This window comes from Zea mays, chromosome 1, assembly GCF_902167145.1.
Source record: "Zea mays cultivar B73 chromosome 1, Zm-B73-REFERENCE-NAM-5.0, whole genome shotgun sequence".
Lineage (NCBI taxonomy): Eukaryota > Viridiplantae > Streptophyta > Magnoliopsida > Poales > Poaceae > Zea > Zea mays.
In genome coordinates this window covers 128763113-128835201 of record NC_050096.1, presented here as the reverse complement: position 1 = coordinate 128835201, position 72089 = coordinate 128763113, and the positions used below count along the sequence as shown (strand labels likewise).

Sequence of the window (72089 nt, the reverse complement as noted above, 5' to 3'; positions counted from 1 at the left end):
TTTACCACCACTTGATTCCACAACCTTCTTATTACGAAGGTGCAGCACGTATACAACGTACAACACACCTAGTCACCACACCTTGCAGGTAGAAACCACAATAGTAACATAGTAATGTCACACTTCATATATACCTCATGAGTGCAAATGTCTGCAAATGCAAGGATGACTTCTGCCTTCATACCTCTAAGGATATGAAGCCGCATCGTACCCCTCCTCGGGCCACGTACGATACTAAAAATGTACCGGTACGGTCGGACCATAAGATCACGACATAACTTCAAAATGCAAGATGGATGATGCGATCATCATGTCATGCCTACAACACTTCATATAACGTGATTCAAAAAAATACTTCAACTTCATCCAAGATGGGAATCAACCACATATATGATATATCATTACCAAATTATGATCATCCACAATATTAGACAATTGAGAATTAATACTTCCAAACAAATAAACTTCATCATAGAATTCAATGATTAACATAATTAAAACTTATGCATACTCAATGTCAGGGAATAGGATGCAACCCAAACGGTAGCAACCACCACTGTATTTACTTGCCTTTACCGGAAGTTCGGGAAAATCCCTAAGTACAATCCGGAAGTCCACCACCTGTTTTTGACACACAACTTAGTGCACCAATTTCACATAATCAGGCTCATAAACGACACCGCACCTACGCACAAACTCAAACCCCGCCGCGGGTTACATCTCTCCCCACACCCACTAAACTGCAGCGGCGCTGCTTAATAATTTCATAACTTTAAAATTATGACAGCAGTGGTAACAAACAAAAACTCCAGAGGCATCTACATGAAATTCCCCACAAGTTTTGTATACAATTTATAATTAAATTCCGACATCTAATTAGCCCAAAACAGTCCACAAGATGAACCCTGTAATCTGTTTTTTTTTGTCTTTTGGACAGCGACATACCCGGATTCAAACAGCGATATCTTTTAAAATATAATTCCAAATCAAGAACATAAGTACTTATTGGAAAGATAAGACAAAGCCCTACATGATTATCATACTGGTTAACACTAATTACCCACGAAAAATTCCCAGAAACTGCTAATACTACTGCTGTTCACCCACCTGAAAAATCTGTTTTTTTGGACAGCAACATAACCGGATTCAAACAACGATATCTCCTAAATTATAACTCCAAATCGAGCACATAAGTACTCGTTGGAAAGGTATGACAAAGCTCTACATGATTCTCCCACTGATCCCTACTAATTGTCCACGAAAAATTCTCAGAAATCACTAGAACTACTGCTGTTCGTCCACCCACTAAATTTCTGGACAGCACCTCTACCAAATCGCATAGGTAAACATGTAACCAATTGGATTGCAGCACAAATACAACAAAATGATCACGAAAATCACCTTGGGTTCCTCCTTTCCTCCTTCTTTTCTTCCTTCTTCCTCCCTCCAAACTCCCATGGAAGACTCGCACCCACATGACGGACACCAAGCGGGGAGGCTCCACCTTGGAGAGGAAGAGGGGGGGGGGGCTAGGGTTGAGGGGTGGCGCTGCAATCACTTGGGGAAGAAGGAGAGGGATTGGGGCGGCTGCAAGAGTGGAAGAGAGAGGGGAGGGGCGGCCAAAGGGGTGGGGGAGTGAGAGGGAGGGGGCGGCTAGGGTTTAGGGGGGGAACTAATGGGCTCCCCACCGCCGGATCGAGATCCACGGCCCAAACTCGCTCTCACGTCTGCTCCCGACCCCAACGCACAAATCCAACAAGTATTCTACTGTTTTATTGGTGAATGCTTCCTAAAAAACTCCAACCCCAACTACACAGATCACGAAAAAAAAGGGAAAAATACATTTAACTTCTTTTCAGAAAATTGGGTATCACACTCTACCCCCCTTAAAAAGAATTCGACCTCAAATTCCGACGCTTCTATCAGAACGACAAGGAAAGATCAATAAATCAACAAAACTCACACATAAAGAAAGGTTCGGGTACTTCTGCCGCATCAGCTCCTCAAGCTCCTAGGATTCTAAGATACGCAGCAGACGACACTCTAGAGTCTGGTCTTGCTACACAGGAATCGGCTCTAGCTCGATTTGATGGTCTGGATTCCGCAAATACTTCCTCAATATAAAGACATGGAATATATGGTGTACTCTGATCATAGACTCCGACAATTGTAGGTGCTAAGCCAAGCTGTCAGCTCGGGCTAAGATAGTAGACGGTCCTATATAACTCGGACAAAGCTTTCCTAACACCAAATCAACATTGACACATGCAAGTACTTCAATAAATATATATATATGAATGAAATACATACTGTGCTCAAATAGCCTAAACCAAACCTATCCAAACAAGAGTAACTCCAAAAGATCAATTTAATGCTTGCATATTTCTAGACAGCAGCACAACAGTTATTTGTTTTCCTCCTAACTCACAAAATATTCATCCAATAGAAGTAAACTAGGACTTTATGGAAAGCTTACAAAGTCCACTATACCCTTGGTATTATCATCACCACAAGATTTGACACTTAGAAAGGCCAAACAATGCGAAACGTAAATTTTGTCCAGACTTGAACAGAATTCAACTACTCACTTCAAAAATCCATAATTGGAGTCTCAGTCATCCCATTCAGGCGCTCCTAGACTTTTTAGAAAGCCAGTAAAATTGTCTATATTTCATTTATAAACCTATCAGGTTAATTCAATGCATATCAAGATCAAAAGACATAAGAAAGGCTTTGTTGTCCAAATTTGGACAGATTCAAAGATTCCAATTAAAACAGATGTAGCTTAACTTATATGTCACCAAAAAGGGTGATCCAAAATTTGTTGGAAAGCTTAAGGAAAGTACTACCACTTCTTTATAATTTATAAGAACTGATTCGAAGTTTAACTTGGGCAAACAAGGTCAGTTTCGAAATCTGTACAGAATCTGGACAGATTCCAAGACTAGACTTGAGAAAAATCATAACTCCCAAACTACTAGATCTATGGTCATGAAATTTTACACAAGTAAGATGAAGAAGTTGGCTACAACTTTTTATATACAACACCTCTACCGAAAACATGGTGTAATTCATTGAACTAGCGGCATAACCAAAACTGGTCATGTAGTCCCAAACAGCAAGCAATAGATTTATTCAGGTTCTATACTCTTCTAAGATTAAGCGTTCATCGAAGGACTAATAACTTTAGGTTCTTCATTACGAGACACTTAGAGCCAACATAAGGGTAGAAGCAATATGCTTACTTTTTAAATCATTTTAAGCATGATCTCACATCATGCAAGCAAGAATCAATTTAAGTATACTATGCCTGCCCATATATCCATCCAATAACTCAGACAATCTGCATCTCCACCTAGACTTCACACGACATAACTATTTCATACTTACGCAAACACGCCAAGACCAGAAAACATGGCTTCACAATAATACGTACTGGCCTATTCAAATATCCCTCGCTATCTCTCTGTTTTAGCCCACGCTCCACATATACAATAACAAGATAACTATCACAACCACTACATCTATTCCCTCCCACCATACAACATAATTAACATGGATTGCGAAAGAGCTCACCATAACTAAACCAAACTCCCGAAGAAATATCCCTAAATAGAAAATTGACAATCAACAACACAAATGCTCATTCTGTCTCTACCTCTTTCACTATAAAAGCAATGATAACAAAGAAATATTGTAAAATCATCTAAACTTCATGACCTACATTTTTGTATTCAAAGGATAAACAAAGTTTTTTTTATCTCCATTTTTTTAATTTGGCTTGTAAGGTGACATACATGATCTGCCACCAGAACCTGACGGAACATGACCCATAAATTCAAAACCTCATAACTCTCTGCATCTAACAAAATTTTACAAATATAAACTCATTGAAAAGATTATAACATTCCCTAAAACTTTTATTATAATGAGTGTCTCAGAATTGGTTTCCAAACCGATAAAACAATGCAACTGCTTTGTTGCAAAACTGATAGGTTAGAAACAATGGACAACTAAAATTCAAAATACTATAACTCCTGCTATACTCAACTTAAAACTACAACGAACACGCGTTGGAAAAGTTTGGAAATTGTCCACGACTTTTGCAATAAAGTTCCACCCAAATTTATCTTTATAGCCCTCAACTCTGCATGACCTACAGCTAAACTCAGCCTGAGATACTGCACATTAGATATTCGACTTATATCCGGACAACCACCTCTCCCAATCTATTTAACAGACAATTACAAGTAAATACCCATTAAAAGGTACTAAGAAAAACTAAAAGTTTTTCTTAAAGAGAATTCCCAAATTTGGGCTCTGAAACTATCAAAACGCGGTCGATTTATTAGTGGTTTTAACGACACCTAAAGTTCAGACACAACGGTGCAACAACTTCAGAGTAGCCTAACTCCAATTATATGCAATGAAAATTACAAACCAATACTCTTTGGGAAGATCATGAAATTACTAAAACTTTCATAATCCAACAAAACCCAAAATTTACCGTATTCAATGTCTATACTTCCGTACAAAATTAAGGCTGCTATAGGAAACCCATAACTCTCAAATGTTTAGACCAAACTGGGTGATTGAGCATCCTATGCAAAGATGAAGAAACCTACTATAAAACATTCTAGATAAGTGAAGCCTGATTCAGCCTCCAACTAATTTAAAATGACTCCCAAAACAAAACAACACCTTACCCATAATAAAAAAACAATATAAAATAAAACCCAAGGCATTGGCAGGTGCGACCAACATTAGGATTTTCCACTACCAAATGGGGATGCAACTCCCCAAAGCCTTTAAGCAACACTTTACCTAATAGATTAGAACACTAAGCACCACAATCAACGAATTCAACAACCTCATTTGTTAATGCACTAAGGTCAAACATCCATGTATCGACAATGTATGAAACACCTAACATACCCGTCTCTAGCACTATAAAACATGGTTGTTATTACACTAGAATCCAACTATTAGAGCTCTCCACAACTATTCTGTTGACGTGAAGCAAATGGTGCTCATGTCATGTAACGTCTTTTCCTCCTCTCAAAAGAGATAAAATTTGCAATACTCATAAAGCAATGGAGGGATAACAAGAAAAACTAATGTACTTCTTGACACAGACTCATGCAAAAGCTTCATAAATATTACTTTCAATACTAAAATAATAACACGATACTATGCTCAACAGGAGTAATTGGACGTCCATAAGACAATCCACATAACCAAACTACCTTGATTAACCTCACATACAACAAAACCTACTATTACTGCACTTGAACAATTTGTACTTCGTGATATCACAGGATGCATTCAAAGTAGTAGACATACATGATCTATCAAACCATCATTCATATAAGAAAAATCTCAATCCGATGCAACAACCCCATCATTAAAGAGATCGATGACTAACAAACATAAGCAACTCCCAGTTAAGCATTGACTTCGTTTAAGATAAAGCGGTCCAAATAATGATTCAACAAGCATGCATAGAGAAACTGCTCATAAAAAAATCAAACTGCCATACAATGTTGGCAAATAAAAAAAAATATAAAATGGGTTGTCAATATCGCCCACATGACTAGCCTGCAACAACTAAAAAAATATGCATAGCCTTTATGGCTATTGAAACAAGCCATAGAAGGAAAACATGCACGACATAAAATCCACTTGAAACCACCCTATTTATTGTTAAAAATAAGGTTGCACATAATAAGAAAACCTATCAGGTAGACATGGTTGGACTTATCAATCTACGTCATGTCACAAATTCACTCGAGTTTTACCAGTCTAAAGATTTCATAGACATTACAACGTTGCATCTGCTCTATAGAGACAAACCAATTTTATACTAAGATCAAGTTAGCAAGTAGCCACACTAGCCTAAAAAAAGTGAGGCGCAAAGCATTGCACCCATGGAAATATTACATTGATAAGTTGGGTTGTAACCCAACAGTCAATCAAACTCAACAACACCATAAAACTACATTATATAGTGTTTTCACACTACACCAAGTCGGATTAGACCCACTATACACAAGCTCAATAAACAATTGGTCCTATAAGTACAAGAACCCAAGAATCCTTTTGGGAAAAAAACATCCACAATCAAGCATATAGAAATATATGATGGTAATAGCTCAGAGATTTGAAAACATTGCATCCCAAAAAAAAACATCATGACGATATGTATATAAAACAAGTACATTAGTAGCTTCACTTGCATAATATCTTCAATAACAACCACATCAAGAAACCAATACTAAATAGAAGTAACATATCATATCAAGCATTACGTCGTTAACGACATACCCCATCAAACCATAAAGGGATTTGGAGTAAGGAAGTTCTAGTCATCTATACAATAAAATACTAATATGAAAGAGATACGAACCCATACCCTTCCTATATGTGCAAGTGTGTCAAATTTATCTTCAAATTGCGTAGAATCTAAAGCCTATCCTCTGATACCAACTGTAACACCTCGGGGTCCACCAACACCCCGGAATGCTACTAAACAACACTTCTGACATCTATATATAAAATTTCGGCAGCATCTCCCTTGCAAAATTGCATAAATGAGGGGGCAACAGTGTATAAACATATATCATGACAAAAACATACTAAGTATTATTAATCGGCTAGCAAAGAGAAGTTAAACATACGACATGAAGTGAATTAACTAGTGTGCACGACTAGTTAAAAAAACAAACTTCCTTTGACAATAAGTTTCTAATTAAATCATGGCTGCGCCTGGGCAGCGTTATTGTGAGAGTGAAAGTGGACTTGCTGCTACTCCCCTCATTCCCAACATGTATCAAGTACCTGCATTGAGTAATGCAAGAGTGAGATGACACATCTCAGCAAGTAAAATAATATCAAACTGTTAACCACATAAGAACATTGTTTTACCACCACTTGATTCCACAACCTTCTTATTACGAAGGTGAAGCACGTATACAACGTACAACACACCTAGTCACCACACCTTGTAGGTAGAAACCACAATAGTAACATAGTAATGTCACACTTCATATATACCTGATGAGTGCAAATGTCTGCAAATGCAAGGATGACTTCTGCCTTCATACCTCTAAGGATATGAAGCCGCATCGTACCCCTCCTCGGGCAACGTACGATGCTAAAAATGTACCGGTACGGTCGGACCATAAGATCACGACATAACTTCAAAATGTAAGATGGATGATGCGATCATCATGTCATGCCTACAACACTTCATATAACGTGATTCAAAAAAATACTTCAACTTCATCCAAGATGGGAATCAACCACATATATGATATATCATTACCAAATTATGATCATCCACAATATTAGACAATTGAGAATTAATACTTCCAAACAAATAAACTTCATCATAGAATTCAATGATTAACATAATTAAAACTTATGCATACTCAATGTCAGGGAATAGGATGCAACCCAAACGGTAGCAACCACCACTGTATTTACTTGCCTTTACCGGAAGTTCGGGCAAATCCCTAAGTACGATCCGGAAGTCCACCACCTGTTTTTGACACACAACTTAGTGCACCAATTTCACATAATCAGGCTCATAAACGACACCGCACCTACGCACAAACTCAAACCCCGCTGCGGGTTACATCTCTCCCCACACCCACCAAACTGCAGCGGCACTGCTTAATAATTTCATAACTTTAAAATTATGACAGCAGTGGTAACAAACAAAAACTCCAGAGGCATCTACATGAAATTCCCCACAAGTTTTGTATACAATTTATAATTAAATTCCGACATCTAATTAGCCCAAAACAGTCCACAAGATGAACCCTGTAATCTGTTTTTTTGTCTTTTGGACAGCGACATACCCGGATTCAAACAGCGATATCTTTTAAAATATAATTCCAAATCAAGCACATAAGTACTTATTGGAAAGATAAGACAAAGCCCTACACGATTATCATACTGGTTAACACTAATTACCCACGAAAAATTCCCAGAAACTGCTAATACTACTGTTGTTCACCCACCTGAAAAATCTGTTTTTTTGGACAGCAACATAACCGGATTCAAACAACGATATCTCCTAAATTATAACTCCAAATCGAGCGCATAAGTACTCGTTGGAAAGGTATGACAAAGCTCTACATGATTCTCCCACTGATCCCTACTAATTGTCCACGAAAAATTCCCAGAAATCACTAGAACTACTGCTGTTCGTCCACCCACTAAATTTCTGGACAGCACCTCTACCAAATCGCATAGGTAAACATGTAACCAATTGGATTGCAGCACAAATACAACAAAATGATCACGAAAATCACCTTGGGTTCCTCCTTTCCTCCTTCTTTTCTTCCTTCTTCCGCCCCCCAAACTCCCATGGAAGACTCGCACCCACATGACGGACACCAAGCGGGGAGGCTCCACCTTGGAGAGGAAGAGGGGGGGGGGGGCTAGGGTTGAGGGGTGGCGCTGCAATCACTTGGGGAAGAAGGAGAGGGATTGGGGCGGCTGCAAGAGTGGAAGAGAGAGGGGAGGGGCGGCCAAAGGGGTGGGGGAGTGAGAGGGAGGGGCGGCTAGGGTTTAGGGGGGGGGGGGGACTAATGGGCTCCCCACCGCCGGATCAAGATCCACGGCCCAAACTCGCTCTCACGTCTGCTCCCGACCCCAACGCACAAATCCAACAAGTATTCTACTGTTTTTTTGGTGAATGCTTCCTAAAAAACTCCAACCCCAACTACACAGATCACGAAAGAAAAGGGAAAAATACATTTAACTTCTTTTCAGAAAATTGGGTAGCACAAAGAATGAGTAGGACATAGATGGGTCAAGGGACACTTGCCTTCACCAATCAGCTGCTGCTCAGGGTCTTCACCTGCAACTCCTTCGGACTCCGCCAACTGACCGTTATATATACGAGTTCAAACATACATTCCACATATTTAATACAAAAGAACAGTACACCATACAATAGAATGCAATAAATAAACAGACTTCAACGCAGGGCTCACACTTACGACTAAGCGAGAAAGAGAAAGTAACGGTCGAGGCTACGGTCGAAGAGCGATCACGTCACACGATAAATTAAAATACTCGTCTAACAGAATGGTGTTAATTTAGCCATCGCGTTAAGCATAAGGTAAAGTCATGTTCCATATGTAATTATTATGAACAGATTAAGGTAAATTAAAAGGATTGTCGCGCGGCGAGACACGCGACACAACACTTAAATTGAATTAAGAAATAAACGACCCGTCACGCGACGGGGCGCGTAACGAGACTCTTGCATTAATTATAAATAAACGTTAAGCGTCGCGCGACGAAACGCACGACGGTATACGTCATCTGAACTGAATTTAAAACGAAACGTCGTGCGACGAAGCGCGCGACACATCTCATTGATAAAGATGAATTTAAAATGAATCGTTGCGCGACGAAGCGCGACGCAACACATCGACTAAACTAAGATTAAAAAAGGAATTAAATTGAAAGTCGAACGCCACGCAACTACAGTCGCGCGCGCGAGAACACACTGCGCGCGCCGGGGGCACGCGAGCCACACCGGGGCACACGAGGCCACGCTGGGGCACGCGAGGCCACGCCGGGACACGAGGGCGCGGGGGCCGCGGGGCCAAGCCGCCGGGGCAGGGGCGCGGGGCATGGGGCTCCAGGCCGCCGGGCGTGAGGCCGCCGGGCGAGCGGGGCCACCGGGGCACAGGCGAGCCGCCGGGCACGGGGCCGCGGGCGAGCGGGGCCACCGGGCGCGGGGCCGCGCGACGAGGCCGCAGGGGGGGCACGCGACAGGGCCGCAGGGGGGCGCGCGATGGGGCTACAGGGGGCGCGCTGGGAAGAAGAAGAAAGGGGAGGGGGAAGGGAGAGAGAGAGAGGAAGAGGGAGGGAGAGGGGAGGGGAGCTCACCTCGGGGTCCAAATCTGGCGATCACTGTCTCCAAAACCTAGGGCACCACAAAGAAGATGGGAGAGACAGGGAGAGACAGGGAGTTGCTGTGCGGGAGAATTGAATGAGGGGAAGAGACCAGGGGAGGGGGACACCAGGGGCGCGTGGGCCGAGCTGGGCCGGGCCGGGCTGGGCCGCACCGCGGGTCAAAATCCAGTGGCACGCACAACCACAGATCAGAATGCAATTCGTGAAATAAAATCCGAAACGAGACTAAGCAACACACGCGACTAAGCACGAAATCAAACAAAAGAAATACGATTCGACATGATGCAACACCCATGTCAACTTAGGTTTTGTTTACACATGATATGGACGCCAGTCGGTATACTGCTTTGAAATTGGGAAGAAGGAGCGAAACGGGAAGAGAAAAGAGAGTAACGCCTGAATTTGGTGAGTAAAAAGAAGAAAAAATTCTACCCCCAAATTCAGGGCGTTACAAACCTATCCCCTTAAAAGAATCTCGCCCTCGAGATTCAAGGTTGGCCAGCAAAGAGTTCAGGATACTTGGCCATCAGATCATCTTCATGCTCCCAGGTTGCTTCTTCCTCAGAGTGGTGACTCCATCTGACTTTGCACATTCTGATAGTTTTCCTCCGGGTGACTCTGTCTGCAGTCTCAAGAATCTGCGCTAGCTTCTCTACGTAGGTCAGGTCCTCCTGGACCTCCAGACCTTCCACTGGCAACTGCTCTTCTGACTTTGCACCCCCTTAAAAGAATCTCGCCCTCGAGATTCAAGGTTGGCCAGCAAAGAGTTCAGGATACTTGGCCATCAGATCATCTTCACGCTCCCGGGTTGCTTCTTCCTCAGAGTGGTGACTCCATTTGACTTTGCACATTCTGATAGTTTTCCTCTGGGTGACTCTGTCTGCAGTCTCAAGAATCTGCGCTGGCTTCTCTACGTAGGTCAGGTCCTCCTGGACCTCCAGACCTTCCACTGACAACTGCTCTTCTGGCACACGCAGACACTTCTTCAACTGAGACATGTGGAAGACATTGTGCACTGCGGACAAGCCTTCTGGCAGACTGAGCTGATAGGCCACTTCTCCATGCCTTGCGAGAATCTGGTACGGACCAACATAGCGGGGTGCTAGCTTGCCTTTGACTCCGAATCTTTTGACTCCTCTGATCGGTGATACTTTCAGGTAGACAAAATCTCCGACTTCGAAACTCAGCTCTCTCCTTCTTGTGTCTGCATAACTTCGCTACCTTGATTGTGCTATCTTCAGGTTCTCCTGAACCATCTTGATGTTCTCTTCAGCTTCGAGCAAAATGTCTAGCCCGAACACTTGCTTTTCTCCAGGCTGATTCCATTGCAACAGAGTTCTACAACTCCTTCCATAAAGTGCCTAAAATGGTGACATCTTCAAGCTGGCCTCGTAACTGTTATTATAAGAGAACTCTGCATAAGGTAACCTCTTGTCCCATCTGGACTGATCTAGCAACGCACAAGCTCTTAACATATCTTCAAGGATTTGATTAGTTCTTTCAGTCTAACGGTCTGTCTGCGGATGATAAGCTGAACTGAAATTAAGATGTGTGCCCAAAGCTTCGTGCAACTGCTGCCAGAAATGAGAGGTGAACTGTGTTCCTCTGTCTGACACTATCTTCTTTGGCACACCATGAAGACAAACGATCCGGGACATGTACAACTCTGCCAATACTGCACTGCTGTAGTTGGTCTTGACAGGTATGAAGTGGGCTGACTTGGTTAAGCGGTCCACTACTACCTGTTGGGGACTTGTTCTCAAATGCTATGAATTAAGAACAAGGCAACATAAAATGTTAAATGATACTGTCCTTCGTCCGTGAAGCATTATCCCTTTGGGGATAATGGGTCTTGGACGAAGGTTGATAAGAGTCTTATTACGAAGTTGAACCTTCGTAATAAACTTTCAATAAACATTGTAAGATAATACAAAGTAAAAGGTATAAAATGGATAAATGATTCACAGATGCATTATATCATATTCACTTAATATATTGAATCATTAAATACAATGATACCTATGCCTTGACAAAGGTTGTATTCCAAGAGATGCGATTGCAAATACCAGAATGCGTGAACAGTAACAGAATACTGTTCACTATTTATAGGCACAGGACGCAGCCTGTGAGGAATTACAAGTATGCCCCTTATAAAAACTTACAACATTGACTCAGACCTTTATGGACTAAAAGGTCATTCTATCTTTAAGTCGGTTGATGATGCCGAAGCTACACGAAGAAGAACCTTCGGCTATCTTATACAAACAGCTTCAGCCGAGGACCATTTCTTCTTATAAGACCTTCGGCGATGAAGCATAAACCCAACAGTAGCCCCTTTCGCGGTGCTAGATCGTTTTTCGTAACGAGCTTGATCCGTGAAAAAAGTCTCTTAAGCTTCGGAGCGCCGAAGGTCTAAAAAACACCTTCCCTGAGCTCGTTGTCGAGAAACGATTCAATCTCCCTGCGCGTAGCGGCCCCACCTTGCAGAGTTACTGTTCGGTCTCTGCGGTCCACCGTTACAGCGAGTGCGAGCGGTTGTCCGCCTGGTGTAAAACTTCTGGCGCCTCGCCTTCTTACCTGCGGCACTATATAAACAGACGAGTAGGTGTGAAGTTACCACAGCATTTACTGCTATTTGCACTGTTTTGCTGCCAAAATTTTTAACCATCGCCGAAGCTTGTTTGTCGGAATTGAACGAAGCTCCATCTTGAAACCTGCTTCGGAGGAAAAAAGTATTAAAGTTTCACAAGTTCATAGTTTAATGGCTAGGATCCGTTCTACCGCCAGGGTTGAGCGTGAGGGGGACGAAACTGAAGCTTCGGAGACTGTCCCTATCTCCGAAGCCATGCAACGATCCGGGCTAGTGACTTCGGAAAAGATTCCTAGTGATGATGCGGAACAAGCTATCGCTGAAGCAGAAGGAGAAGATGCTGGGGAAACTGACCCCGAAGATGATTATCACCTTGCCACGCCAAGCAAACCCAGTCATTTGGACTTCGGGAAATCTACTGTTTCGAAGGCTGATCTGTCCAAGATGGTAAAATCAGGCTATTTTACTGAAAATCAAAAGAAGCTATTACGCTTCGGGGGAGAAGAGACTACCCCGAAGCCGGAGAAAGATGAAATTGTTATTTTTAAGAGCTTCTTAAAGGCTGGATTAAGATTCCCCCTTCATGGGATTATTGCAGAGATATTGAAGAATTTTGGAATCTATTTTCACCAGCTAACTCCTAACGCTATCGTTAGGCTTAATGTTTATATCTGGGCACTCCGAAGCCAGGCGGTGGAACCGTTTGCAGACAGCTTTTGCCGAGTTCACGAACTACACTATCAGACAAAGGCTAGAAAGGATGGATTACATGATAATTTTGGTTGCTATAATTTTGCTTATCGGAAAACTACGAAGTATCCTGTGATCAGCTACCGAAGCAAATGGGCAGCAGGGTGGAAATCGGAATGGTTCTATGTTAAGGTTGATGATGATAAAGAAAAGCTTGTGCAAAGTCCACTTGAACTGACCTTCAGAGAAACCCGCCCCCAGTGCCACATGTTACCAGAGGGTCCAACTCAAAAAGCAATGTATGAATTCAAAATTATTGCAGAGAATATCAGTACAAGGGACCTGGTCCAGGAATTCTTGGCTTTCAAGGTTTTTCCTAGTGTAAAAGAGTGGGAAATGCCGAAGCTGAAGGGGGAGAAGAAAAAAGGTGAACTTGTACGTTTGCCTTACTACTTCAAATTTAAGAAATACTTTAAAACTCCTTGCCAAGAGTGGCTGGATACAATTGAAGTGATGTGCAACGAGATACTTGGCAATTATTCAAAAAAGGAAGATCAATTGATGACCGCAGCCTTCGGCACCCGTCCGAAACGAAGGCTAAATCGAGTGTTGGACGCCTTGGGTTTCGAATACCCAGACTACGAAGATCTGAACAAAGGTGCCGGGGGCCAAAAAAGGAAAAGGGCAACTGAAGCCTTAGATGAAGGTGAAAAAGAGCCAACAAAGAAGAAAATTCAAAAGAAAAGGAAAGCTTCTTCTCCGAAGCAACAAATATCCGAAGCAGAAGAAACCCCCGCATCGCCTTCTGCTGCTGTTGTTGAGGAAATTCTGAAGGTAATGACTGAATCCTTACCTGCGAAGCTAAGTCCACTGGGTCCTCAACTGACAAAGTTTTTTCAGAAGGACAAGGAGCCTGAGAAATCAAGGAAAACAATCAAGGCAAAGAAACAAAGAATCATTACCGTGACAGAGGTAATTGACAAAACGCCGCCAAGAGCTTCGGCCCAAAAAACACAAGCGGCAGCAGAGGGGGCAGATATTGAAATTGCACCTTCGGAGGCCGCAGCCGCCGAAGTTACCTCAGTGGAAAATTTGAATTTGGAGAGCACAATTGAACATATTGACCAAATGCTACTAGACATGGCCGCAGAAGAAGCTACCACTGCTGCCGAAGAGGCCGTGACCGCAGCGTCAAAGAAAGGAAAAGAAATTGCTGACGAAGCTTCAGGAAACGAAGCCTTCGCGTTCCAAAACTTAGTTGGAGAACATCTAACAAAAGCTGAAATAGAAGAGCTTAAAGAGTATGCCCAAACCTGTGGATACAAACCTGGGGCACTCCTCTTCGGAGGCATTGATGATGAGAAATTAGAGTGTATTCGAGACCAAACAGGGGCCAAAGTTATTAGTACTTTGTCCAAGAGTATTGGATTCCCGAAGCTAGAATCAGACATCAGCCGCTACCGACGACAACATGTCGTTGGTAGTTTATTTTACTCCAACTTCAAGGTAAATGACTTGTCCCTTAACTTTTATTGTTCCTAATAAAAGCATATCTGACGAAAGTTGTGTTTTGTGTTTGTATAGAGTATGCTATTGAGCAAAGCCTTGCAAATGCAGCAAGATCTTGAAGATAAAAAGCATGAAGTTATAATTGGAAATTTGGAAAACAAAATAAAGGAGCAATCAGATGCTTTTGAGAAAAAGAACTTTGAGCTCCAGGCAGCCGAAGGTTTACTGGCGGAAGCTGAAGCAAAAATATCAGAACTGAACACGAAGCTTCTCCGCCAATCTGAGCAGTTCGAACAAGAAAAACAAGATCTCAATGCAAAACTTGAAGCCGAAGCTCAGCAAAATTCGGATTTAAGAAAACTACTGACAAATCTTCAAGAAAAATGCCTGGAATTTAGCAACAAGTGCATTCAACGACTAAGAAAGATTTTTCACTCAGTTGGAGCCAGCAGCGAAAAATTTACCCCCTCAGCTGAAGATCTACCAAAAACCTTCGAACACATTGAGGGGGAGATTGACGAGCTCGACGAAGTCATAGCTGGGCATGGCGACTTCTGTGCCTGGGTGGCTTCTCGAGGGACTGCTGCAGCCTTCCTGAAGGCTGGCTGTGATCATGGGAAAATTGTCAACAGGCCAAATTTCACTTTGTCACCATCAATCCTGGATGACATCCCTGATCTCGCCCGAAGCATCTCGAATCGATTTGTAAAAATGATATGGACAAAAGGTGGTCGAGAGAAAGCTGGAGACGAAGCTCGTAGCCACCTTGATCTAGTAAGAAATCATACCTTGTGCTTACCTTTTTCTGTAAACTTGATTTTGACTTCCAACGACCTTATTCGTGTAGGATGACGAAGCCGAAGCTGATGACCAAAAATAATGCCGAAGCCGAAGCTCCTTGGAGATTTAGATAGTAGACTGCAGACAGTACTTAAAAAACTTTTGAGATAACTTTTGTGAATGTAAACAAAACTTGTTTTTAATGTATGCTGTTCATACCTTGTAATATATCCTTAACCTTTCACTGATGTATGAGAAATGCTTTGATGTGGACGAAATTTCCTTTTTTGAGCCGAAGGCGAAAAAACACCTTCCCTTCTTTTCGTACGCAACGAAGCATAGAAAACAACATTTTCCTTTTTCCCGAAGCTCTCCTTCATGGAAAACAACATTTTCCCTTTTTCTTTGTGCACAAAGCTCTTTTTTCCCTTTCTTTTTTCTCTTCTTGCCGAAGCAACCATTTTATGCGATGAAGATGATTATCCTACATATGCCTAGATGAATGTTTATGAATGCAAATGCTATGATGTAATGTGATGTGCAAATGAATGGCCAAACACGTATCCGAAGCCATATTCATAGCCATTATTTTCTTAAAAACAATCACACCTCAGCTCTGCATTCCCTTAGGAACGACTTTGGAGCTTCTTCGCCTTTACTTTTGGCGGAATCAGCGTAGACTTTTCGCTGTAAGCTCTGCATTCCCTTAGGAACGTCTTTGGAGCTTCTTCGCCTTTACTTTTGGCGGAATCAGCGTTGACTTTTCGCTGTAAGCTCTGCATTCCCTTAGGAACGTCTTTGGAGCTTCTTCGTTTTTACTTTTTGGCACTCGATGGTGCGCTCCCAACTTTTACATTTACATTCTTTGGGGGATTTTGCTCTTATAAAACTAAAAAAGGAAATTACATATGCTGGCCCCATTAAAAACCTTTCTCCCCCTTTGGAAAGGAAAAGGGTGCCATGAAAGAAAAAAAATAAAAATATGAAAAATTACATCGAATTATACATAATATCGCCGAAGCTCATCCGCATTCCAAGACCTAGGAATGTCATTGCCGTCCATATCTTTCAATCTGTATGAACCGGGTCTTGACGAAGATGCTACTAAGAAAGGCCCGTCCCATTTCAACTGCAATTTGCCCACTGTTTCCGGGTTGGCCACCCTCCGAAGCACCAAGTGCCCTGGCTCAATATTTTTTAGCCGAACCTTTCTATCCCGCCATTTGACTGTTTCAGCTTGATATTTGTTGATATTCTCCACAGCTTGCAGTCTGATCCCTTCTAAAGCATCTTTTTCTATAGAATAAGCAGCTTCGGAATCTGATTCTGCCGAAGCTACTATCCTTATTGATCCGGTTTTAGCTTCCTCTGGAGTTATTGCTTCGTCCCCGAATAACAACTTGAATGGAGTGAAGCCTGTAGACCTTGATGTTGTCGTGTTGTGGCTCCACACCACTTTGGTTAGCTGATCTGGCCATTTTCCTCTAGGTTGATTGAAGATTAGCTTCATTATTCCTGTCATTATAATGCCGTTGGCTCTTTCAACGAGTCCATTTGACTCCGGGTGCCTGACTGATGCAAAATGGATCTTCGTACCAATTTGGTCACAGAAATCCCTGAAAGCTTCGGAGTCAAACTGTGTTCCATTGTCCACAGTGATAGCCTTTGGCACCCCGAAACGACAAACAATATTTTGCCAGAAAAACTTTTGGACGGTAGCCGAAGTTATTGTGGCTAAAGGCTTCGCCTCAATCCATTTAGAAAAATATTCTACAGCTACCACAACATATCTCAGGTTCCCTTGGGCCGGTGGTAACGGACCTAACAAGTCAAGGCCCCACCTTTGCAATGGCCAAGTGGGTTGTATGAGCTGTGTCAAGGACGAAGGTTGTTTTTGATCTCTTGCACATTTCTGACAACCTTCGCACTTTTGAACCAATTCTGCTGCATCCGAAGCTGCCTTCGGCCAATAAAACCCTTGACAGAAAATTTTTCCGAGTAACGGCCTAGATCCGATGTGAGATCCACACAGGCCTGCATGTATTTCTTTCATTAACTCTATACCTTCGGTTCTAGATAAGCATTTGAGCAGCGGAGCACAAACTCCGTGTTTATACAACTCCCCTTCTATCATGACATATGGACGAGCTCTTGCTTCTATCCTCTTGTTATAAGCTTCGTCATCTGAAAGAAATTTACCCTGAAGGTAAGAGATGATCTCGGTTCTCCAATCTTCGCTAAAAACAGGAGATATATTAAGAACTGCTCTTTCAAGAAGTTCCACCGAAGGTGCTTTTATTGTTTCGAAAAATACATCCGAAGGTAAAGGCAGCCCCTGTGCTGCTGACTTAGCTAGCAAATCAGCATGCTCATTTTGTCCTCGAGGGATATTTTTGACAGAAAACCCTTCGAAGGAAGCTTCAACTCTTCGAACCATATCCAGATATTTTTCAAGCTTCGGATCCTTAGCCTTGCAACTTTTGTCAATATGACCCGAAACAACCTGGGAATCAGTTTTAAGTATGGCTCTTCTGATTCCCATTGCTTTTAACTTCCGAAGACCTAGAATCAATGCTTCGTACTCAGCAATGTTGTTTGTGCAATTAAAATCAAGCTTTACCGCATAACAAGTTTTGACTTTGGAAGGTGAAACCAACACAGCAGCCGCTCCTGCTCCGAAGGTTCCCCAAGATCCATCACAAAACACTGTCCAGGCTTCGTTGTCTTTATTCGTTTCCCCCTCCTGAGCCCCTGGCGTCCAATCAGCAATAAAGTCTGCCAGTGCCTGTGACTGAATCGAAGATCTATGAACATATTCAATACAAAATTCATTGAGCTCTGCAGCCCATTTTCCAATCCTTCCAGTAGCTTCTCGGTTCCTCATAATATCCTTCAGAGGTTGTGATGAAGGAACAATTATGTTGTAAGCTTGAAAATAGTGCCGAAGCTTCCTGGAGGCCATCAAGACAGCATACAGTATCTTCTCCAACTCTGTATAATTTTTCTTTGATAAACTAAGGACCTCGGAAACAAAATATATTGGGACCTGCCTTTTGACTTGACCATCAAGCTTCTCCTGTACAAGCGCTGCACTTACCGCTGAGTGCGAAGCTGCCACATATAATAATAAAGGAGCCCCTGGCATTGGTGGAGTCAATGTTGTTAGATCTATCAAATACTGTTTCAGTTCTTCGAAAGCCTTCTGCTGAATTGGTCCCCATTGAAAGACTTCGGCCGACTTCAGCACTTCGAAGAATGGTAAATTTCTCTCTGCTGATCTGGATATGAATCTATTGAGAGATGCCAATCTTCCTGTCAATCTTTGAGCCCCCTTCTTTGTAGTTGGTGGCTCCATCCGAAGTATAGCTTCAATTTTACTTGGATTGGCTTCAATTCCCTTTGTTGAAACCAAGCATCCAAGAAATTTCCCCTTCTTCACTCCGAAGACACATTTTTCTAGATTTAACTTTAAGCCAGCTTGCCTGAAACTGGCGAAGGTCTCCTGCAGATCAGCAATATGATTCTCCTGCTTCGTGCTTTTGACAATGATGTCATCAACATAAGTTAGCACATTTCTGCCTATTTGAGATTGAAGAACCTTCGCAGTCATTCGGCTGAAACTTCCTCTAGCGTTTTTGAGCCCCTCAGGCATCCGAAGATAGCAATATGTGCCACTTGGAGTGATGAAGCTAGTCTTCGGCTCATCTTCCTTCTTCATCCAAATTTGGTGATAGCCTGAATAGCAGTCTAACAGACTCATGAGCTCTGACGAAGCTGCTGCATCAACTAAAGAGTCTATCCTTGGTAGTGGGAATTCATCCTTCGGACAAGCCTTGTTAAGATCTGTAAAATCGATGCACATTCGCCACTTGCCATTGGCCTTTTTTACCATAACAGTGTTAGCCAGCCATTCTGGGTACTTCACTTCTCTAATAACTCCTGCACTGAGGAGTCTTTTGACTTCGTTGCGAGCACCTTCGGCCTTATCATCTGACATTTTCCGAAGCCTTTGCTTTCTGGGTCTGAAGGATGGATCGATATTGAGCGAGTGCTCAATAACATCCCTATTAACTCCGCATAGATCATTGGCTGACCATGCAAAAACATCTTTGTTATTGAACAAAAACCTTATCAAGGTTTTTTCCTGCTCTTCGGATAATTGAGAGCCTAACAGCACCTTCTGCTCTGCTATGTCCTCACATAAGAGCATAGGCTTCGGCTGATCTGCTGAAGCTGCTTTCTCCCTTCTGAATTTGTACTGTTCACAAGCTTCAGCTCCATCTATGTTATGGATTGCTTTTGAGTCAGTCCAATTTCCTTCGGCTCTTCTTGCAGCTTCCTGACTTCCATGGATAGCAATGGGTCCCTGATCCGAAGGTATCTTCATGCAAAGATAGGCAGGATGAAGGATTGCTTCGAAGGCATTGAGAGTACCACGACCAATAATTGCATTGTAAGGGTATTCCATGTCAACAATGTCAAACACAACTTGCTCAGTTCTAGTGTTGTTGATGAACCCGAAGGTTACTGACATGGTGATCTTGCCCAGTGCTACGATCTGTCTTCCTCCGAAGCCACAGAGAGGATGTGTAGCATCATGAATCTTATCTTCTGGCTCTTGCATTTGTCTGAAGGCCTTAGCAAAAATGATGTCAGCTGCACTGCCTGTATCAACCAAGACATTGTGGACCAGAAATCCTTTGATAACACAAGAGATAATCATGGCATCGTTGTGTGGGTAATCTTTGAGTTGAAGGTCCTCTTGGGAGAAGGTAATAGGAATGTGAGACCATCTTGACTTAATGAAGGGTCCTTGCACCCCAACATGTTGTACCCTTCTCTGTGCTTCCTTCTTCTGTTTCTTGTTAGCTGGCTCTGAGGACGAGCCACCTGTGATCGGGAGCACCAGCTTCGGGTCCGAAGCAGCTCCAGCTTGGTTGTTGAACGAAGCCATCAGCTCAAAAAGTGGAAGTGAGTTCACCGGAGGTGGGCGCCAATGTTGGGGACTTGTTCTCAAATGCTATGAATTAAGAACAAGGCAACATAAAATGTTAAATGATACTGTCCTTCGTCCGTGAAGCATTATCCCTTTGGGGATAATGGGTCTTGGACGAAGGTTGATAAGAGTCTTATTACGAAGTTGAACCTTCGTAATAAACTTTCAATAAACATTGTAAGATAATACAAAGTAAAAGGTATAAAATGGATAAATGATTCACAGATGTATTATATCATATTCACTTAATATATTGGATCATTAAATACAATGATACCTATGCCTTGACAAAGGTTGTATTCCAAGAGATGCGATTGCAAATACCAGAATGCGTGAACAGTAACAGAATACTGTTCACTATTTATAGGCACAGGACGCAGCCTGTGAGGAATTACAAGTATGCCCCTTATAAAAACTTACAACATTGACTCAGACCTTTATGGACTAAAAGGTCATTCTATCTTTAAGTCGGTTGATGATGCCGAAGCTACACGAAGAAGAACCTTCGGCTATCTTATACAAACAGCTTCAGCCGAGGACCATTTCTTCTTATAAGACCTTCGGCGATGAAGCATAAACCCAACACTACCCAAATGGAATAATAGCCGGCTCGAGTGCGAGGCAATCCAACTATGAAATCCATTCCGATTTCATCCCATTTCCACTGAGGAATTCGCAACGGTTGCAACAATCCAGCTGGCCTCTGATGCTCTGCCTTGATCCTTTGACAACTGTCACATGTAGCCACATGCTATGCGATCTCCCTTTTCATTCCGTACTACCAGAACTTCTTCTTCAGATCTTGATACATCTTCTCACTTCCAGGGTGTATAGAATAAGCTGACTCATGAGCTTCCTTGAGGATCAACTCCCGAATGGACTGGACATCGGGAACACACAAGCGGTCCTTGAACCATATCACACCTTCTGCATCTTCTCGCAAATCTTTGCCTCTTCATTCCAGAATAAGCTGCCGGATTTCACTGATCTTCTCATCATTCTTCTGTGCTTCTTTGATTTCCCGCTCTAGGGTAGGCTCTAACTCAACTGTCACTCCTCGCATATTGTTCAGAAATCTGAGGCTCAACCTATCAAACTCTTTGGCCAACTCATAAGGCATTGGATGAGCGGCCATCATGTTGACTTGACTTTTCCTGCTCAAAGCATCTACCACTATGTTCGCTTTGCCTGGATGGTAATGAATCTCCAATTCATAGTCCTTGATCAACTCTAACCATCTTCGTTGCCTCATATTCAGCTCCAACTGAGTGAATATGTACTTCAGACTCTTGTGGTCTGTGTAAACATCGCATTTCTGCCCATACAGATAGTGCCTTCATGTCTTCAGTGCATGAAACACTACTTCCAACTCTAGGTCATGGATTGGATAATTCTTCTCATGAACCTTCAACTGTCGGGATGAGTAAGCCACAACTCTTCCCTCTTGCATCAACACACACCCCAAACCAGTGTAACAAGCGTCGCAATACACTGAGAAGGGCTTGTGCACATCAAGCAAGACTAAGACAGGTGTCGTAGTCAACTTCTCTTTCAGCGCTTCAAAGGCTTCTTGGCATTTCTGGGTCCACTTGAACTCAACCTTGTTGCCTAGCAAAGCTGTCATCGATTTCGCAATCTTCGAAAACCCTTCAATGAATCGCCGATAATAACCGGCCATTCCAATAAAGCTCTTGATTCCTCGGGCATCTATTGGCGCTTTCCATTTAGAATGTCTGTCACTTTCTTCGGATCCACAGCCAATCCCTCCTTGTTAATTATGTGACCCAAGAACAGGACTTCATTGATCCAGAACTCGCACTTGCTCAACTTTGCAGACAACTGGTGCTCTCGCAATCTCTGCAATACCATCTTCAAATGATTCACATGCTCTTCCTCACTTTGAGAATATATAAGAATATCATCAATAAATACCACCACAAACTTGTCAAAATAATCCATAAATACACTGTTCATCAGATTCATGAAGAAGGCTAGTGCATTCGTTAGACCAAAAGACATAACAGTGAACTCATACAACCCATACTTGGTAATGAATGCTGTCTTCACAATGTCTTAAGGTCGAATCCTGAGCTGATGATAACCTGACCTCAGATCTATCTTTGAGAACACGCTGGCTCCTCTCAACTGGTCGAACAGATATTCTATTCTAGGCAAGGGGTACTTGTTCTTGATTGTGACCTCATTCAGAACTCGACAATCGATACACATCCTTCTGGTGCCATCTTTCTTCTCCACGGACAGGACAGGGGCGGCCCAAGGCGAGGTGCTTGGCCTTATATAACCTTTCTCTGACAGCTCATCAATCTGCTTCTTAAGTTCAACTAACTCTGGTCCAGATACTCTGTAGGCTATTTTAGAAATGGGGGTGGTTCCAGGAAGAAGCTCTATAGCAAACTCAACTTTCCGCTCTGGTGGCATACCTGGTAAGTCTTCCGGAAACACATATGGAAATTCTGACACAACCTTGATAATCTCGAGTGAATCTGTCTCCTTGCTATCAATAGCCATCTGATGACAACTTGCTTTCCTTGGCTCAGGGGAGATTAACTCGGCTACCACTTCTTCTCCTAGTGGGGACACCAACTTAATTATCCTCTTATCACAACTGATAACTGCCTGATACTTATCTAGCCAGTTCATCCCTAGGATGACATCTATTCCCTGAGTACCCATTACTATGAGATTAGCGGGAAACGCTATCCCCCTTATTTCCACACTTACATTCAAGCAGATGCTATCGGCTCGAATTATACCACCGGCTGAGTCAATTTGGATGGGGTTGACATGGTAGTGATAGGAAGATTATGTGCTTCTACCCAAGATGCAGTAATAAATGAATGCGTTGCTCCAGTATCAAATAACACTTCTGCAATATGGGAGTCGACTGAAAACATACCTACTGTCATGCTGGGGGTTTCCTGAACTGCTTCAACCTCCAAGTGATTCATTCTCCCATGGTTATAGCGTGGCTGAGAGCGGTTGCCTACTCCAGGCTGAGAAACATTCTGCTTTGCTGGGGCACTAGGGCCTGACTGTTGCTGGACTACCTTCTTCAGACATTGCATCACCCAGTGGCCTTGCTCTCCACAATGGAAACATGCTCTGCTTCCACCCTGAACTGGTGCTGCCTGACTGCTCTGGTTGGTTGCTAGGGCGGGAAGACGAGGTGCTTGCTGATTCTGCCTCTGGAACTGACCTGCTCTTGACTGGTTGTTCTGGCGATTCTGCTACTGGTGCTGAGGGTACTGCCTTTGAAATTGTTGCTACTGAGGTGGGCGCTGGTTCTGCCTGAACTGCTGAGGTGGGTTGCCTGAGAAACGAGGGCGATTGCTGCTTCTAGGCTGAGGTCCACTGATCTTACGCTTGCGATCCTCCATCTCTTTGCGCTTCCTCTCTGTCATGATTGCTCTGTCAATCAGGAGCTAAAATGTGGGGAAGGTATGATTTATCAGCTGATACTGCAGACGGTCAACTAAGCCTCTCAAGAAGCGATACTGCCGCTTGGCATCTGTGTTGACATCCTCAGGAGCATAGCGAGATAGCTGCAGAAACCTGTCTCGGTACTCACTGACTGACATTGACCCTTGTTTGAGTGCCAGGAACTCCTCCTTCTTTACTGTCATCAGACCTGCGGGAACATGGTACTGGCGGAAGTTGTCTCTAAATTCCTCCCAGGTAATAGTGTCGGGGTTGGCATGGGTGGCGAGATAGGACTCCCACCAAGACTGGGCTGCTCCTCTTAACAGACGGGGACCATACAGAACTTTCTCCCTGTCGTCACACTGAGCGGTGTGCAACTTCCGCTCCACAGTGCGCAGCCAGTCTTCAGCATCCATGGGGTCAGAAGAGTGAGCGAACACTAGGGGATGACCTCTCATGAATTCAGCACGCTTGTCTCTGGGCATCTGAGGCTGAGCTGGTGGCTGCTGCTGCTGCTGCTGAATGGTGGCCAGAGTCTGACCGATGTCTTGAACTGCCTGAGTCTGCATTAGGAACATCTGCTCGATGGACGTCAAGGGCGGGGGTGGCATCTGCTGTTGTTGGGGTGCCTCATCCTGCGGTCACTACAACACATGTGGCCTTTTATGACGAACATCCCATGACAATGAATATTTTCGTCATTGACTATTTTGTTTTATGACGGTTTTTTTGTGGAAAGACAACTTTATGACGAATTTTGGGAAGCGTCACTAATAACATTGAGAAAATGTCATAACACTAGTCAATCGCTATATCGTGACGAATATATTGTTGTCATAAGGCACTAACAGTAAATGTCATAACTATATGACAGTTCCTGTTGGGGACTTGTTCTCAAATGCTATGAATTAAGAACAAGGCAACATAAAATGTTAAATACCAATGCCCTTCGTCCGCTGAAGCATTATCTCCACAAGGATTTAATGAACTTCGGACGAAGGTCACGAACATAATATTACGAAGGTTTCACCTTCGTAATTAAACTTATAAAGATAATACAAAGTAAAGTAAAACATGAAACATTAAAGATAAATACATTAAAAATAAATGACATCATTCACATATCTTATTATAAGAATTTAAGATATTTGAATACAATGTTAAGGTACATTTATACCTTCGCCTTGACAAAGAATAATTCCTGAGTGATGCGTTAGCAATTACAGGAATGCCTGTACAGTAAAGGAATACTGTTCACTATTTATAGGCACAGGACACAGCCTGTGAGGAATTACAATCATGCCCTTCATAAAAGTTTACAACAATGACTCAGACCCTTATGGACTAAAAGGTCATTCTATCTTTAAGTCGGTTCGACCCTTCATCTTCGGATATGCTGTAATACCGAAGCTTCATGAATGGTGCCTTCGGCGTCACGTACGAGCAGCTTCAGCCGAAGCTGTTTCTTTCTGCAGGACCTTCGGCGACGAAGCAAGGTCCCAACAGTAGCCCCTTCGCGGTGCTAGATCGTTTTTCGTAACGAGCTTGATCCGTGAAAAAAGTCTCTTAGGCTTCAGGAAGCAGAAGGTCCGAAAAACACCTTCCCTGAGCTCGTTGTCGATAAACGATACAGTTTTCGAGCGCGTAGCGGTCCCACCATGCAGGTTCACTATTTTGGTTTTTGCGGCCCACCGTGCAGTGGGTGCGAGCAACTGTTTGCCTGGTGTAAAAATCCTGACGATTCACCTTCTTACCTGCAGTACTATATAAACAGACAGGTAGGTGTGAAGTTACCACAACATTCATTGCTATTGCACTGTTTCGCTGCCAAAAATTTTAACCATAGCCGAAGCTTGACTTTCGCATTCAAACGAACTTCGGAAGAAAGGTTATTAATTTTCAAGAAATTTTCAAGAAATTCAAAATCAAATGGCCAGAGTGCGTTCTACTGCTAGAGTTGAGCGCGAGGGAGACGAAGCCGAAGCTGTGGAAACTGTTCCTATCTCGGAAGCAATGAAGCGGTCCGGATTGGTGACATCGGAAGACAACCCTGCTGCTGAAGCAGAACAAGCAGATATTGAAGAGACAATATTGCAGTGCCGAGCAAGCCTAGCCACCTGGACTTCGGAAAGTCAACCATCTCCAAGGCTGATTTTCCGAAGATGGTAAAGTCGGGCTACTTTAGCGAAGATGAGAAAAAGCTGATTCGCTTCGGTGGAGAAGAAACTACCACGAAGCCACAGAAAGATGAAATAGTGATTTTCAAGAGTTTCCTCAAAGCTGGTTTGAGATTTCCTTTCAATAGGATGATTGCCGATGTACTAAAGAAGTTTGGGATCTATCTTCATCAACTAACTCCTAATGCTATTGTTAGGCTTAGTGTTTATATTTGGGCTCTCCGAAGCCAGGGGGTGGAGCCATTTGCCGAAGGTTTCTGCCAGGTACACGAACTACATTACCAAACTAAGGCCAGAAAGGATGGGTTACATGAAAATTTTGGTTTTTACAATTTTGCCTATCGGAAGACTACAAAATTTCCTGTGATCAGCTACCGAAGCAAGTGGCCGACAGGCTGGAAATCGGAATGGTTCTACGTCAAAGTTGACGATGACAAGGAGAAGCTGGTACAGAGTCCGCTTGAACTGATCTTCGGAGAGACCAGACCCCGATGCAGTATGACACCAGAAGGTCCAACCCAAACCGCGTTAGCTGAAATCAGGATTATTGCAGAGCACATTGGCACTAGAGATTTAGTGCAGGAATTTCTGGCTTTCAAAATATTTCCAACTATGAAAGAATGGGCTATGCCGAAGCTTGAAAGAGAGAAGAAAGAGGGGGAGCTTGTCCGACTACCCTACCACTATAAGTTCAAGAAATATTTTAAGGCACCCTGCCAAGAATGGCTCGAAACAATCGAAATAACGAGTACTGAAATTCTTGGAAATTACTCTAAAAAAGAGGATCAGTTGATGACAGCAGCCTTCGGCACCCGGCCGAAGCGAAGGCTAAACAGAGTGCTTGATGCTATAGGCTTTGAATATCCTGATTATGGGCGACTGGGCGGAGATGCCGGAGGCCCGAAGAGAAAAAGAATTGCCAGCGTCGGTGACGAAGAAAGCACCAAATTGGCCAAAAAGAAAAAGGAAATTTCAGAAAAGCCGAGCCCTGAGCCGAAGGTAGCTGCTTCAAGAAAAAGAAAAACTGTATCTCTAGAACCAAAAACATTAGTTCGAGAGGAGGAAACTCCTGCGACACCTTCTGCTGCCGAAGTAGAAGAGATTCTGAAGGTAATGACTGAACCCTTGCCTGTCAAGCTAAGTCCGCTGGCGCCGGAACTGACGAAGTTTTTTCAGAAGGACAAAGAAGCTTCGGCAGCAGAAAGTCCTACAAAGCCGAAAAAACGAAGAATTATCCAAGTCGCAGATGTGATTCATCAGACACCGCCACCGGCGACGGTGTCAAAAATTGTCTTTGCCGAGACTGCTGAAGCCGAAGGCGCCGCAGCCGAAGCTATCGGAGTGGAAACCACTAAAGCTGAAACCGGCGAAGCCGAGGCTACCGGGGCCGAAGCCGGGACCACCGAAGGTTCGAACCTGGAAACCACACTTGAGGTTATTGACAATATACTTCTGAAAATGGCTGAAGAAGAAGCTGTTGTGGCTGCGGTGAACACGATAACTGAAAAGGGGAAAGAGCAGATTGATGAAATTTCGGAGGAAGGAGATTTTAACTTTCAAGATTTGCTTGGACAAGAGTTAACAGACGCCGAAAAAGAAGAGTTGAAAAAATATGCCATATCTTGCGGATATAAATCAGGGGCTATGCTATTTGGTGGGGTCAACGAAGGGAAGCTAAGATGCCTTCGGAATCGCACCGAGGCCAAAATTGTTAGAACCCTCTCCAAAAGCGTTGGCCTGCCGAAGATAGAAGCAGACCTCTGCAGGTACCAGCGACAACATATCGCCGGTAGTCTGCTCTATGCGAATTTTAAGGTAAAAATATTATTATTTTATCATTATTATTATTATTTATGTCTTTTTCTGACGAAGGTTGTTTTGGCAGAGTATATTATTAAGTAAAGTGCTAAAAATGCAACAAGATCTTGAAGAGGAGAAGAACAAAGCTATCATCAAAGATTTAGAAGAAAAAGTTGAAAATTACAAAGCTGTTCTGAAGAAGAAGGACTTCACCATTCAAGATCTTGAAATTATGGCTAAAGAACACGAAGGTGCTTTAGAGAAGAAAGACTTTATTATTCAGTCTATGGAAGGCTCCTTGGCTGAGGTCCAAGCCGAAAATGACAGTTTAAAGAATGAACTACTCAAAAAGTCAGAAAAACATGAGCAAGAAAAGGAGAAGCTTGAAGCAAGTCTCAAGACTGAGGTTGAGAAAAATTCAAATTTGCAAAAATCATTGAAGGATCTCCAAGAGAAATGCCTAAATTTTGGCAGCCGATGCGTGCAGCGGCTGAAGGACGTATTTCACTCTATCGGAGCCAGTTCTGAAAATTTCTCACCTTCAGCCGAAAACCTGCCCAGCACCTTGGAACATATTGAAGGCGAGGTTGATGCTCTTGACAAAGTTATTGGTGGGCATGCCGATTTCTGCGCCCTGGTAGCTTCTCGAGGCACAGCTGCCGCTTTTCTGAAGGCTGGCTGTACGCACGGAAAAATTGTGAATAGACCAAACTTCAGCTTGTCCGCAGCAGACTTGATTGATATCCCGAGCCTAGCCCGAAGCATCGGAAATAGATTTATGACCCAGATTTGGGTAAATGGTGGGCGAAGGATGGCTGGTGACGAAGCTCGAAGTCACCTTAAGCCGGTAAGAAACTTATATTTGTTAGTTTTACCTTCTCCTTGAAATTTGCACATTTCTTATTCTGCTCTTTAATATGTGCAGGATGACGAAGCTGAAGTATGACGAAGCTGAAGTATGACGGCCTGAAGCTTGATAGTTGCTATAATAGTCTTTCCTACAAAAAATTCTGAAGGGATCTTTGTAATATAATTATGGAAAAGACTTATGTAAATTTGTACATACCTTGTAATATATTTTGTCTCCTTTATCCGTGTACAATCTGCTTTGCTGTGGACGAAACTTCTCTTTTTGAGCCGAAGGCGAAAAACACCTTCCCTTCTTTTCGTACTCAACGAAGCATGAAAAAATTTTCTCTTTCTTCGAAATATTTCCTTATTGCCGAAGCATCTGTCTTTTTTGTGCGGTATGATGATGATTCTATATATGTCTAAATGAATGTTTATGAATGCAAATGACATGATGTAATGTATCGTGCAAATGAATATCGAAACACATATTCAAAAACCATAATCATAGCCCTTCATCCCCTTGGGAATGATTCAAATCTTTTGGCCGTTTACTTTTCGGCTTCACTGTTTACTTTTCGGTGTATCAGCGTTGACTTTTCGCTGTAAGCCTCCCTTAGGAGCTTCTTCGCCTTTTACTTTCAGTGGAATCAGCGTTTATTTTTCGCTGTAAGCCTCCCTTAAGAGCTTCTTCGCCTTTTACTTTCGGCGGAATCAGCGTTTATTTTTCGCTGTAAGCTCTGCATTCCCTTAGGAACGACTTTTGAGCTTCTCCCTGTTTTCTTTTCTTTTTCCTTTGCATTTACATTTACATTTTTGGGGGATATCACTCTTATAGAATTAAAATAAGGAAAATTACATGTTGTGACCCCATTAAAAACCTTTCTCCCCCTTTGGAAAGGAAAAGGGTGCCACAAAAAAGAATAGAAAGAGAAAATTACATCAAGCTAAACATAATATCGCCGAAGCTCATCCGCATTCCATGATCTAGGAATGTCGTTGCCGTCCATATCCTTCAATCTGTAGGAACCGGGTCTTGACGAAGATGCTACCAAAAAAGGTCCTTCCCACTTCAGCTGTAATTTGCCTACTGTTTCAGGGTTGGCTATTCTTCGAAGCACCAAGTGTCCTGGCTCAATGTTCTTCAGCCTAACCTTTCTGTCACACCATTTTATTGTTTCAGCTTGATATTTGTTGATGTTTTCCATAGCTTGAAGCCTGATCCCTTCTATAGCATCTTTTTCCACAGAGTGATCAACTGCATCTTCGCCTTCTACCGAAGCTACTGTTCTTATTGATCCTGCTTTGGCTTCTTCCGGGGTTATTGCTTCGTCACCAAACAATAGTTTGAATGGCGTAAAACCTGTTGATCTTGACACTGTTGTGTTATGGCTCCACACCACTTTGATTAATTCTTCTGGCCACTTTCCCCTGGGCTGATTGAAGATTAGCTTCATTATCCCTGTCATTATGATCCCATTAGCTCTTTCAACAAGTCCGTTTGACTCCGGGTGTCGAACTGATGCAAAATGAATCTTCGTGCCAATTTGATCGCAAAATTCTCTGAAAGCTTCAGAATCAAACTGTGTCCCATTATCCACAGTAATGGCCTTCGGCACTTCGAAGCGACAAACAATATTTTGCCAGAAAAACTTTTGAATAGTAACCGAAGTTATTGTGGCTAAAGGCTTTGCCTCAATCCACTTAGAAAAATATTCCACTGCCACTACAACATATCTTAAGTTCCCCTGTGCTGGTGGTAAGGGACCTAGCAAATCAAGGCCCCACCTTTGCAACGACCAAGTGGGTTGCATTAATTGAGTTAAAGACGAAGGTTGTTTTTTATCTCTTGCACATTTCTGACAACCTTCGCACTTTTGAACTAAATCCGCTGCATCCGAAGCTGCCTTTGGCTAATAAAATCCTTGACGAAAAACTTTTCCAAGCAAAGGCCTAGATCCAATGTGGGATCCACACAGGCCTGCGTGTATTTCCTTCATCAATTCTATGCCTTCTGCTCTGGATAAACACTTGAGTAACGGGGAACATACCCCCCGCTTGTATAATTCCCCTTCTATTATGACATATGGTTGAGCTCTTGCTTCTATCCTCTTGTTATAAGCTTCGTCATCTGAAAGAAAATTGCCCTGAAGGAAAGAGATGATCTCAGTTCTCCAATCTTCACTATAAACAGGGGATATGTTGAGGACTGCTCTTTCAAGAAGCTCGACCGAAGGTGCTTTTATTGTTTCAAAAAATACTTCTAAAGTTAAGGGCAGCCCCTGTGCTGCTGACTTGGCTAATAGATCAGCATATTCATTTTCTCCACGAGGAATATTTTTAACAGAGAATCCTTTGAAGGAAGCCTCAATCCTTCGGACTGTATCTAAATATTTTTCAAGCTTCGGATCTCTTGCTTTGTAGCTTCTATCAATATGACCAGAAATAACTTGGGAATCAGTTTTAAGAATGGCCCTTCTGATTCCCATTGCTTTTAACTTCCGAAGACCTAAGAGCAGAGCTTCGTACTCAGCAATATTGTTTGTGCAACTGAAATCAAGTCTTGTCGCATAACAAGTTTTAACTTTGGAAGGCGAAACCAACACAGCAGCTGCTCCTGCTCCGAAGGTTCCCCAAGACCCATCGCAAAACACTGTCCATACTTCGGCATCTTTATTCATTTCTTCCTCTTGAGCCCCTGGCGTCCAGTCAGCAATGAAGTCTGCCAACGCTTGGGATTGAATCGAAGACCTATGGACATAATCAATACAAAATTCATTGAGCTCTGCAGCCCATTTTCCAATCCTTCTAGTAGCTTCTCAATTTCTCATGATGTCTTTCAATGGTTGTGAAGAAGGAACAATTATATTATAAGCTTGAAAATAATGCCGAAGCTTCCTGGAGGCCATCAAAACAGCATATAATACCTTCTCCAATTCCGTATAATTTTTCTTTGATAGACTAAGAACTTCTGATACGAAGTATATTGGGGCTTGCTTTTTGACTTGGCCTTCAAGCTTCTCCTGGACGAGTGTTGCACTTACCGCTGAGTGCGAAGCTGCCACATATAATAACAGAGGAGCCCCTGGCGTTGGTGGAGTTAGTGTTGTTAGGTCTATCAAATATTGCTTCAGCTCTTCGAAGGCTTTCTGCTGAACTGGTCCCCATTGAAAAACTTCAGGTGATTTCAGTACTTCGAAAAATGGTAAGTTTCTCTCTACTGATCTAGATATAAATCTGTTGAGAGATGTCAGTCTTCCTGTCAATCTTTGAGCCCCCTTCTTTGTACTTGGTGGCTCCATTCGAAGGATAGCTTCGATTTTGTTTGGATTAGCTTCAATCCCTTTTGTTGAGACTAGACAGCCAAGAAATTTCCCTTTCTTCACTCCGAAGACACATTTTTCTGGGTTCAACTTTAAACCAGCCTGTCTAAAATTAGCGAAGGTCTCCTGCAGATCAGCAATGTGATTATCTTGCTTCGTGCTCTTTACAATGATATCATCAACATAAGCTAGCACGTTTCTACCTATCTGGGAATGAAGAACCTTCGCTGTCATTCTGCTGAAGCTTCCTCCAGCATTCTTAAGCCCCTCAGGCATCCGAAGGTAACAATATGTTCCACTAGGGGTTATGAAGCTGGTTTTCGGTTCATCCTCCTTCTTCATCCAAATTTGGTGATAGCCTGAATAACAATCCAGCAGACTCATAAGCTCTGATGAAGCTGCTGCATCAACTAGAGAATCTATCCTTGGCAATGGAAACTCGTCCTTCGGACATGCCTTATTGAGATCAGTAAAATCGATACACATTCTCCATTTACCATTGGCCTTCTTTACCATAACAGTGTTAGCCAACCATTCTGGGTATATTACCTCTCTAATAACTCCGGCACTGAGGAGTCTTTTCACACTATTCCGAGCACCTTCGGCCTTGTCATCAGACATCTTCCGAAGCCTCTGCTTTCTAGGTCTGAAGGATGGATCAACATTGAGCGAGTGCTCAATAACATCCCTGTTAACTCCGCAAAGATCATTAGCTGACCAAGCAAAAACATCTTTATTGTTGAACAAAAACCTTATCAATGTTTTCTCCTGTTCTTCGGACAGTTGAGATCCCAATAGCACCTTCTGCTCTGCTATGTCCTCACATAAGAGCATGGGCTTCGGCTGATCAGCCGAAGCAGCTTTTTCCCTTCTGAACTTGTATTGCTCACAAGCTTCAGCTCCATCTATATTATGGATTGCTTTTGAGTCTGTCCAATTTCCTTCGGCCCTTCTGGCAGCTTCCTGGCTTCCATGAATAGCAATGGGCCCTTGGTCCGAAGGTATCTTCATGCAAAGATAAGCTGGATGAAGAATTGCTTCGAAGGCATTGAGAGTACCACGACCGATGATTGCATTGTAAGGGTATTCCATGTCAACAATATCAAACACAACTTGTTCAGTCCTTGTGTTGTTGATAAATCCGAAGGTCACTGGCATTGTGATTTTGCCGAGTGCTACAATCTGCCTTCCTCCGAAGCCACAAAGGGGATGTGTGGCATCATAAATTTTGTCTTCGGGCTCTTGTATCTGTCTGAAGGCCTTAGCAAATATTATATCAGCTGCGCTGCCTGTATCAACTAAAACATTATGGACCAGAAATCCTTTGATCACACAAGAGATAACCATAGCATCGTTGTGTGGGTAATCCTTGAGTTGAAGATCCTCTTGGGAGAAGGTAATTGGAATGTGAGACCATCTTGACTTGATGAAGGGTCCCTGCACCCCAACATGTTGTACCCTTCTCTGTGCCTCCTTCTTCTTCTTGTTGGCTGACTCTGAGCATGAACCGCCTGTTATCGGGAGTACCAGCTTCAGAGCCGAAGCAGCTCCAGCTTGATTGTTGAACGAAGCCATCAGCTCAAAAAAGTGGAAGTGGGTTCACTGGAGGTGGGCACCAATGTTGGGGACTTGTTCTCAAATGCTATGAATTAAGAACAAGGCAACATAAAATGTTAAATACCAATGCTCTTCGTCCGCTGAAGCATTATCTCCACAAGGATTTAATGAACTTCGGACGAAGGTCACGAACATAATATTACGAAGGTTTCACCTTCGTAATTAAACTTATAAAGATAATACAAAGTAAAGTAAAATATGAAACATTAAAGATAAATACATTAAAAATAAATGACATCATTCACATATCTTATTATATGAATTTAAGATATTTGAATACAACGTTTAGGTACATTTATACCTTCGCCTTGACAAAGAATAATTCCCGAGTGATGCGTTAGCAATTATAAGAATGCCTGTACAGTAAAGGAATATTGTTCACTATTTATAGGCACAGGACACAACCTGTGAGGAATTACAATCATGCCCTTCATAAAAGTTTACAACAATGACTCAGACCCTTATGGACTAAAAGGTCATTCTATCTTTAAGTCGGTTCGACCCTTCATCTTCTGATATGCTGTAATACCGAAGCTTCATGAATGGTGCCTTCGGCGTCACGTACGAGCAACTTCAGCCGAAGCTGTTTCTTTCTGCAGGACCTTCGGCGACGAAGCATGGTCCCAACAGTTCCATATCATCATAAGATATTACAAATAAGTAATTATTTAAAATGTCTATTGTAGTTATTAATAAAAATCAATATACATGTTGAAAAATACCTATAATTTACAACCAACGCCCATACTACGCTAGAAAACTGAGGGAAAAAAATTATATAAAAATCAAAATGTTTAACTGAGAAAAAAGTTAGAAAAACATTTACCTAAAGGATTTGAACTCTCGAGCTCCTATATAGTGTAAAAGAACTTTTTTCTCCACTAGACTAAACAAGGCTATTAGTTAAATTCGGACATATTAATAATATAACGTATATTGACCAAATTATTTACATCCTTCAAACAATCTCCATCCATTTTCTGTTCGACCGCGCCATTATCTGCACAGAGTTCGGCATCATCGTCACCCCGGCTAGGATTCCTCCTACACGTAGGTCTCCTCTTCACATCACACAACGCCATAGGCCTATCGCGCAGCCACTGCCGGAGGCCGTCACGCAGCCGCCGCCACTGGAGACCTGTCGTGTAGCCGCCGTCGTCGGAGACCTGTTGCGCAGCTGCCGCTGCCGGGGCCTAGGTGCTACCAGGGGGACGAGGACTCATAGGTGATCCGCGGGGGATGGGTCGTGGGCGCTGCCAGAGGATGAGGACTCCATAGGTGATCTGCGGGGGACGACAAGCATTGTTCTGCTTTGCCCGTGCTGCTAGTCTGCCTATGCTAGCAGATTTCAACCTCGACATCGGCGCACATTATACCTCACATTTTCTCACGGCAACAATGGATTAAAAGTTTTTTATTTTTAATCTATTTTTGTTATTATTGATTATTATTATTATTCTCTAAGTACCGGCTAGATTTTATTAAAAACATGTGAAACAAAGTACATTATACCTCACATTTTCTCACGAATAAGGAAAAGTTAGCTTAATTGGCTTACCATTATAATAATAGAGTTTGGTGCTTATACTTATCTATTTATGTATGAAAACTAGTATTCTTTTGTGAGTATCACACTACAGAATTCCAGATTTGAAAACACAAATCTTCCAGGGCGCTACGCTACCCCACGACCCCACACCACGCCCATCTTCCTCGCCTCAACACCGCCACCCAATCCAACCGCCTGGACCGCTGGACGCCACCGCCCCGCCCCTCCTCGGCGCCGCCGCTCCTACGCTACCCCACGACCCCACACCACGCCCATCTTCCTCACCTCAACGCCGCCACCCAATCCAACCGCCTGGACCGTTGGATGCCACCGCCCCGCCCCTCCTCGGCGCCGCCGCTCCATCCAACTGCCTCAACGCCGCCATCCATCCAACCTCCTCGGTGTCTCCTCCTCACTACGTGGCCGTGATCAAGATGCCCCGTGGAAGGATGGATGGGACAAGGACACGCAAAGACCTTGGTGGTAAGTGACTTCAAGTTCTTCTCTCATTTACTACTTTGCTATCCTTTGCTACCATTGCCCAGCACGCGGCGCCGATGTCGTCGCCTAGCACGGGCCTCCGCTGCTGTTGCCCAGCACGGGTCGTCGCTGCAGAGAGGGATGTCTTTTATCCTTGCAAACACATGTGTATTTTTTGCAGCAGAGAGGTTTGAGGTGCTCAAATCGGATCCCCTATTCTCGTTTTTATAGATGGATTCTATAGGTTATCTATCACAGTGGTAAATAGAGGTGCATAATTTAGTTATATGCGTATTTTTCTGCAAAGATTGTTGACAATGGTGAATGAACATAATCAACAAGATTATTTTGATCACATGTCGCTAAGGCCTTCGGCACTGCCATACACCATAGGCTGGGATTATCTATCTCGAATATCCTGCAAGGATCCATTTGTCATTTGTCCAAATCATCAAGTTATCCATGTATGCACTGTGATGTGGGTCAGCCACTGTTACAAATACATTTTTCCTTGGAATGAACTATCACCAGCACTGTTTCTAAATACGATAGATTTCATGTCATGGTGATGTTGTAGTTGGTGGTAAGCTCAGTGGCGGACCCCATGGCACCTTAAACTGGTAACAGCTAGATGCCAAGGGACTGCATCTTTATGTTTAGTAGTGACTCAAACTGATAGTAGTTCTATCACCAAGGGACTTCCATCTTGATTTAGCCTAAATGAGTCAGGAAGTATTTTCTGTATTAGGATATCTTTTGTTGTTTCCAAACTTCTATTGTTAGGCTTGCATATTAGGCTTGGTTGTTGGCTCATTTAATAAGACTACAAGAGACATGGCAGTGTTGTTTAAGAAAGGAATTAGAAGTCCCTTCTCCCACACCTTTACAGGTGAACACTCATATTTTGTCTATTTAATGTATGTTCAGAGGTGCCAATTACTGAGTATGAAAAGGAGAGGGCTTTAAATGTGATGAGGAACAACAAAATGTTGAGTAGCCTTGGTATAACTGGATTAACATCAGTTATTCGATCAAGTAGTACAAGGAAGAACTCTATCGCTCGTGAAGACATTGATCCATTGTATGAACCTGATCATAGTGAGGACAATGATCATCATGTGGCTGATCAGGTACTTAGATTTCTTATTGTACCCCTTTGGTGTTATTAATGATTTGTGCTCAATGTGCAATAAGATAAATTTGGGTTTAATTCTTTTATTATGCCTATGAGACCATGCAGGATGAACCTTTCTACATTGAAAGAAGGAACACCAACATGTCTACCGGTTTTGGAGGAACAAAAGGATCCAAGAGAGTGGTAGCACCTAATGTAGAAGACCAAGTTGGTAGAGTAACTAGGCAGAAGACAAAGGAACTATCCTTAGTTGAGAAAGATATACATGGTTCGACTGCAAATACAGATGAGCACACATTGATTTCTGCCAATTTTCCTGCACACCTTGATGACGAGATTCAGATGTGTGATGAAGGCAAGAAAAAGTGATCCATTCTAAAACAAATATGTTCTACAAATTTGCATTAAACTGATTATAATCTACATTAATTTTGTGAAAATGTTCATTATTTTCAGGTCAAATAGATGTCATGACAGATAAATGGATAAGGGGAAAAAGTATGGGCAGACAATTGGAAAGGATAAGTCGAGGTTTAAACACTAAGATCCCATTGGTCATCACTGAAGGGAATAGACGTCCTGAGGTTCCTATGCAAGCTGCAATGCTTGCATCAGAAGGAGGAATTGTAATTAGGCAACATATGCCGATCCTAACACATTGGAAGGAATACAAGAATGACAAATCCTATTTGGAAGACTTCGTCGGTAGAATTGGTTTAAGTAAATAGTCTTTCTTCCTAAACATCAAATGAATAGGGTGGTAGGGCCTATGTCATATATTGTCAATTTATTAGTATATAGTTAGCAGGTGCACTTTGTCTCATAAATTGCTAAAAGAACTATGGCAGAAAGAATTGCATATGTTTCTCTCTTCCAAATGACACCTTACCTTAGAAATTGTTCTATCCAATTTCATTAGACACTATGAATCTCTCTATTCTAATATGTATGTTTTTTACTAGGGTCAATTTGCCATAGACACCAAAAACAAAGATGTCAAATATGCATGTGCTGATTTGATGAGGTGTAATCAACGACAAATGAGATATAAGCTCAAGAAGGCTTACTTTAATGGTGTGGCAGCTGACAAAGTTAGAACAACATCACCGTTGAGCACTATGATAGATGAGCAATGGATGCAACTAGTGAATATGTGGTCTACCCCAAAGCACAAGGTATAGAATTACTAGTTGCAATTTGTGTTTTGTACTATTGTCAACATGACATTAGACATAAACTATCTTATGCTTTGAGCTATTTCCACTTGTGGTTTGTACTTGAATCGAAAGATTTTGATTATGATTATAATACCCACTTTAGAGGATAAATTGTTGGATACTATTGTTTTCTCAAAAAAATACTAGTTTTCTCAAGCAAGTAGGAGTGTTATGTGTCTTTAAGTTAAAAAGAGAAAACTGGTCTGAAACACACACAAAATAAATAATATAAACGCTTTTTTAGTTGCTGTTTGAACCCAAGGGTGTATCCTTTACAACTGTTTGGGTCATTTTCATGACTCACTTATTAGCTTAACCTCCATATGCAAAGCTGAAAAGAAAACAAGTTTGGACTGCTCTAGTGTAGACTTAAAATTCTAGGGCATATGAGGTAAGAAACGTGTGTGGTGCCATTGTTTCTTGAGCTACATTTTTTGTTTGAAATGAATATGCAGGAACATACCTTGTTGTGATGTTCAAAGGAACACGCAGTAACATACCTAGTATTCCAACAAAACATACCTTCTTCAAAGGAACAAGCTGGAACATAATTTCATCTATGTTTCTAGTTTTACAATATAATGGTTTTATAAGGCAAATGTGTGAACAACAAAGTGATTCGTGGAAAAGTTCGGTTCCAGCAAAAGACAGGATCTCGGAGTTACATTGCACATTGCATGCCGTGGTAATATACATATACAATATGTGTTCAATTGTTCCTCACCTATCCTTTATGTTTGAAGTTTACATTTAGAAATTGTTTGCATGTATTTTAGAAGCAAGCCAAATATGGAGATGCACCACCAAGTGCGATTGATCTTTTTAAAGAGTGCCATTGTAGTAGGAAAACTGGTTTTGCTGAGCCTATAAAGGAAGCAATTGTAAGTTATGCTCCATTTTTAACTGCAATTTTATTTATTGATTTCAAACTGAATAATTTTTTGGCATTGAAAGCAATTTTCGCCAAATACCTATATTGTCTAGTACCATTCATAAATCAGAGTAGATGTGCAATGTATGATGTTCTTCATCGTTAAGTAATAAACTACCAAGCCTATTTAGTTTCTGTAGTGCTTATCCTATGTCATAAATCCTAGTACTGGTTGTGTTATATTATCGGTTAGTTGATACTTTCAGTTCTACTCTATGTGGTATGAAATTCTCAGTTGTGAATATCATTGGCCAATTTATGTGAGTGAAAAGGTTTTTTATAAACATTATGATTAATAATTTAGTTGTACACTAGAAGAGTCTCAAATGTGATTGATTACACGCCTTAGGCAAAAGTTATTGAATGAGTGTATGAAATGCTCAAGGTGATTAATAACTTGTGGTGTTTAGCTTTAGTAATATACGTGCAGAACTATCCATTTTATTGAGTGTCTAGCTTAGTCTTGTCATTATATTTCACTTGTGCACCTTGCGCTGACTGTGTTGTGGTTGAGGAATTTTCCCCAATGTAACCTATTCTTATCCAAGTGAATACTATGAAGGAGCTAGTACTATAGAAACCGAACATAAATGTGACTAGTTTATTGAATGCTTGTTTTGGTTTCATTTTATCCATACCACTTGTCTTATTTTTAAACCTTCCCATTCACAGGACACAATGGAAGCACTTGTGGCTGAGCCTGGAGTAGAAGGGAAAGAATCTAAGACCCCTACAGAAGCAGTTGCTCAAGTATTGTCTTCATCAAACTTTCTTCATAATATTGGTCTTGTACCCGCCACAAAGAAAAGTTGCAATGGTGGTGATCCTACACGTGTTGCAGAACTCAAGGCTAAACTTGAATCAGAGAAGCAAAACTCATTAGCAGTTAGAGCTCAGTTAGATGTCCTAAAGAAGAAGGTAGAAGAATCAGAAGAAGCAAGGGCTAAGGAGTTAGAAAAGATTAATGATCTGCAAAAAGGAGTAGATGAGACCAATGCTCTCCTTCGTCATCTCTTTAGCCTCAATAAGTAGTTGATCGATTGTGCCCTGATTTGGCTGCCCTATTTGTACTGTGCTTTGCACTCTACTTGATGCTGGTGATAAAACATGATGATAGTTTTAATTTTGATATCTCCTTTTGGTACTGTCCTTAGGAAACTACTAGATGCTGGTGTGATGAAACATGATGACAATTTTGAAAATTTTGAATGATTTGTTTTTTGATAAATGTTATCTATGATAATATGTTGCTAAGTATATGTGTTGATTGTTGATTGGGGTTTAATTACAATGGATTTTGCTTATGGTTGTCGGGGACCATAATTAGGGGTACCCCCAAGACTCCTAATCTCAGCTGGTAACCCCCATCAGCACAAAGCTGCAAAGGCCTGATGGGTGCGATTAAGTCAAGGCTCGGTCCGCTCAAGGGACACGATCTCGCCTCGCCCGAGCCCAGCCTCGGGCAAGGGCAGCCGACCCTGGAGGATTTACGTCTCGCCCGAGGGCCCCCTCAAGCAACGGACACACCTTCGGCTCGCCCGAGGCCCAGCCTTCGCCAAGAAGCAACCTTGGCCAAATCGCCACGGCGACCGACCGTATCACAGGAGCATTTAATTGAAGGAAGGCCTGACACCTTTTCCTGACGCGCGCCCTTCAGTCGACAGAGCCAAAGTGACCGCAGTCACTTCGCCGCTCCACTGACTGGCCTGACAAGAGGACAGCGTCGCCTGCGCCGCTCCGACTGCTGTGCCACTCGACAGAGTGAGGCTGACAGCAGCCAAGTTCGGCCTCGGGCGCCATAGGAAACTCCGCATCGCCCGACCCCAGGGCTCGGACTCGGCCTCGGCCCCGGAAGACGACGAACTCCGCCTCGCCCGACCCCAGGGCTCGGACTCGGCCTCGACCCCGGAAGACGATGAACTCCGCCTCGCCCGACCCCAGGGCTCGGACTCGGCCTCGACCTCGGAAGACAGACTCGACCTCGACCTCGGAGGAGCCTCCGCCTCGCCCTACCCAGGGCTCGGACCGACCACATCACAGGAGGGGCCATCATTACCCTACCCCTAGCCAGCTCTGGCTACGGGGAACAAGACCGGCACCCCATCTGGCTCGCCCCGGTAAAACAAATAATGATGGCGCCCCACGTGCTCCATGACGACGGCGGCTCTCAGCCCCCTTACGGAAGCAAGGAGACGTCAGCAAGGACTCGACAGCCCCAACAGCTGTCCTTCCGCAAGGCTCCAGCACTCCTCCGATGGCCACGACATCACACGAATAGGGTGCCAAAACCTCTCCGGCTGCCACGACGGCATGTACTTAGGGCACTAGCTCTTCTCTGCTAGACACGTTAGCACACTGCTACATCTCCCATTGTACACCTGGACCCTCTCCTTACGCCTATAAAAGGAAGGTCCAGGGCCCTCTTAAAGAGGGTTGGCCGCGCGGGGAAGGACGGGACGACGCGCGCATAGGCCTCTCGCTCCCTCCCGCGCGGACGCTTGTAACCCCCTACTGCAAGCGCACCCGACCTGGGCGCGGGACAAACACGAAGGCCGTGGGTTTCCCCTTTTACGCCTGTCTCCCTTTGGTTTTTCCCCCCTTCGCGCTCCGTCTCGCGCCGACCCATCTAGGCTCGGGCACCGACGACAATTTACTGGTCGGTCCAGGGACCCCCCGGGGTCGAAACGCCGACAGTTGGCGCGCCAGGTAGGGGCCTGCTGCGTGTTGACGAACAGCTTCCCGTCAAGCTCTAGATGGGTAGTCTCCAACAACCTTTCCAGCCCGGAACGGTGCTCTGTTTCGGGAGTCTTGAGTTCATGTCCCTCGACGGCAGCTACGACATGATACTCCTTCCCCCGCCGCGCGACAGCGACAATGGCGGCCGACAACCCGCCCGCCGGCGGCGGAATCGACGATGTCTTCCCCACGTGGCGGAAGAACAACATTCGGGTTTGTCCCGTCGCCTCCCCCGCCGACGGAGGAGGAGGCGGGGCAACCAAGGCCAAGCAGGAGGCGGCACCTCGTCGGCTGTCGAGCGAGTCGACAGCGCCGGCGCCCCAACGGGGGACACGTCGGGCATCGACCTCGCGTCTGAGACGAAGACGAGCGTCGTTTCCCCGCAACGCGCCAACTCCAAGCGGACGGACGACGCCAGCACGCTCGCAAAGGACTTGTTGGGCGTCACCCTCGTACCTGAGACGACGGTGCAGTCTGCCTCTGACGTGACTTCGTCACCGCCCGTTGACCAAGAGGTACTGACCGATTCCCATCTCGTGCCTTCTGGATTCAGCCTCGACCCACCAAGCGACTTCGCTTCGGTGGACGCTTTCATAGAGGCGAGTCCAAACCCTCCGGGGTACGGTATGCGGTCACCCTGGGACCGGCTGACAGCCGTCTCGACCTACGGGCCCTCGGGTTCCGAGGAAGATGACGAGCCCGACTTTTGTTGGGATTTCTCCGAACTTGGTAACCCCAGTGCCATGCAGGACTTCATGATCGCATGCGAGTACTGCCTTTCCGATTGTTCCGATGGTAGCCGCAGCTTCGGCGACGAGGACTACGACCCAAGTTGTGAATGTTTCCACGTCGATCTAGGGGGTCCCGGCGAAGGCAACCATCTTGTTATACCGGAAAACGGTGATCCCCCTAGGCCTGCGCCTCGCGTTGACATCCTTCGGGAGCTAGTTGTGGTCCCAGTCCCTGCGAGGGGACAGGACTCACAGCTCGAGCAAATCCGCGAGATGCAGGCTAGGCTCGACGAGGGAGCAGGAACACTTGAGCCGTTCCGCCGGGACATCAGGCAGGAATGGGCAGACCAACCTCCGGCCGGAGAAGCGCGTCATCCACCCCAGGGCATCCAGCACCGCATCGCCGACGATGTCAGGGCAAGGCTGCCACCGGCTTCCAGCGGGGTCGGCCAGAACCTGGCTGCAGCGGCAATACTTCTCCGCGCGATGCCAAAACCATCAACCACCGAGGGGCGGCGTATCCAGGGAGAGTACAACAATCTCCTGGAGGATGCCGCGGTCCGACGGGCCGAAAGCTCTACCTCCCGAAGGCAGGGGTACCCCTCGGAGCATCACGCCACGACTTCCCGATTCATGCGGGAAGCCTCGGTCCACACCGGGCGCACGCGCAACACAGCGCCTGCGGCCCTAGGTCGCCTCGGCAACGAGCACCATCACCGCAATCGTCGAGCCCACCTCGACGAAAAGGTGCGCCGAGGCTACCACCCTAGGTGTGGGGGACACTACGACAGCGGGGAGGATCGGAGTCCCTCGCCCGAACCACCTGGTCCGCAGGCTTTCAGCCGGGCCACACGACGGGCGCCGTTCCCGACCCGGTTCCGAACCCCGACTACTATCACAAAGTACTCGAGGGAGACGAGGCCGGAACTGTGGCTCGCGGACTACTGGCTGGCCTGCCACCTGGGTGGAATGGACGATGACAACCTCATCATCCGCAACCTCCCCCTGTTCCTCTCCGACACCGCTCGGGCCTGGCTGGAGCATTTGCCTCTGGGGCAGATCTCCAACTGGGACGACCTGGTCCAAGCCTTCGCCGGCAACTTCCAGGGCACGTACGTGCGCCCTGGGAACTCCTGGGATCTCCGAAGCTGCCGCCAGCAGCCAGGAGAGTCTCTCCGGGACTACATCCGGCGATTCTCGAAGCAGCGCACCGAGCTGCCCAACGTCACCGACTCGGATGTCATCGGCGCGTTCCTCGCCGGCACCACCTGCCGCGACCTGGTGAGCAAGCTGGGTCGCAAGACCCCCACCAGGGCGAGCGAGCTGATGGACATCGCCACCAAGTTCGCCTCTGGCCAGGAGGCGGTTGAGGCCATCTTCTGGAAGGACAAGCAGCCCCAGGGCCGCCAGCCGGAAGATGTCCCCGAGGCATCCACTCAGCGCGGCACCAAGAAGAAAGGCAAGAAGAAGTCGCAAGCGAAACGCGACGCCGCCGACACGGACCTTGTCGCCGCCGCTGAGTAGAAGAACCCTCGGAAACCTCCCGGAGGCGCCAATCTCTTCGAGAAGATGCTCAAGGAGCCGTGCCCCTATCATCAGGGGCCCGTCAAGCACACCCTTGAGGAGTGCGCCATGCTTCGGCGCCACTTTCACAAGGTCGGGCCACCTGCGAAGGGTGGCAGGGCCCGCGACGACGATAAGAAGGAGGATCACAAGGCAGGAGAGTTCCCCGAGGTCCACGACTGCTTCATGATCTACGGTGGGCAAGTGGCGAACGCCTCGGCTCGGCACCGCAAGCAAGAGCGTCGGGAGGTCTGCTCGGTAAAGGTGGCGGCGCCAGTCTACCTAGACTGGTCCGACAAGCCCATCACCTTCGACCAGAGCGACCACCCCGACCGTGTGCCGAGCCCAGGGAAATACCCGCTCATTGTCGACCCCGTTGTCGGCGACGTCAGGCTCACCAAGGTCCTCATGGACGGAGGCAGCAGCCTCAACATCATCTACGCCGAGACCCTCGGGCTCCTGCGGATCGATCTGCCCTCGGTCCGGGCAGGCGCAGCACCTTTCCACGGGATTATCCCCGGGAAACGCGTCCAGCCCCTCGGACAACTCGATCTACCCGTCTGCTTCGGGACTCCCTCCAACTTCCGATGGGAAACCCTCACGTTCGAGGTGGTCGGGTTCCGAGGAACCTACCACGCGGTGTTGGGGAGGCCATGCTACGCCAAGTTCATGGCTGTCCCCAACTACACCTACCTCAAGCTCAAGATGTCAGGCCCCAACGGGGTCATCACCGTCGGCCCCACGTATCGACACGCATACGAATGCGACGTGGAGTGCGTGGAGTACGCCGAGGCCCTCGCCGAATCTGAGGCCCTCATCGCCGACATGGAGAGCCTCTCCAAGGAGGCGCCAGACGTGAAGCGCCATGCCGGCAACTTCGAGCCAGCGGAGACGGTCAAATCCGTCCCTCTCGATCCCAGCAACGACGCCTCCAAGCAGATTCGGATCGGCTCCGAGCTCGACCCCAAATAGGAAGCAGTGCTCGTCGACTTTCTTCGCGCAAACGCCGACGTTTTCGCGTGGAGTCCCTCGGACATGCCCGGCATACCGAGGGATGTCGCCGAGCACTCGCTGGATATCTGAGCTGGAGCCCGACCCGTGAAGCAGCCTCTGTGTCGATTCGACGAAGAAAAGCGCAGTGCCATTGTCGAGGAGATCCACAAGCTAATGGCGGCAGGGTTCATCAAAGAGGTATTCCATCCCGAATGGCTTGCCAACCCTGTGCCTGTGAGAAAGAAAGGAGGGAAATGGCGGATGTGTGTAGACTACACTGGTCTAAACAAAGCATGTCCAAAAGTTCCCTACCCTCTGCCTCGCATCGATCAAATCGTGGATTCCACTACTGGGTGCGAAACCCTGTCTTTCCTCGATGCCTATTCAGGGTATCACCAAATCAGGATGAAAGAGTCTGACCAGCTCGCGACTTCTTTCATCACGCCTTTCAGCATGTACTGCTATGTTACCATGCCGTTTGGTTTGAGGAATGCGGGTGCGACATACCAAAGGTGCATGAACCACGTGTTCGGCGAACACATTGGTCGAACGGCAGAGGCTTACGTCGATGACATCGTAGTCAAGACGAGGAAAGCCTTCGACCTCCTTTCCGACCTTGAAGCGACATTCCGGTGTCTCAAGGCGAAAGGCGTAAAACTCAATCCTGAGAAGTGCGTCTTCGGAGTCCCCCGAGGCATGCTCTTGGGGTTCATCGTCTCCGAGCGGGGCATCGAGGCCAACCTGGAGAAAATCGCGACCATCACCAACATGGGGCCCATCAAGGACTTGAAAGGCGTACAGAGGGTCACGGGATGCCTTGCGGCTCTGAGCCGTTTCATCTCGCGCCTCGGCGAAAGAGGCCTGCCTCTGTACCGCCTCTTAAGAAAGGCCGAGTGCTTCACTTGGACCCCTGAGGCCGAGGAAGCCCTTGGGAACCTGAAGGCGCTCCTCACGAACGCGCCCATCTTGGTGCCCCCCACTGCCGAAGAAGCCCTCTTGATCTACGTCGCCGCTACCACTTAGGTGGTCAGCGCCGCGATCGTGGTTGAGAGACGGGAAGAGGGGCATGCATTGCCCGTTCAGAGGCCAGTCTACTTCATCAGTGAGGTACTGTCCGAGACTAAGATCCGCTACCCACAAATTCAGAAGCTGATGTACGCGGTGATCCTGACGCGACGGAAGTTGCGACACCACTTCGAGTCTCATCCGGTGACTGTGGTGTCATCCTTCCCCCTGGGGGAGATCATCCAGTGTCGAGAGGCCTCGGGTAGGATTGCAAAGTGGGCGGTGGAAATCATGGGCGAGACAATCTCATTCGCCCCTCGGAAGGCCATCAAGTCCCAAGTCTTGGCGGACTTTGTGGCTGAGTGGGTCGACACCCAGCTCCCAACAGCTCCGATCCAAGCAGAACTCTGGACCATGTTTTTCGACGGGTCGCTGATGAAGACAGGGGCGGGCGCAGGCCTGCTCTTCATCTCGCTCCTCGGGAAGCACCTACGCTACGTGCTACGTCTCCACTTCCCGACGTCCAACAATGTGGTCGAGTACGAGGCTCTGGTCAACGGGTTACACAACGCCATCGAGCTAGGGGTCCGACGCCTCGACGCTCGCGGTGACTCGCAGCTCATCATTGACCAAGTCATGAAGAACTCCCACTGCCGCGACCCGAAGATGGAAGCCTACTGCGATGAGATTCGGCACCTGGAGGACAAGTTCTACGGGCTCGAGCTCAACCACATCGCCCGATGATACAACGAGACTGCGGACGAGCTGGCTAAGATAGCCTCGGGGCTGACAACGGTTCCCCCGGACGTCTTCTCCCGAGACCGGCATCAACCCTCCGTCAAGACCGACGACGCGCCCGAGTCCGAGGCACCCTCGGCCCAGTCTGAGGCACCCTCGGCCCAGCCCAAGGCACCCTCAGCTCCGCCCGAGGCACCCTCGGCTCAGCCCAAGGCACCCTCGGCCCAGCCCGAGGCGTCCTCGACTCAGCCCGAGGCACCCTCGGCCCCCAAGGGTGAGGCACTGCGCGTCGAGGAGGAGCGGAGCGGGGTCACGCCTAATCGAAACTGGGAGACCCCGTACCTGCAATATCTCCACCGAGGAGAGCTACCCCTCGACCGAGCCGAAGCTCGGCGGTTGGCGCGGCGCGCCAAGTCGTTCGTCTTGCTGGGGGACGGGAAGGAGCTCTACCACCGCAGCCCCACAGGCATCCTCCAGCGATGCATATCTATCGCCGAAGGCCAGGAGCTTTTACAAGAAATACACTCGGGGGCTTGCGGTCATCACGCAGCGCCTCGAGCCCTTGTTGGAAACGCCTTTCGACAAGGTTTCTACTGGCCGACCGCGGTGGCCGATGCCACTAGAATTGTCCGCACCTGCCAAGGGTGTCAATTCTACGCAAGACAGACCCACCTGCCCGCTCAGGCTCTACAGACAATACCCATCACCTGGCCATTTGCTGTGTGGGGTTTGGACCTCGTCGGCCCCTTGCAGAAGGCACCCGGGGGCTACACGCACCTGCTGGTCGCCATCGACAAATTCTCCAAGTGGATCGAGGTCCGACCCCTAAACAGCATCAGGTCCGAGCAGGCGGTGGCGTTCTTCACCAACATCATCCATCGCTTTGGGGTCTCAAACTCCATCATCACCGACAACGGCACCCAGTTCACCGGCAGAAAGTTCCTGGACTTCTGCGAGGATCACCACATCCGGGTGGATTGGGCCGCCGTGGCTCACCCCATGACGAATGGGCAAGTAGAGCGTGCCAACGGCATGATTCTGCAAGGACTCAAGCCACGGATCTTCAACGACCTCAACAAGTTCGGCAAGCGATGGATGAAGGAGCTCCCCTCGGTGGTCTGGAGTCTGAGGACAATGCCGAGCCGAGCCACGGGCTTCACACCGTTCTTTCTAGTCTATGGGGCCAAGGCCATCTTGCCCACAGACTTAGAATACGGTTCCCCGAGGACGAGGGCCTACGACGACCAAAGCAATCGAGCTAACCGAGAAGACTCACTGGACCAGCTGGAAGAGGCTCGGGACATGGCCTTACTACACTCGGTGCGGTACCAGCAATCCCTGCGACGCTACCACGCCCAAGGGGTTCGGTCCCGAGACCTCCAGGTGGGCGACTTGGTTCTTTGGCTGCGGCAAGACGCCCGAGGGCGGCACAAGCTCACGCCTCCCTGGGAAGGGCCGTTCGTCATCGCCAAAGTTCTGAAGCCCGGGACGTACAAGCTGGCCAACAGTCAAGGCGAGGTCTACAGCAACGCTTGGAACATCCGATAGCTACGACGCTTCTACCCTTAAGATGCTTTCAAGTCGTTCGTACACCTCATTCACACACAAAGTCTAACCATCAAGGAAGGGTTAGCCTTGCCTCGGCAAAGCCCGACCCTCCCTCGGGGGCTAGAAGGGGGGAACCCCCTCCGTGTCAAAATTTTCCTCGGAAAAGATCTTTTCTGCCAAAACGTCTTTCGTGCTTTTCGACTACTTCGAAAGTGGGATCCTGAAAACGACGGGGTACATGTAAGCAGCCAAGGCTGACCGAGCCGAGGGACTCCTACGCCTCCGGGATACGGATACCTCACTCATCACCTTCTGCGATAAGTAACTCACGCTCGGATAGGTGATTCCGCGGACCGAACAAGTCTTCACGCTTGAAAACTCTTCTGCCGAAACGATTTTTCGGGCCTTGTCGACTATATCGATAGCAGAATCCTACGGACGAGTAAGAGTACACGTAAGCGGCAAGGCCGACCGAGCCGAGGGACTCCTACGCCTCTGGGATACGGATACCTCATTCATCACCTTCCGTGAAAAGTAACTCTCGCTCGGACAAACAATTCTGTTACCAACAAATAAGTCCAGATACTCGAAACAAGAGGAAAAGAAATGCAGCTTTACAACACGACGACAGTATGTTTGGGCCTCGGCGGCCACAGAAAACATACGCACACTACAAGATGAACCGATCCTGCAGGCTCGGACCTTGACAGAGGGGGAGCAGCAGCACCCTCGGCGTCAACTACACCTTCGGCAAAGTCCGACCGAGCCTCGGACAGCAACGTGGTCGGAGGATCTCCACTCCGGAGGACGACGTCGGCACCGTGCCCGGGCAATCGCTGCCAGGGTCTTCTCCAGGAATCCGGCCCGAGCAGACAGCTCGGCCGGCCACCCCGAAGCCTCAGCCAGCTGTCCCCGAGGACATCAGCCCGGGTCGTGGCCTCGGCAACTCGACTCCGGCGTCGGTCCCGCCAGTGGACAGCCCGGCCAGGCTCCGGCCGACGAAGTCTTCTTTTCAAGCCAACTCCGCCTTTGTCCATGCTGACACCGCTGCCTCCGGCTTCGGCTCATCGAAGAGCGGACGAGGGCTCCTTTAACTAAGCAAGAGAAGCCTCAGGCGGCAAGGCCGACCGAGCTGAGGGACTCCTACGCCTCCGGGATACGGATACCTCACTCGTCACCTTCGCACGAGGCAACTCACACTTGGTTAAGCGGTTCAGTTAGCCGACAGGCGAGTCCTAATGCTCGAAATGAGGAAGAAACACGACTCTGTGCCAAAAATACATACATGTTCAGGCCCCGACAGCCACAATGAACAGACACCGGCACTCAAGGTGCCATTACAAACGAAACTCCGGTTCCACCTCCGCAGGTACGAACAACCCCCCACGATTAGAGGGCCTGCGGAGCAACAGAAGGCCGACGGATGGCTCGCCGCCGCCCGCTCCAGCAGCAGTGACGACGACTTCTGCTCCGAGCGGCCGAACAGCAGCAGCAATGACCTCAGGGCGGATGCTGCTGCCATAAGGCCCTCGCCCATGTCCCCACTCGAGGGGCGAGGGTGAGCAGAAGGCCGTAGAGTTGGAGGTCAGTCCGCGGGCGGCACCGACTATCTCGTCGGCGGAGAAAACTCTTCCGGCTGCCGCGACGGAAGGTGGCACCGGAAGCAGCGCCGAAGCCGCTCGGACCGGAGAGCCGGACACGCGGCAGCCGCCAGCGCCACGAACGGCAAACGCCCTTCCCCCCGATCGCTGAGGGAAGGAGCGGGCCGCTGCACGCGCGGAGACCGACCTCAACTCGGCGCACTCCCCTCCCCAGCATTGATGATGAACATACTTGAAGCTGAGGGAGGGGCAGAGGCCGCAGCCCGGCTTGCTTCTCCCCACCCAGGAGCTGGTGGTCACCGTCTTGGGTGACCACCGGCGAGGGGATGCGGCCGGGCTGCCTGATGAAAATCCTTGAAGCCGAACGATGGCTGAAAGGTACCAACTTCCGCGAAGTTGCGTTCCTCCAACGACAAGGCGGAAGGATTGCGAGTGTTCCCCATCCGGGGGCTCGGAAGGTGTAAAGACGCGATGCATAAGGGGAGCGCGAAGACATGGTTGCCTTACAAGGGGGTCACCCTCCTTTTAAAGGCAACTCTCCCCACTTGCGTCCTCAGCCATCGCGGGCTGAGTCTTCTCCAGCACGCTCCAAGGTCCTCCCCCTACGACACGGGGGCTGGGTCCCACGCGTCATGCAAGCTGGCCCAGGGCAGAAGAAGCCAAACCGCCACGCGCGGTGCGCGCAACTGCCCAGCGGTTACGAGCATTCCTCCACTTTCGCCCAGACCAGCGGGTGAAAGGGCGGACCGCCATGCAGGCGGCATGCAACCGCACCAAGGGGGCGCACCCTTTCGACTTCGACGCGTCCAGCATGGAGGCCCAGGCCCACACGTCATGTAACCGGCGCGCCGGTTGCTACATGCAAGAAACTGCACCGCCACTCGCGCCACTACCGTGCCTCCTCGACTGCGGAACCAGTACCGCGACTCGAGGCAACCCTGCGCATGACCCAACAGTGCCAACCAGGCACATCAGTCACGGTCGATACGGCCAAAAATGGGCCGACGGTAATGGCGGTGGCAGGCGGGCGGAAGCAGCGGTCAAGTCGTCAGCCAAGCTCACGTCCCCTCCTGGGACAGCGAGAGAACCCTCTCCCACGGCGTGAAGACGGCGCGCCCGTGTTCCGTTCCTCGAACGGCTCGCGCACGCGCAACGGCCGCCCCGTGAACCACTCGTCCCATCGCATTAACTCTGCGGTAGGACGGGCGGCACCTTTGGCGGGCGAAGCAGGCAACGCTTCACCTCCGCCATAATGACCTGGTCAAAAAAGGTGTGCCACGTCATTCGATTTCGTATCCTTTTCCTCTTCCTCTTTCTCTCTCTTACAACAGGGACCGGGAAAGGGGATACCCTGAAAGGGATCCTTCTCCGTGAAGGAAACGGGCCCCGAGCCCCCCTACTGATCAGAGGTTCGAAGGCTGGCCCCTCGGAGGGGTTCAACAGCCGCCTCAGAGCGCTCGGGCTCCGCACCCACTACTGGTCAGAGGTTCGAAGGCCGGCCCCTCAGAAGGGTTCAATGGCCGCCTCAGGCCACTCGGGCTCCGCGCCCACTACTGATCAGGGGTTCGTAGGCTGGCCCTCGAAGGGTTCGACAGCCACCTCAGACGTAGAGCGAGGGATGACCCTGGGTACGTTCGATACATAACCAAGGCTCGGGCTGCGGTCCCAAGGTACCCTAGGACATTTCCGAGACCAACGGGAACGATTTTGTAACGGAATCCCATCAGAGGGAGGCATCGAGCCCTCGGACCCCGTCAAAAGGGGACCGAGTCCGGCAAATCACCCGTAGGTACTTTTGGAGCGCGCCTCCGGGCCACTAGCCGACCCCTAACAAATGGGGCACGGGCGTCCACTCGGATTACCCGTTAGCAGCTCACTGGAGACACCATGTTCGGCGCCCTCCAAGGGCAACATGGCGCTTTTCCCCCCTCCTCCTTGCGGAAAGGCGACACAGGGGCGTATGTAAAAAAGTCGAGTCTGTCCTTGACCGTCCTCTCGCTCTGTGCGGAGGCTCGGGGGCTGATCTCGCAAACCCGGCTCCGGCCAAACCATTGACAGCTTCAACATACCAGCCCGAGAACTTGGGACCCGACCGTGCACCCGGGCTACGGCCAGCTCGCATGAGGGAACAACCAGACCGGCCGAAGCATCACGAAACGCGTTAAGACCTCGAAGGAGTCAAACCACTCCTCCGAGGCCTCGGGGGCTACACCCGGCTGGTGTGCTCGCGCGCACCCACCGGAACAAAACGCAACCGAGAAAGGCCGGTCCCCTTGCAAAAACGTGTGACAAAAGCCTCCGAGCGAGTATTAACACTCCCTTCGAGGCTCGGGGGCTACTGTCGGTGACCATAATTAGGGGTACCCCCAAGACTCCTAATCTCAGCTGGTAACCCCCATCAACACAAAGCTGCAAAGGCCTGATGGGTGCGATTAAGTCAAGGCTCGGTCTGCTCAAGGGACACGATCTCGCCTCGCCCGAGCCCAGCCTCGGGCAAGGGCAGCCCCGGAGGATTTACGTCTCGCCCGAGGGCCCCCTCAAGCAACGGACACACCTTCGGCTCGCCCGAGGCCCAGCCTTCACCAAGAAGCAACCTTGGCCAAATCGCCACGGCGACCGACCGTATCACAGGAGCATTTAATGCAAGGAAGGCCTGACACCATTTCCTAACGCGCGCCCTTCAGTTGACAGAGCCGAAGTGACCGCAGTCACTTCGCCGCTCCACTGATCGGCCTGACAAGAGGACAGCGCCGCCTGCGCCGCTCTAACTACTGTGCCACTCGACAGAGTGAGGGTGACAGCAGCCAAGTCCGGCCTCGGGTGCCATAGGAAACTCCGCCTCGCCCGACCCTAGGGCTCGGACTCGGCCTCGGCCCCGGAAGACGACGAACTCCGCCTCGCCCGACCCCAGGGCTCGGACTCGGCCTCGGCCTCGGAAGACGATGAACTCCGCCTCGCCCGACCCCAGGGCTCGGACTCGGCCTCGGCCCCGGAAGACGACGAACTCCGCCTCGCCCGACCCCAGGGCTCGGACTCGGCCTCGACCTCGGAAGACAGACTCGACCTCGACCTCGGAGGAGCCTCCGCCTCGCCCTACCCATGGCTCGGACCGACCACGTCACAGGAGGGGCCATCATTACCCTACCCCTAGCCAGCTCTGGCTATGGGGAACAAGACCGGCGTCCCATCTGACTCGCCCCGGTAAAAACAAATAATGATGGCGCCCCGCGTGCTCCATGACGACGGCGGCTCTCAACCCCCTTACGGAAGCAAGGAGACGTCAGCAAGGACTCGATAGCCCCGACAACTGTCCTTCCGCAAGGCTCCAGCGCTCCTCCGACGGCCACGACATCACACGGACAGGGTGCCAAAACCTCTTCGGCTGCCACGACGGCATGTACTTAGGGCACTAGCTCTTCTCTGCTAGACACGTTAGCACACTGCTACATCTCCCATTGTACACCTGGACCCTCTCCTTACGCCTATAAAAGGAAGGTCCAGGGCCCTCTTATAGAGGGTTGGCCGCACGGGGAAGGACGGGACGGCGCGCGCATAGGCCTCTCGCTCCCTCCCGCGCGGACGCTTGTAACCCACTACTGCAAGCGCACCCGACCTGGGTGCAGGACAAACACGAAGGCCGTGGGTTTCCCCTTTTACGCCTGTCTCCCTCCGGTTTTTCCCCCCTTCACGCTCCGTCTCGCGCCGACCCATCTGGGCTGGGGCACACGACGACAATTTACTCGTCGGTCCAGGGACCCCCCGGGGTCGAAACGCCGACAATGGTACATTGTGAAACAAAATGTCTGGGTTCTACTGCAACCCAGCGCTTCCAGTAGCTATGTTTCTACGCCTGTGTTCTGTGCTCTTGACTGCAGGTTTAAAAATAAAAAAACAAAAAAATGGTATAACAAATCGGCTGTACGATTTCTGGGCTGTAGTACTAGATTAAAAAAAGGCAAAAAAATTATGGTGAAAGAAATTGACTTGATGGCTAAATATTTTGTGACGAACAAAATTGTCATAAGTAAATATGCCACGTAAGATCCCAATCCTTCCATGTCATGCGCATGTTTAATTTATGACGTTTTCTATCCTACGTGGAGGCATGTTGTGGCGTTTTTTGGAGATTGTTAGTGACGAAAACAGCGTGTCACAAAACTATGAAGACGCATAATATGTCACTAAATTTATGACAAATAAACATGAAACGTCACAGATCATGCAATGCCACGCATGATAGGTGACGAAGTAATTATCGTCATGGAGACGTCATAAATTTCAAAAAATGACATAAATTTAAGGTTTGGTGTCATAAAGAGAACATCACAGAAGGTCACAAGAGTTGTAGTGTGATGTGGTGTCAACAACAAGATGCAGTTGGTGGACGACATGAAGAAGCATGGACTTATCCAGTGGATGCGCGCCAAGCGAGTCTCCCCAGCAAACACTATCTAAGTGTTAAATTAAAGGCAAGCCCCAGTTTTATGCATAACCAGTTATATATATATGCTATTTTACTACACTTAATGTTTGTAGGCTTGTACCGTGCACTTAAGTGTAGGAGTTGCCTGAAACCATAGTTGCATGAACTCAGGATTTCTTTTGAGATGGATACTAGTATGCTAGGTTGAGTAGCTGCTTGCTAATTAGGGATCTCGTTAGAAGTCTAGTGATTTTTCTAGCTCTCACGCGAGGACAGGAATTGATTGTATCCATTTTTATATCTGAATGATGATGGTCTGTGGACACGGATCCATGGGGATGCGTTGTCTACGAGACGAAATTGGAATAAGGATTAACGTGCGGATACCTGTGTCAAGCGTTTGAACATACTAAACACATGCCGAGAAATATGGTAAATCGGTAAGCCTAGTACCTGAGTGAACCTGCCCACAGACTTTACCCCTCACGCGACCTGAGACGTGGTCTCCCATTTCGGTTATGGTGGGTACAAGTGCGGTCACTGCACGACGGCAGTCGGGGTCAGTGAGGCATTGTACGCCAAGGCGGTGAGCCCTGATCTGTTGCTAGGGAATCGATGGGGACGGTTGATATGTGTGGGGACGGAGTGCCTCGCCACGTCGTGTGTTTAGGTTTACCTTGCAAGGATAAAAACTCAATTCGAATCGTCTGCTTCTCGCAGCTAATGAGACTGCTTGATCCATTGTACTGCATTGAGTAATAAGTGGAAATGAGGTGACTGACAAAAGATGTTGATTGATAAAAATGTTTGATACCATGTATGAGTAGCTAGGTACACATCTAGTATAAAAGGATCATGCTAAAACTTGAAAAGTTAAAACTTGATTTTAGACTCAGCTAGTGCTTTTGGGAAACCAAACCCCTCAGCCAAACAGCTGCATATCTAGAGGTAGAGGAGTAGACTCCTCACATCGGGAAAGTCTAGCTGAGTATTAGTATACTCAGCCTTGCTTGTGGCATAATTTTTGCAGGTACCTCCTTGTTTTGGTTGATGGTGTGACTTAGCCTTCATCCCTGCCACCGGGATCGACGGTCGAGTGGGCTATTGCTTCCGCATGAGAGGACTAGGAGGAGTAGCGTGGCCAGGCTTTGCCATGTTACTCCATTTTCTCCGTTAGTTAATTCCACTGCATTAAAATTTATGGTTATTATTTCTGAAACTCCAATAATGTAATCACTAATGGTACTTCTTAAATTTGTGGTATTATGCTTTATTGTATTTCTCTGTGCCTCACCTTCGAGTGAGCTAGTGGTATTCGATCCTGGTAAGTGGCTTTATCGGACTAGATCCGAGGGACTGACGGGTTATTCCGGTTTAAGTGTGTTGCTGCCCTTAAGGGTGCGACTTGGACACTTAATCTGGAATAATTTGGGCGGTTCCGCCACAGCTGGTATCGGAGCGAATACCATCACAGAGAAGTCAATAAGTCATGATTACCAACCTTTTCTAAAAGTAAAACTTGCTAGAAACCAATGTTGGATAGATCGTCAGGACGATCAGGATAGACCTAGGACGTGAAGCCTTAGGAAAATAGATGGGTAGCTAGGTGGCTATTTATATAGGCCATAAAGGCTACTACTACTATTAGGAGGGATGCTATAGAAAGCACCCGAAAAATTAGTTAGGTCTGAGAATACGACTAGAATGAGCATGCATCATGATTGTCGCATTATATTTGTCTCTTGTGCACCAACATGCTTCTCTCACCTTTATTCCAATAATAAGAAATTTTGAATAATGTGCTATATTGCTATGTTATGAACTATAAGAAATGCCTTATCTCTTGTCTAATTAGTAAGTCTTGTTAGGTCGTGCTATGTGTTTCTCTTGTCTTGCTATCTAGGTGGTATTATAATTGTTCAATCCTTTTTGCAAAAAAATGGTGTCTGTTCTGCTCATGAAAAGACCCCCCCCCACACTTTAAACAACCTTGAGCTTAGCAAGTGAAACCTCTTAAAAATGTATTTTCATGCTTGTGTGTGTATTTTCTAACCCTTGTGTGTTTTACCCTGAAGTTGCACATACACAACTTGTAGACCCCCATAGCTTAACCGCTAGCCAAACCAAAACTTCCTTGTGCACGTGGTTATGTCAAAAAAACATCGTTTGGTGTCTAGTTGCGCAAACCATGACCAAGCCATGTTTCTTTCCATAAGTCCTTTCCCCAAAAACTTCCTAGCATTTCTGTTGATCATCCTAGCTGATCTTGCTTGATGACCTCTCTTTTTCACCTAGATCTAGTAATCTATTCCTTTGTGAATCATGTTGTGGCTTATCATCCGAATCTCCGGATCCCCTATTGATCCTACCCTATTATCTGGATATCTACTCTAACTCGTTCTCAAGTATCAGATGTGGATCTACCTAAATCTCTCAATTCTGGCCATTCTCATACCCCTTCTCCGAGGATCATGACGTTGTTTTATCAATTTTTTCTATAAAAAGTGTATCCATTTGGTTCAAGGGATTTTTGTTGTCATCTTGTGGTTCTCTCATGTCTCTAAAATCTCATCAATCTTGATCTCATGGTTGGTTCCTCCTCATATCAAAATCTCGTATAAATCTCTTGCCTGATAATCTCCATGTTGATCATAAAATAGTTCTCTGAGTTGAAAAAAATCTCATGTGGTGCTCTTTTTCCAACAATCTTTGCTTCAACTCCGGTCACATTCTTGTTTTCTGAGCCATACTCTCATGGGCTCCATCTATCTGTGCTATGTGGATTTCTCATTGGTTGCGTTTGGTAATGGTATTATGACTAAATGACTTATGGTGCCGCGACGAAACCGAGAGCCTCCTGTGGGCGTGCACACACGGTTGAGCTGCTCGGCACGCGCTGGTATCGCGGTTAATAGTCGTGATCCATTACGAGACTATACTGATGTGCTATCTTTTGTGGATATTCTCTCAAAGTGATCGCTGCATTTTGTCTCAATATGTCGCGGTATTCTATCCAAATCTATCTTCATTATCTTGTTAGATACCATCTCATGAATTTGCATCTATCTTCAGCTTGGGAGTTACATGCTTCTCCACCCTTAAAGATCCTCATTCAAATCTAGGGACGAGATTCTTTTAAGGGGGGAAGGCTGTGACACCCCAGGTGTCAGTTTCATGTTATGTCAGGAGATTTGTCCCTAACTTGAATGCTCAGTGAAAATTTCCTATTTCTCGACCGTGTCTAAAAACTTTGGAGCGTGTTACTCGAATAACTCCTATTTCTTGAAGTTGGAGTTATTCGATCGCGAGAACCAACCAATTTTGGAGCGTGTTAAACTTTTATTTCTCGGAACGAATGCAAACTCGAAAATCATTCTCGAATTATAAAATTTAATCAAACTCTCGACGGTTGTTATTTGATCTGAGCCCGAGTGCAATTCCTCGAACCTCGATCGATGTCCGACTATTTTTAATCTGAGTCCGTACTCTCAAACGGAATACTCAATATGTCGCCCTCTAATCAATTCCTATCCGACTCGGCTTAATACCTCTGTGTTTGATTCGATTTCAAAAATCAACATCGGCGATGATTTTTAGATGTCGTGAATTGTCTCTTTCAATCATAAATCCGGAAGCCGGTCATATCTCAAGACGATTTATTTTCGAATCACGCATAGGGAATAAATTTCGAGTGGATTCAAATCAGACTCTCGGCCGAGTCAATCCCTCAATCGTCCGTTCGTCTGAACTCTAGTTCACTCCGTTTTGCGTATAGACGAAATCCGCAGGAACATTTTTTTATTCCGGAAAATAAATTAGCGCGGCTCGTTTGAGTGTTTTGGGCCAAATCCAGCCTAGCCCAGTGGGCCCACTAAAAACCCTAGCCCTCACATGTCTATAAATATGAGGCCTCCCCTTGCAAGTTGGAGAAAATTACCAATCCCTACCCCTAGCCGCCACTTTCTTTTGCCTGTCCCTTCTTCCCCACGGCGGCCAACAGGGAGCAAGGCCAGCAGCCATGGCGCCCTCCCCTCCTCCCCTTCTCCCCATAGCGCGCAAGAGCAGAGCCTCCATGGCGTAATCCTCCTTCCTGCTCCTCGTGCACGCCACATCTCCCAGCAGCTCGACCCTGCGAGCTCCCCTCTCTCCCATGGCCGGTCTTGGTGGTCGCGGTTGCCATGAGCGCCGTGTTGAGCTCCCTGTGCTCCACGCGCCCTCAGCTATGGCGTGACGCCATGCTCCTCCACGGGCTCGACCCCTCCCTGCACCTCTCCTTAGCTCCCCATGGCGCGACACATCTGCTCGCCCTTCCTCCCTCCTCTGCGCAAGGCTGCTCCACCCATGGCGCCCAGAAAATTCCAGACGGCTCCGCCTTCCTCCTCCCCTTCTTCTTCCTCAAGCCAGCAGGTCGTTCCCTCGGTTGTCCAGGGTGCGGACGAGCTTCTCTCGCCCCTGCTGTCTCCTGGCCGGACCGGCCCCCAGCTAGGGCAGGTGAGCCCACCGTCGCCCAGAGCCGAGCTCCCTGTTCCACTGCTCCAAGGGCGCGCACCCCACCTTCTTGCGCCCTTCTCCCCCTCCCCAAACAGCGAGTCCCCTTCCTCGCTGTTCTCCATGGTGCCCGCCGGCTGTTCATCAAAATGCGCAGCAAGCCGCGCACTGCAGCAGCCCTCCCGTTCGTTCTCCACTCCCCTCGTCGCGTGTCGTCGCTCTCGTGCTCGCTGTGCAACCCCATTCGCGACGCCATCGAAACCCGTGGTGAGATTCCTCGCTGCCCTTACTGCTGCCATATTTTTTTTGTGCGCGGTAAAACTGTTGAACCACTGAGTGATGTTAATCGTAGCTAGACGTTGCCGCGACGCCTCGCGTGATGCATGATTCGGTGAAGCCCCTAAACCGTGGACGCATGTGCAACCTGAATCCGAGTTTGACAGGTTGATGGATTTATGATTTACTATTGATGTGATTCGATTGATGGCATGCATACAAATATGGTGTATTTTGATGTTGAATATGTGTGACTGCGATGGTTCATTTACGTGTCGCGAGGGTGGTTCACAGAAGTATTAATTGGTTGTTAAAAACACTTCGTCGTAAAGTAGTGTGTTAGTTGTGGTAAATTTAATAAAGCGTAAAGCATGCTTGGTAATTTCCGCAGTCGGCTAAGATGTTCGTCTATGTAAAAGATAATTTATGTATTCATCGTGGTGTAGGATAGAGTGGATCGAAGATGTAAATTTTGTGACATGTGATTAGTGTCTTTAAGATGAGATGTGCGAATGATCGGTTAGTGTTTCACTTGTCTAGTCGATAAATGTTGTCATAAATAATTGTGCTAAAGTTGGTCATGAGAATGTAGTGGGCACGTAGTGTGTTTGGATGTGACAAGTAGATTGGAAGGGTGGGGTTTGTCGAAGCACTGTGATATCGAACGTGTATATCGAAGTGTATTGTAGTGGTAATTGCGTTAAGTTAATCGGTAGTGTCTCGAGTGCACGCCACAATATGGTTGTATGCGAGACGGGGTTATGCGCATGATGGGTTTAGTAAAAATACATCGATGTCACTGATGTTAAGTTGAGGTTTATTTGTGCGTGGAAAGTAATAATGTGTTTAATACTTAGAACTCTTAGTCGATGGTAGAAATTGTCTCGGCTTAAGTAGAGGGGTGGTGACATGCCAAAGTAGTCATCGCTTCCCTTTGTTTATAAGTCGAGTCAATACCCATTAGGCGTTCATTAAATTTCACGCCGCACATAGTGTATGGTTGTATTTGTTACAAGGAGGTGTAGGTTTTACTCAATTAGAAGTTTGGTTGATGTGGCTAGGAAATTTGTTTTGGCTTGGGTAGTGAAGTGGTGACGTGACCAAGTAGTCCCCCCCCGGTTATGAGTCGGGTCTAGATGTGTTATGCCTTCCCCGTGATACCCATCGCATATGCTAATTGGATGTATATGAAAAATGAAATAGAGGCATCATATGATTTAGGTAGTGTTTGGTTGAGGAGCTAAGTAGAACGGAGCCGTTCCATCCCTGATTCTAGGAACGGAGCCGCTCTGTTCTGTGTTTGGTAATCTAGAACGGAGCGGCTCTGTTTTTTGTTTGGTTGCAGAGTGAACGGAACAGAGCGTGACTGTGAGAGCGGGATGGGAATGGAGCGGCTCCGTCTAGTTGATTTTTTGGAGCGGAATGGTTCCGGATCTGAGGAGAATATTCCCTAATTGGAGTCATTCCGTTCTAGTTACTTTGTAACAAAACAGCAACAACACTGGAACAGAACGGCTCCGTTATACTTGGCTCTTCAACCAAACACTAACTTAGTGGTGCTGGTATTGTGATCTAAGTATATTATATATGTGTGATAAATGTTGGGCTTGAGGATTGTCTTTCGGGCGAGGAAGGTGTAATAGACTTATATGCGTAGAATGATTAAGCTAGTAATACAAAATGACATAGATAAAAATTAGTGAGTCTACTTGTTAGTCCTCATTTGATTATTTTAACTCTAACAAATGGTAAAGTGTTAGAATAATTCAAGTCTCTAGATCATGGCAATTCTTGAATTATATAAGAGCTGAAATTTAGTAATTGTTGTTTTGGACTGCACGCAGTGATTTCCTCGTGTTGTATGTTTGATGAACTAAATTATGTTTTCTATAGAGAAGCCATATAGAAAAGTTGTAGATAACCTTATTATCTTACTTGTGTTAAAATTTGACAGCCATAAGTCTGATAGTTTAGGAGTTATGCTGTTCACAAATTCAGTAACTCGATCTGTCCAAATTCTGTACAGATTTCGGAAACTGCATTATTTGCTTAAGTTAATTTTACAATCTATTCATGGTCGTTATAAAAAAGTTATAGATTCTTTTCTTATCTTGCTTGTGTTAAAATTTCACAACCATAGGCCTGACAGTTTAAGAGTTATGAATTTTACAAACTGGTTGTTGTGTTCTGTCCACTATCAGAACAGATTTCGAAAACTATGTTGTTGATTTAGTTAAACCTGGAATCACTTCTTGGTGATCATAAAATTTATTTAGTGCTTTTGCCAAGCTTTCCAAAAAGTCTTGGATCACTCTTTTTGGTGGTCTGAAGATTAAGTTATGGATGTTTAAAGTGTGAAGACTGAATCTGACCAGTTCTGGACAGCAAAGCCTTCTAGTGTCTTTTATCCTTAGTTAATTATTGAATCACCTTGAGATGTTTATAAATAAATTGTAGAAAATTTAATTATGTTTCTATAAAGTCTAAGATCACTTTGTTTGGATGTCTAAATCTTTAGTTGTGAAGTTTTGAAGTTGCAAGTCTGAATCTGTCCAAATCTGGACAGAGCTGCTGTGATTATACTTTTTGACCTTGCTGAGTGTTGAATCAGGTTGAGTTGAAAATACCAAAGTTGTAGTTCACTTTTTAAAATTTCCAGAAAGTCTTAGTTTGCTATTTTTGAATTAATATTTGAAGAGTTATGATTAAAACGAGTGACTACTGTGTTGCTGTCCTAAAAATCTGCATGTGCTCATTTAATTGTTAGTTCACCATGTTGACTAAAAATGGTTGGTTAGCACTAAATTCATATAGACTTGCCATGACTAAGCTTAATAATGACATGTGTGTCTTGTTTTATATGTTTCTTACTCTAGTTGATTGTGACAAAACTTCCATAGACGTTGATGCATAGGTCCACTGTTAAACTTGTGCTTGGGATGTTTTTATGTGATACATAGAAGAACTAATGAAAAGCCGTAGCAAATTAAATAAACGCTCGTACTTATGGGGTCGTATTTGTGTTGCGTAAATATACAAAATGTTTGTCGTCTTTTAGTGGTGTTAATGTTGTGCGCTCGATGATATGTAGTTAGCTAACGCTAGTGTGTGTGGTTGCTTATGATGTCTTGCTACTTAGTGTTTAATTCGCTAGCATGTACTTAAAGTATCTTGTGCTATTTCATTATATTCATACATATGCATCTTGCATCTCATTTAGGACCGAAAGTTGACGATCGTGCAAGTGATGTGGTGTCAACCACAAGATGCAGTTGGTGGACGACCTGAAGAAGGATGGACTTATCCAGTAGATGCTCGCCAAGCGAGTCTCCCCCAGCAAACACTATCTAAGTGTTAAATTAAAGGCAAGCCCCGATTTTATGCATAACCAGTTATATATATATGCTATTTTACTACACTTAATGTTTGTAGGCTTGTACCGTGCACTTAAGTGTAGGAGTTGCCTGAAACCTAAGTTGCTTGAACTCAGGATTCCTTTTGAGATGGATACTAGTATGCTAGGTCGAGTAGCTGCTATGCTAATTAGGGATATCGTTAGAAGTCGAGTGATTTTTCTAGCACTCGCGCGAGGTCAGGAATTGATTGTATCCATTTTTATATCGGAATGATGATGGTCTGTGGACACGGATCCATGGAGATGCGTTGTCTACGAGACAAAATTGAAATAAGGATTAACGTGCGGATACCCGTGTCAAGCGTTTGAATGTACTAAACACATGCCGAGAAATATGGTAAATCAGTAAGCCTAGTACCTGAGTGAACCTGCCCGCAGACTTTACCCCTCACGCGACCTGAGACGTGGTCTTCCATTCCGGTTATGGTGGGTACATGTGCGGTCACTGCACGACGGCAGTCGGAGTCAGTGAGGCATTGTACGCCAAGGCGTTGAGCCCTGATCTGTTGCTAGGGAATCGATGGGGACGGTTGATATGTGTGGGGACGGAGTGCCTCGTCACGTCGTGTGTTTAGGTTTACCTTGCAAGGATAAAAACTCGATTCGAATCGTCTACTTCTCGCAGCTAATGAGACTGCTTGATCCATTGTACTGCATTGAGTAATAAATGGAAATGAGGTGACTGGCAAAAGATGTTGATTGATAAAAATGTTTGATACCATGTATGAGTAGCTAGGTACACATCTAGTATAAAAGGATCATACTAAAACTTGAAAAGTTAAAACTTGATTTTAGACTCAGCTAGTGCTTTTGGCAAACCAAACCCCTCAGCCAAACAACAGCATGTCTAGAGGTAGAGGAGTAGACTCCTCACACCGGGTAAGTCTAGCTGAGTATTAGTATACTCAGCCTTGCTTGTGGCATAATTTTTGCACGTACCTCCTTGTTTTGGTTGATGGTGTGACTTGGCCTTCATCCCTGCCACCGGGATCGACGGTCGAGTGGGCTACTGCTTCCACAGAAGAGGACCAGGAGGAGTAGCGTGGCCAGGCTTCGCCATGTTACTCGGTTTTCTTCGTTAGTTAATTCTACTGCATTAAAATTTATGGTTATTATTTCTGAAATCTCCGATAATGTAATCACTAATGGTACTTCTTAAATTTGTGGTATTATGCTTTATTGTATTTCTCTGTGCCTCACCTTCGAGTGAGCTAGTGGTATTCGATCCTGGTAAGTGGCTTTATCGGACTAGATCCGAGGGACTGACGGGTTATTCTGGTTTAAGTGTGTTGCTGCCCTTAAGGGTGCGACTTGGGCACTTAATCTGGAATAATTCGGGTGGTTCCGCCACAGAGCTCCCTGCACGCGTGGGCAGAGCGAAAGAGAGGGCGAGAGGGTTGGGCAGAGGGCGCAAATGATAGAGGAGGGTGGGTGAGCAGGGCGCGAGGCTCAAAAGGGGCGCGAGGTCACGGACGTGGCTAGAGAACACGAGGACGTGGGCGTGTGTATGGCGGGGAGATTGTGGGCGGGAGGTTGGGGACGAGCTGACTGGTGGGGACGTCGGAACAGAGAGAGAAGCGGGCGCGGGGGGAAAATAACGGCGCCGACAGCTCTGGCCCACGGGGCAGAGAGAGAGGGCGCGCTGGCGAGATAGACTGACAGACGGGGTCCACCTGTCAGTGTGGGCGGGCGCGCGCGCAAGCTGGGCCGACTTGGGCTAACTGGGCCAGATTGGCTTTTTTCTATTTACATGGAATTTCTATTTGCTTTTCTATTTATTTTCTCTAGGGTTTTCAATTCAAATTCAAATCAAGTTTCAAATTCAAACCAAATCAAACATATGCAACCATTCAAAGAATATTTAGACTCAATATGATGCAACATTCCATGACTCATAGGTTTTGGGCAAAATAAAATAAATAATCCTTCACTAATACCACTAACTCTAAAAAAAAGAAAAAGAGAGGGAGAAAACTAGAGAGAGAATCTAGAGTGAGATAGAGAAGAGTAATACCTGAATTTGGATGATCATAAGAAAGAAATTTTATACCCCCAAATTCAGGGTGTTACAGACCTATCCCCCTTAAAAGAATCTCGCCCTCGAGATTCAGGGCTGGCTAGCAAAGAGTTCAGGGTACTTGGCTCTTAGATCATCTTCTCTTTCCTAGGTTGCTTCTTCCTCTGAGTGATGGCCCCATTTGACTTTGCACATTCTGATGGTGTTCCTCCGAGTGACCTGATTTGCTGTCTCTAGAATCTGAGTTGGCTTGTCAACGTATGTAAGATCCTCTTGAACTTCAAGGTCTTCCGTTGGCAATTGCTCTTTTGGTACCCGTAAGCATTTCTTCAACTGAGACACGTGAAACACATCATGCACTGCGGACAGGTTCTCTAGTAAGTTGAGTTGATAAGCCACTTCTCCACGTCTTGCTTGAATCTGATACGGCCCGATATAGCGAGGGGCTAGCTTGCCTTTGACTCCAAACCTTTTGGTTCCTCTGATGGGTGACACTTTAAAATAGTCGTAGTCTCCCACTTCAAAACTGAGTTCCCTTCTTCTGGTGTCAGCATAGCTTCGTTGTCTGGAATGTGCTGCCTTTAGATTTTCCCGGACCATCCTGATATTCTCTTCGGCTTCAAGCAAAATCTCTAGACCGAATACCTGTCTTTCGCTGGGTTGGTCCCAATGCATTGGAGTTCTGCAATTCCTCCCATAAAGTGCTTCGAATGGTGACATCTTCAGACTGGCCTGATAACTGTTGTTGTAGGAGAATTCTGCATACGGTAGGCTCTTGTCCCAACCTAACATGTCTTGCAAAGCACAAGCTCTCTACATATCCTCAAGAATCTGGTTGGTCCTCTCAGTCTGACCATCTGTCTGCGGGTGATAAGCTGAACTGAATTTCAAGTGTGTACCCAAAGCTTCATGTAGCTGCTGCCAAAAGTGAGAGGTAAACTAGGTGCCTCTATCCGATATTATCCTCTTTGGAATACCATGCAAGCACAAAATCCGAGACATGTATAACTCTGCCAACACTGCACTGTTATAGGTGGTCTTGACTGGTATGAAATAGAGTCATAACCAGCTCGAGTGCGGGGCAGACCAACTATAAAGTCCATCCCAATCTCATCCCATTTCCACTGAGGAATCTGCAATGGCTGCAACAAACCTGCGGGTCTCTGATGTTCTGCCTTGATCCTCTGACAACTATCGCATCTGGCCACATACTCTACTATCTCTCTTTTCATACCATACCACCAAAATCTCTTCTTCAAGTCTTGGTACATTTTCTCGCTACCAGGGTGTATAGAATATGTTGTCTCATGAGCTTCCTTGAGAATCAGTTCTCGAATCGATGTGATGTCGGGAACGCACAGCCTATCCTTGAACCATACCACTCCTTCTGCATCTTCACGGAAATTTGGGTCTTTCCCATCGATGATTAACTGCTGGATCTCATTGATCTTCTCGTCATCCCTCTGACCTTTCCTGATGTCCTGCTCCAGAGTGGGCTCTAGCTCAATTGCCACTCCTTGAGTGTTGTTCAGAAATCCGAGACTCAGCCTGTCAAATTCCTTCGCTAGTTCAAACGACATCGAGTGAGCGACCAACATATTGACTTGACTCTTCCAGCTAAGAGCATCTGCAACCATGTTTGCTTTGTCTGGGTGATAATGAATCTCCAGCTCATAGTCTTTGATCAATTCTAGCCATCTTCGCTGCCTCATGTTTAACTCTGACTGAGTGAATATGTACTTGAGGCTCTTGTGGTCCATGTAGATATCACACTTCTGCCCATAAAGATAATGTCTCCAGGTCTTCAGTGCATGAACCACTTCTGCTAACTCCAGATCATGAGTGGGGTAATTCTTCTCATGAACTTTCAATTGTAGGGACGAGTATGCCACTACTTTCCCTTCCTTCATTAACACACATCCCAGTCCGGTGTATGAAGCATCGTAATATACTGAGAATGGCTTATGAACATCTGGTAAAACCAACAACGGTGCTGTTGTCAACTTCTGCTTCAACATCTCAAATGATTCTTGGCACGCTGGGGTCCACTTGAAATCAACCTTCTTTGCTAGCAAGGCTGTCATTGGTCTGGCAATCTTGGAGAAACCTTCAATGAAACGCCGATAATAACCGACCATTCCAATGAAACTCTTGATTCCTCGGACATCTTTTGGTGCTTTCCAGTCCAAAATCGCTGCTACCTTCTTTGGATCTACAACTAGTCCATCTCGGTTTATAATATGACCCAAGAATAGAACTTCAATGATCCAGAACTCACACTTGCTATGTTTGGCATACAACTGGCAATCTCGTAACCTCTGAAGTACCTTCCTCAAATGTTCCTCATGCTCTTACTCATTCTGGGAATATACGAGAATATCATCAATGAACACCACTATGAACTTGTTGAGGTATTCCATGAACACATAGTTCATCAGGTACATGAATAAGCTGGCACATTCGTCAAGCCAAATGACATAACCATGAACTCATATAGTTCATACTTGGTGATGAATGTTGTCTTCGGTATGTCTGAGGGTCGGATTCTAAGCTGATGGTAACCTGACCTCAGATCTATTTTTGAGAATACACTGGCTCCTCTCAACTGATCGGATAGGTCCTCTATTCGAGGCAGGGGGTACTTGTTCTTGACAGTGACTTCATTCAAAGCTCTGTAATCAATGCACGTACATCCTCTTCGTGCCATCCTTCTTCTCCACAAATAGTACTAGGGCTGCCCAAGGTGAAGTACTTGGCCTGATGTAGCCTTTCCCTAACAACTCATCAATTTGCTTCTTGAGTTCCACAAACTCTGGTCCGGACACTCGATAGGCTCTCTTGGAAATTGGGGCGGTGCCTGGGATAAGCTGTATGGCAAATTCAACATTCCTTTTAGGTGGCATTCCTGGTAACTCCTCGGGGAATACATCGGGGAATTCTGACACAATCCTAATTGCTTCAATCGGATTGGACTCCTTGTCATCTACTGATAAATGGTGACAGGCTCCTTCTTCTAGTTCAGGTAAGTACAGCTTGGTTACTACTTCCTTTCCTGATGGGGACACCAACTTGACTGTTCTCTCGTCACAACTGAAAGTGGCTTGATTTCTGTGTAGCCAATTCATCCCTAGGATGACATCTAACCCTTGAGTTCCCATTACCACTAGGCTAGCGGGGAAGTCTATCCCCCTTATTTCAATCCTTAGATTCGGACAAATCCTATCGGACTAAACTTTTCCCCCAACTGAATTAACTCTTAAAGGTGGGATCATTGGTTCTATGGGTATGTTATGAGATTCTACCCAAGATGTAGAAACAAAAAATGTGTGGCACCAATATCAAATATTACTTTTGTTGGGTAGGATTCGACTGGAAACATACCTACTGCCACGTCCTGAGCATCCTGGATTGCTTCAGCCTCCAGGTGGTTCACCTTTCCACGGTTGTAGGCCTGACCACAGACTCCTAGTGCTTGTTGTGGTGCTCCTTGTCTTGCTGGGGCATTGACTGCTGGCGGCTGCTGAGCTGCTTTCTTGGGACAGTTCTTCGCCTACTGATTTTGTTCTCCACAGTAGAAGCATGCACGACCTCCTACTTATGCTGGGGCTGCTTGGCCATTCTGGTTGGTTGCTGGGGTAGGAAGATGAGCTGCCTGGTTGTTCTGACGCTGGTACTGGTTTCCTCCCGGCTGAGTGTTCTGACGGTACTACTGCTGCTGCTGTTGAGGAAACTGCGTCTGGTACTGGTGCTAGTGCTGACGCTTGTGCTTGATGTGGCGAGTTGCCTGAGTAGCGGGGACGACTGCTACTCCCGGCCTGAGGTCCACCAATCTTGCGCTTTCTATCCTCCATCTCCCGACGCTTCCTTTCTGTCATGATTGCCCTATCAATCAAATGCTGGAAGGTGGGGAAAGTGCGGTTCATGAGCTGGTAATGGAGGGGTTCAACCAATCTTCTCAGAAAGCGGTACTACCTCTTGGCATCCTGTTGACATCTTCTGGGGCATAACGTGACAACTGCAGAAACTTATCCATGTACTCACTGATGGACAGGGGACCTTGCTTCAGGGCGAGAAACTCCTCCTTCCTCACTATTATCAGTCCTTTGGGCACATGGTAGCGATGGAAGTTGTCCCTGAACTCCTCCCAAGTAATGGTTTCAGGGTTGGCATGGGTGGCGAGGTAAGACTCCCACCAAGACTGTGCTGCTCCCCTCAACTGTCGGGGACCATACAACACCTTCTCACGATCGTTGCACTGAGCAGTGTGCAACTCACGCTCCACGGTATGCAGCCAATCTTCCACGTCCATGGGATCAGCAGAGTGGGCAAAGACAGGGGATGGCCCCTCATGAACTCTTCTCGCTTGTCTCTGGGCACTTGAGGCATCTGAACTTGCACTGGAGGTTGTGGTGGGGGTGGCTGCTGCTACACTTGCTGCATCGCTGCTAAGGTCTGACCAATTGCCTGAACTGCCCGAGTTTGCATCATGAACATCTACTCAACTGTCATTGGGGGTGGCGGTGGCAACTGCTGCTGCTGGGCTGCATTCTCCTGGGGTGCCTGCTGTTTTGGCTCAGCACGCCTCGTACCTCTGCGCCTGTTCTCAGACATCTGTAGAAACCATTCACATATCAGATCTGACTCTGCAATCTTTCAACATAAGAAAAGATAAATGGGAATCTTCATAGCATTGAACAATTGATCATCTTCACTGACAACTTCTCAGATAAAGAGGAAAGTGGAAATAAATGGATTACCCAACTAAATAACCAACTTTATTAATAACTACACCAAGTTGCAGGGGATACCCACACCTTGGTGACAATCATTACATGTTCATCATGACAAGCATCCAACAAAAGATAACCAAACTAACTCTAACTAAGACTGACTAGACTAAGACACTGAATTAAGCATTATTACAGACTCCGACTCCATCGATCTATGGATCTAAATCTATGCGGGTCCTGCAGTCTGGGGTACCATAATCGAAGCGACCATGGGGTGGTGAACGGTAAGGGTACTGAATCCCGACAGGGGCAGGAGAACCACCATCAAGATAGTGGCGTGCCGCACATTCAGCACGCAATTCCGCAACCTCCGCCCGAACCTTGCCCAACTCATCAAGGGCGTGGTCCAACTCTATGTTGAGCACGACGACCAGGTTGACCATGCTTCTCAGCCTGGGATTGCCCTGACCAACTGGCGAGACAATCACACCTCCAGCACTGTCGGTCGAGCGGCGAGGGTAGTACTTCAGGTCGAGGCCATCAGCTACCCCACTGAACAACGAGCAATACTGAGAAAGTGTCCGTCGTGCTGCATTTTGCATGGCTGCCTCGGCAGTGTCCCTCTCAGTGATAGAATAGTGCTCTAAGAAGGCCTCTGCACCCCAGAGATCATCGTTCGGACGGCGCACCAAGCAAGTAGCCTCCCACTGGTCCAGGTATAGCCCACGATGATGCTGGTAAACTACTATTGGGGACTTGTTCTCAAATGCTATGAGTTAAGAACAAGGCAACACAAAAAGTGTTAAACGTTAATGCCATTCGCCCTTCGAGGCATTATCTCCCTTAGGATATAATGATCTTCGGACGAAGGTTATGAAGGACATACCTTCATCAGTGCAGTATATGACAATGAAAAGAGAATCATATGAAATATAAAAGAAAACATGAACATTTATTTATTATTATCAATTCATCTCTATTTTATTATCATAGAAAAATAGAAATCATATTATGTTACAAATGTACCTTCAGCTTGAAAGAAGGTAAGGGTACAAGCGTGACGCAAAAGCAAATGTCGAGTCAGCGTGAACAATACAAGAGCATTGTTCATCTATTTATAGGCACGGGACGCAGTCCATGTAAAATTACACCCATGCCCATTACATTTGCTAATGACTCTACAGTGATCCATCGAGGTCTAAATAGCCTTTTCCCTTTTAAGTCGGTTCCCTTTTCTGCTATCATGCCGAAGCTCCCCTGCGCATAGCTTCGGCTCTGCGCCAATCTTCGTATTCTTTGTGCTTCTTCACACTGTGGTTCTGATCCGAGTCCGAAGGTACCTGTTCATGTATTATACTCCAGAAACATTGTTAAATCATGTTTTTGAGGACCTTCGGAAGACGAAGGCCCCCAACAGTAGCCCCTCGCAAGGTTAATTTGTTAGAATAACGAATTCAGATTGCGATATGGACGAAGGCCCTAAGCCGAAGGTCCGAAAAAACACCTTCCCTTTGCTAGAATAGCAACAGTCAATGACAGACGGGGCCCTCCAACTTGGAGCGCGTTGGGCATATAAATAAGAACTCACCCCGAGCACATTTGGTACACCAGCTTTGCCTTACTTAATTTCTTAGCTCTTGCTTGCTAACAGTTGCTTAGTTTCTTAGATTTTGAAAGCTTCGGTTTTAAGAACACATTTTCACAATTTCCGAAGAGAATATGTCTCAAGATAAAAAGCTGTTGCTGAGATGAAGCTGAGCGAGGAGGAGAAGCTCCTTGAGGAGAAGACTGTTGGCTTTGTTGAATCAATAGCAAAGACAAATACAGAAAAGATTACTAGGGAGATTCTAGAAGGCTTATCTGAAGATACCGGTGACAGCGACAATTATGATGCAGAAAGTGGGGGCGAAGACTCCGAAGATCGGCCCTGGCGACAATGTCATGCAGTCTTCGGAAAATCAACTATCAGACAGAGTCATCTTGATAATATGAGAGAAAGGTATTTTCGAGATATGTCTATTGTGAGGGCTAACAACGGAGACAGGATTGTTCCCCCTAAGCAGATTCATCTTGATAAAATGAAGTCGTAATCTACCGAAAGTTGTAATCTACAGGATATGACCATTGATAGACAACTGGGAGATGCCAAAAGAGACCATCAACAACCCTAACGAAGGTGGTTTGGTTCGATTGAAATATACCTTCAGGTTTAGAGACCAATTTATTGAACCAGACAATGATTGGCTGAAGTGTGTTGAAAACACTAGTGATGAACTACTTGGAGCCTACTCCAAGTCTGAAGATAACGCACTATCTGTGGCCTTCGGGAGCCGAAAAAAGAAGAGGCTAAATAGAGTTTTTGATGCTATTGGATTTATGTACCCTGACTACCGCTACCCGCCATGGGGGCAGAAGAGAAAGAGTGCAACTTCTGGGAAGGATGTTGCTTCAGCTGCTCCAAGCGAGCCCGCGCCGAAGAGGAAAATGGTGAAGGTTCTTACTCACCGACCGCGCTATATTGAACCGGCCACAGTGCCTGAATTTGGCGGTGAGACCTCTTCGGCTACTGAAGCCAAAGAACCTGCGCTTACACAGAGGATTGAAGAGACGGCTGCAATGCCGAAGGCATCCTTAGCCAAATTAGCTGAGCCGAAGGCCGATAATATTGAAGAGATAGGAGTCGAGGGAACGAAAATATTAGAAGTTCTAAGCCCTTCGGCAAAAGTGACAGTGCCAAAGGCACAAAAAGGTCTTACAGCGACCCCCAAGATGAAAAGGATGGCCAGTGTACTAGATGTGCTG

General features: G+C 46.3%; 1 protein-coding gene across 1 annotated transcript; it reads left to right on the top strand.

Annotated features, from left to right (window-relative positions):
- Positions 1-35694: 35694 nt before the first annotated feature.
- LOC103644905 (uncharacterized) lies at positions 35695-40055 on the top strand. Its single transcript, XM_020547176.1, has 6 exons — positions 35695-35743; positions 36668-36870; positions 36981-37230; positions 37353-37590; positions 37837-38050; positions 39696-40055. Exons 1-6 carry the CDS (start codon positions 35695-35697, stop codon positions 40053-40055), a joined length of 1314 nt encoding a protein of 437 aa, XP_020402765.1.
- Positions 40056-72089: the final 32034 nt, after the last annotated feature.

What these genes read in the sequence shown, in the direction of transcription:
- LOC103644905 (XM_020547176.1), top strand. Translation starts at nt 35,695, where the DNA reads ATGCCCCGTGGAAGGATGGATGGGACAAGGACACGCAAAGACCTTGGT. An exon ending in ATCATCATGTGGCTGATCAG is followed by an intron (nt 36,871 to 36,980) that starts GTACTTAGATTT and finishes GAGACCATGCAG; the next exon opens with GATGAACCTTTCTACATTGA. An exon ending in GGTCTACCCCAAAGCACAAG is followed by an intron (nt 38,051 to 39,695) that starts GTATAGAATTAC and finishes TCCCATTCACAG; the next exon opens with GACACAATGGAAGCACTTGT.